Genomic DNA, 57165 nt, shown 5'->3' with positions numbered 1-57165 from the left:
TGATATTGACATTGAGATTGGCATCCACTTTGATTTGCTTGGTTGTTTGGTTGTTGATTGAACATGTGATAAGTCTGTTCACTATTTCTTATCTGTTGATTTGCTATTAGTATGTTACCTTCTAAAAGTGCCATTTTTCGTTCCAAGAGGTTTATTGTCTGGTCTCTATCTTTAAGTCTGTTTTCCAGCTCATATATATATTTTTTGAACTCTTCAACATCTTTAGATTTTCTTTGGTGGCCTTTACTCTGGTTTAGACTATTAGGATTGTTGGTCTTCTTCTCCTTTACAGTTGGTCTTTGTTCTAATTCTATCGCCGTTTTATTTTGCGCCAATGTCTGTACAGAATTGGAGGTTGATAGCATATATTGGTCTTTAGGTTGCGTTTCTTCTGTTATAACTATGCTACTGTTTGTTTCACCAATCTGGATATTTTGTTGGATTATTTTCGTCTCATCTTCTATTGGTTGCGTGGATTGGTCTTTGTCTTTTGAGAGTTCAGTTGCTGGTTCTTGTTGATCTAAATGAAGTATATCAATGACTGCGTTGTTTACAGAAGTTTTGTTATGGACAATTTCAGTACTATATAGGTTGTTTTCAATACATAGTCGACATACAAATGGATTATCCTTGATCTTATCAATATCACTGTCTTTTAGTCCAGCACAGTTGAAATGTATCCATTCATCACATTGCTCACAACCAACAGTACGTTCGCCTGCTCTTTCATTGCACATAGGACAGAAGTAAATTGTGACATTCTGTTGGTCCTTGGTTTGAGAGATTCGGGTATACTCTATACTGCTTTGCTCAGTTGTATATGGAATATCTTTATTTTGTGAGATATTACTCCAGTGGTTTACCTCGATTGGTTGTAGTGTTCTTTGAATGTCATTGTTTACAGAGTCTAGTTCTGATTCATTACTTGTAATTAGTTCTAGTATGATTGGTAGAACATTGTCAACAAATTTATCCATTTTGACCCCATTGACCAAGACTCTAGATGTTGTATTATAGCAATTTACTGTATACTTGTGTTGATTGCCGATTGAACCGGCTCTCTTTTTGTTGTATAACCTAAATCTTGTCTCAACAATGGCGTTGGATTTGTCTAAACCATTTTCGACTGCTATTGCATACTCCTCTTGACATTGTTGTTTGTCAAAATATTTATGTAGAAATTCTTTAACCAATTCATATGCTGCAGTACTAACACTTATGCAGAAATTGTTTCTCGGTTTCATTTCATATCTTATATGTGGTGAGTTACAATCATTTCTCTTTTTGTCAATGGCCTTTTGTTTATTAAGTTCATAATTTTTTGACTTTTGGATCAGAGATATGTTTGACTTTGATCTATTGCTTCTACGTAGAGTTGAAGTAGAGGATGGTACCATGGTCTGTGAAATATTTGGAGAACCTCCCGTCGCCATCCTTTTTGTTTATCTTTATGAATTGATTTTTCAGTGAGTGGTTTAGCGTGGAAAGCCCACGACTGACCAAAAATTGATGAGTAGTTGTTTTGATGACTAGTTAATAGGTTGTTGCGAGGAGTTTAGCGTAGAAAGCCCACACTTACTCCAAAGGTGTATTTCAGTACCAACAGTCTCGTGAAATTTGATTTGTCGTTCGTTTTAGCCAAACTTTTGATAAGAGATGATTAGGATGAATGCCGTCAGTGTAGAAGTTGAAATTGTATATGTGCCTTTGAGAACTATCTCTGTGCTTGCCTTTCTTATATTTTGAGTTTCTATATAGGTCCAGTGAGAAGAATGGAGAATGGCTCCCTATAGCAGAGGTTATACTGTCAATTTCTTGATTTATGGTATCAATTTGGTTCCAAAGTATGCTATCGTTGTCTTTATATTCTGTGTAATTTTGATGACCTTTTGATTTATTGTAAACTTCAATTGAGTAGTGTGGAATTTTCAGAATAGTATACCTAACTTCTGGGAAGCCTGATAGGAAGTGCCCAATTTCTTGAAATTTTTCACTGAGGTGGATAATGGAAGAATCTGAAGTTGAACGAATGTTAATTTTATGATCTCTCTCTTTGACGGTTAAATCACAAGTTCCGAGCCAGATGTAAATCCAAATATTTCCAAAGTTTCTTATTGCTCTATTGATATTTCTTTTAATGTATTGAAGTCCATCAGCTGTAGAGTAACCAGAATCACCCCACCACTGGATTTCTTTTTCAACGGTGTTATAATTTCTTTGGTTATATAATTGGTATCCCTTGCTATCTGCTAGTAGTATTGGAGTATATTGTTTGATACCATGTAAATTAGGAGTTTCAGACTCTAAAAATCTCTCTAGTTTTGATGTTGACATAAGTAACTTAGTTTAATGTAGTTGATATATGAGGTTTAGCGTGGAAAGCCCACGACTGACCAATTTTGATAAACAAGTTCTAGTTATATGTCAATAAGTAGAGATTATCTAAAGAGGTTCACCTGTTGTAGATGGTTAGTTTAAGTTATATATATATTTCCAAACTTTAGGATGAATAATAACACTTTCAAGATGACAATCACACTGGGTACACAGCCCCCCTCCAAAGGATGATTTTATATGAATTTATGAAGACTATATTTATGCGAGATATTAAGCAAGAATAATGTCTCTGGTTCAGATGTATGACGACACAGATATAAATGTAAATGTCTACTGGAAAAAATCACTAAATGGAGATTGTTTATGATGAAAAGTTTTCAAAAATGGCGGTCAATGGAAGGACGACAAATGCCAAGCCAGGTAGAAAAAGGTTGACTGGAAGTTGATGTTGATTGGGAACTGCCTGTCTGGGTTTTAAATTGTACAACGCGGACTATAAATAAAAATTGTGCAAGTGTTCACTATACAAAGTGCTGAAAATAGAAAAATTATGCTCGAAATCTTCTCTCTTCTTTTTCACACGTCTGTCACTCAATTATTTTTTTAATAGAAACGTTAAAAAGAAACCATTTTCTAATCATGGCTATATCTACATCTACATCGTACGACGATCCATCACCACATAGATGACAATACATCGGCGCAACGCAAACAGACACTAATTAAATTTGTGCAAGAATGAAAAAAAAAATGAAAATAACTCATTGATATAATATGTACAAACAGGGTGGATGACTAGATATACTGACTTTGGATCAGTATTTTAAACTGATCCAAAGAGTTAACACTAATGATGTTTTGTGGTAGTGAATTCCAGAGTACAACTGTGTATGGAAAAAGGTTGTACTTAGGCAGCACCCCTTTGATTTTCGGGGGGGGGGGCTATGTTTTTTTTTGGGAAAAAAATGTTTGTTTCCAGTTTTTTGAGAAAAAAATAATTTGTTTTTGACCCTGAGAAAAAAACATGTTTGTTTCACCCTTAGCTGCCACTATATGTAATGCTAAAATTGAAAGAAAAAAATGTTTTGGGCTTGTCGCCAAAAAAAAAGTAATTAATCTGTTCTGGTGCTGAAAGTTTGATATTGTAGTGAATATAAAAAAAGAAGATGTGGTATGATTGCCAATGAGTCAACTATCCACAAAAGACCAAAATGACACAGACATTAACAACTATAGGTCACCGTACGGCCTTCAACAATGAGCAAAGCCCATACCGCATAGTCAGCTATAAAAGGCCTCTATAAGACAATGTAAAACAATTCAAACGAGAAAACTAACGGCCTTATTTATGTAAAAAAAAAAAAGTGAATCTGTTGTTTTTGACTGGCTGTGGTGACAGGTAAAGGTTTGGGTCTGCTTCTATAAGTTGGTGTGTGATCTTATACTTCATTTTTACTCGATTGCTGTTTCTGAGAGTTTCCAGTGACTTCCATTTAAGACGGTCATACATGGAAGTGACACTACTGGTGTTATGATACCTGTTGGTGACGTACTGTGCTGCCCTTCTTTGTACCTTTTCAATATTATTTTTTTGTTTTTGGGTGTTAGGGAACCAAACTGAAGAGCGATACTCAAGGTTTGATCGTACCATAGATTTATAAGCCAACCTTTCTGTTAATTCTTCCTGATTAATTTTTAAGTTTCTTCGTAAAAAGCCTAAGATCTTGTTTGCTTTAGCCGTGATGTTGTTTATATGGGTATCCCATGACATGTTGTTGGATAAGGCAATACCAAGATATTTTGCTGTGTTGACCGATTCTAATAATGTGGCCTTTAAGTACTTAGTACATTGTATGTTTGTATGGCGACTGAGATCTTGTTACAGTTATAGTGAGTTGCATTTTTCTTGGTGGAATTGCATACCCCAAGTTTGTTCCCATTTGGCTATATATAGGCAGTCTAAGTCAGTTTGTAAGATGGTACAAACATGTTGGCTTTTAATTGTTCTGTGAAAAATACAGTCATCTGCGAATAAGCGTGTTTTTGATGTTACTGTTGCAGGTAGGTCATTTATGAATATCAGAAAAAGAAGGGGCCCCAAGACCGAGCTTTGAGGCACCCCACTTACCACAGGCATTTGACCAGATACCTCCCCATCAAGGACAACCTGATGCATTCTATTATTAAGGAGGGCTAATACCCAATTCCAGGTATTTCCCCTTATGCCAGGGGAGGAGGGAAATTTACCTTACCTAACAATGACTTCACGGTTCAGCTAACAAGCAAGCTAACCAAAGATATTACCATTAGCTACATACTGACTGAAATGTGCTGTAAAAGTTTTTCTATACCATTTGATGTTACGTGTATTTCTGACATGGACGGATAGTTGTCAGAAAGAGTTGGTATTTGTTCTTCTTCATCTTCAGGTGTAAAAACAGAGTGATATTGTTTGTTGAGTATTTCGGCCTTTTGTTTTGTGTCATCTATTAACATGCCCTCAGATCTTAACGGTGCAACTTCTGAACTGTCTATTTTTGTGGATCTGATGTAGTTCCAAATTTTTTCCTGTTTTTGAGATGTTTCTAGGCTTTCGTCATAGCAAGTGATATTTTCTAAATATGTCCAGTAGGCTTTTCTTGTCTCTTTCTGAAGTTTTTATTTGTTTCTCTGTACTGTTTACCAATGTTTTTGTGTAAGTCTGTTTTCATTTTTTTAAATAGTTTATTTCTTTTTCTAATAAGTGATTTTATTTCTTTATTAATCCATGGCAATTTCTGTCTTTTTGTTGTTTATAATTTTAGTTGGAATTGACTCTCCCATGGTTTTTAATACAATGTTGTTTTAAAATTGTCCTAAAGTTGATACATTGTGAGTTCTTCTAATTTTGCAATATTGTTTACATTTATGTTGTTTCTTTAATTTGCTCAGTATTTGCTTTGTTGTATAGGAATACTTTTCATGGTTAAGTGGTTTTTTTTTGCTCTTCTAGGTTTTAAATTTGATTCAATGTATACAATTTCGTGCTCTGATATTCTGGGAATTACTTCAGTTTTATTTACTAGAGAGCTGTTATTAGTAAAGAAGAGATAAAGTATGGCCTGTGATGTTTCTGAAAAGTGTGTTGGTGTTGTTAAAATTTGTTCTATGTAGTTGTCTTGGCATTTGTCTATTAATTGCTGACATTGTTTTGAGTTGAATGCCTTTTGTTTTATGGAGTAATTATTCCAGTCGATTCCACCCAGATTAAAATCACCACCTAACCAAAGGTGACAATTACCGCTTTGTCTTATTCTTTTTTTTTTATTCTTTTTTTTTATAACGACAGGTCTTTGCAAGGATCTTTTGTACTAAACAACAAATCTTTTGTTTCCTTTAAAGGCAGCTTTTATTTTAACCTCGTTTTTAATCTTTCGATCTCATGTCAAAGTATACAAAATTCAGTAAATCATCCAAAGATCTGATTTCATACGACTGGGGTGCTCGAACTTCCTTAATGTCTTTACCTGTCAAGCTTTCCCCAACTAGATATTCTTTGCCAATTTTACATTGTGCCCATTTAATGATTTTATCCATGGTTGGTGTTTGTACACTTACTATTTCTGCTATACCTTTCATTACAACAAGACCAAATGGAATGTCCTCTGTTATATAGCGATATTCAAAATCTGGAACGTATCCATTTTCTACGACCTTCATGGGATGTACAAACTGAGAATACGATTGGTTTGTTCTCATACACGTCATCACTGAACTATCATCTGATATCTGCTTATAGTAACGCTGTTTAAACCAATCATGAATGTGAATGACGTCAGACATATCCATATCCCTTTTCAGGTCTGATATCCGCTTTGCCGTAGCCAATAGTTCATCACTTAAGTTCGACATGATATCAGCTTGTTCCTCACTTACTGTTGTAAAATAAGAAGGTACCTCTGTTAACGGCTGTCCATCCCAGTCTTTCCATTTACAGTACATAAGAGGAGGATGAAGAATAGAACCAGCCATCAATGAAACAGAGAGAAAATTAGAGGCTAGTTCTATTATTGGTTTCTCACCGATTATGTATTGTATAGTTTCAATTAGTTGGAATGGAAGTTTACAGTCAAAACCTGTGAGCATTGTGGCATACACTACGTCTTTTGTTCCTAACAAGCGAACATGTTTACCATAGTCCACAACACGACATCCCCATGGTAAGGAGTCGAAACCAACGATTGTACATATTCTGGATTTATCTCCTAAAATGTACTTACATTGAAGTTCAAATCCTGCATGGCCTGGTAAACCGATAATTAGCATGTTAGTTTTGATGTAAGAAAGTATACTACGGATATAAAGTTCATGACGATATGCCGGAGCAACAATAAAAACGACCTGTATTTGATCCATTGCTGCGGCTGCGTCGTTCGTTACAAATGACGGTGATGATTCAATATTTTCCACTGAACCATCTGGTTGTGTTGCTGAAATAGTCAGGCATCCTTCCTTTAGAGAATTGTTCCAAAGGTCAGCTGAACCCTCATGCAATGTGAGTATGTTAACCTCGATATTCTTTCTTTGTGATGCGAATACTGCCAAACAATGAGCGCCGTTTCCTCCCCCACATATTAAGATTTTTAGTTTTGTATCCATCACTACTGATGTATCTGGAAAAAGAAGAAAACTGATTGTTCTTTTTTTTCATATTTATTCGATTAATGATCTGCTTGCTCTTCCGGAGCATTTCCGATCACCTCGGGTATTTGATGACGTTCATTATGCGCATTATTGCATGTTTTATGTTGTGTTTGTCTGTTAATGTTTTTATGTTTAAGACATGGCGTTATCAGTGTGTTATCGGCGTATGAATTCGAATGTCCCTTTGGTATAATTCGCCACTGTTTTAGTCCAAGTTTCTATGATTTTTGTACTTGAAAGAAACATATCAGATGTTCATTCTACTGAACTAGTATACATTATTGTTTCGGACCAAGCTAGAGCCTGGCCGCCTCGTGATGTGAGTTATAATCTTTGTGTTGATGACATATCGGTTGTCTTCGGCTGTTTTATACTCACTGGTCGAGTTGTTGTCTGTATGACACGTTTCTGTTTCCTTTTTTATTCTACAATATGAAATATACTAGTCAAATGCATTAGAAATGATGTTTTGTGTAACATTTTCACCTCCCCTGGAAATTGAGGTACACAGGTTTTTCCAATATACTAAGTAGTCAATAGGGCTGAAAGTGACTTAAACACCAACAATCATTCGATCATATCAGAAAAAATACTACATGTACGTGGCTTTCTAGTTTTTACATCAAAACAAGATTTCGAAGTTACTGCCTCTTAAAAGGCATATGATTGTAATCCCAATTATTATGCATAACCCGAAATACTACACAAACAGAAAAGTGTCTTTATAATTGATTTGTGGTCTTTTTCATTAAGTCTGTCACACTAATCTGTATTCGAGAGGATTTGAAATACTCTCATAGAACATTTTTTCTTTTGTATTAGAAATTTTGAAATTTTCTATTTTTATAATATTTTCGTTGTGTATATTGTTTTATCTAACATGTCTAACCTCCTATTCATTTCTAGGAATATGATTGATTAAAATCATCTGCGTGGAGACAGTGTATTTTTCACATTTAATTAATAGCTATGTAGTAGGCGGGGCTTATTCCAATACACGGTCAGCATTGGAAATGATACGACGTCTTTTAACACGGTGTTGAACAAAAATCTTAAAGGTTTCAACAAACGAAGAAATTGATGATGAGCGGTTGAAATAAACTTCTAAAACACATTTAAAGTTAACATGTCGTAAATGTTTGATATTTGTTTATTGAATAGTTGTTACCACTGGAAGTAGGTTCTAGAAAACTTGATCTCTTTAATATTATAGACAATAGACAATAGACAATATTTTATTGGCACAAACGCATTTACAATAAATGGTAATGACCGAATGGATAAACAATTTGCTATACATGGTAGTAAAATACAAACAATTATATATATATGTGAATAAACGATTAAAGGTATAATGAAAATCTATTACAATAGATTACTTCTTGCATTAAAACAATTTGTTACGAAAGAGGAAGATAATTTTAGTGCCTTATAGGATGTATTATTAAGTATGAGATTTATTATATTTTTATCACACAATGTGGTTACACTTTTTCCTGTAATATTAAACATTTTTAATACAAAAGACTCTCTAATACTGGAGTAACCGCTACAGTGTAGCAACACGTGCTGTTCATTTTCAATTTCGCCACTTTTACAGATTTCACAAATTCTTTGATCTCTGGGCATTTTTAAATATCTTCCTCTTTCAATGGCAAGGTTATGAGCACTAACTCTTAATTTACATAATGATGATCGATCTGATCTATTTTTTAAAGCATCAACATAACCTGCCCGTTCATTAATTTTGTAGACACTCTGGAAAAATATTAATTTAGGAGATGCTGAAATATTTGCATGTTGTTCCTGAAAACCCTGATCAGTTAGTCTTTGTTTTATGAAACCAAACAGGGGTTTAATAATAAGGTTATCATTTGACAAATAAGATAAACCTAAGTTTTGAATAATAATATTTAACTTTTTAACCCATGGGTTGCTTTTTTTTGTAGCATTATATATTTGGTGAACTTAACTTCCTTCTGAAGTGATTAAATGATCCCAGAATTTAATGCTAGATAACATTATCCTATTTTTCAATGGCAGTCTTGCAAGTTCGGAACGACATGCATCATTCGAGGCCTTACAGTGTACTCCCAAGATTTCTTTAATAAATTTTATATGCAACTTTTCGTAGGCATCACTGTCTTTAAATGTCGAAATAATCCCCCAGATTTCACTACAATAAAGGAGAATAGGGGCTACTAAGGAATCAAAAAGTTTTTCCAGAAGTTTACAAGGGTTATCTAATCCTATTGTTTTCTTTATTTTAAAATACGCTTTCCTAGCTTTTTCCATAAGCGAAGTGATGGCGACATTAAAACTGCCATTATATCTAATATTTATACCCAAGTAACAATAAGTATTAACCTATCTCTAAGGATTTGCCATTAAAATAAAATTCGTTCAGAAAAGACTTTCCGTTTGAATTAAAAACCATTACTTTTGATTTCTCTGTATTGACTTGCAATTTCCAAGAAGAACAATAATTACTTAATGTATTGAGACAATTTTGCAAACCCTCTTTGCTATCAGATAATAATACAATATCATCTGCATACAAAAGTGCATTTAATGAAACATCACCAACTACAACTGGATCTGCATTGATATTTTCCAAGTCTTTAAGTATGTCGTTTATAAAAAAATTAAAGAGAAGAGGACTCAATACATCTCCTTGTTTAACACCACAGTTTGATTCAAACGATGGGCTAAGACCATTAGAAAATTTAATTCTACTTGTTGTATTGGAGTACATATATATATATATAAATATTATAGGAAACTACTGTGAATATCGCATGTAAAGAAAGTCGCTAAGATGAATTCATTACATAGTGTGCTTTTGACCCAATACGATACATATGGGGTCAGTAAGTCCATATGTGAATTCGAGCTTCGTTCTCATACCATATGGAATTTACTGACCCCCATATATAGTGTATGAAGTCACAAACACACTATGTAATAAATAGTATACGCATACAAACCCACACACACACATATAGAATTTGTATATATAACGTATAATTTTTATACATACCCGTCTACAATGATACTATTCATATAAAGAAAAGAATGATGTATTCAATACAAAATTATAATTACGATAAAGTACACATAAAGGTAACAGGTATTATGCGGAGGTAAATGTACATATAGTAATGTTAGATAATGACACACACTAATATACATATGTTGGGTTCATGTGATATCGTATTTATCTGTATCCTTTCTTTATTATTAGTTTGTGATTTTGACGTAATATTATATTGTTATCAAAACATTTTAACATTTTTGAAATTCCCTCATAAATGTTTATTTCTCCTTTTTTCACTATCAATATAAGAATCATCGTAAGAAACCTCCAAATTGTTTTTTTTTTTTAATGAATACTATATCTGAAATTGAAAACTAGTACACAGAAAGGAACTGAAATGCATCAAAAGGACCAATAGTCATAGTCTTTACTTCTTATAGACCGTACAAACATTGAATGCACAGAAATCGTATATTGATTCTCACGATTTTACATAAAAAGAGAAAATGTTCGGCCCTTTACATTTGTGTGCATCACCAATATATTTGCGAGTGAAAATCAGTTACCATGCTAAAAACATGCTAAAAGCATTAGTGAAAGTTTCCCCTCATTTATTTTACATGTACATTTAGCTAAACACCGGTAAAAAGGTCTAATAATTAACAAAAATATCAAACTCCCAAGAAAATACAAAAAGAGAAAAGTTAATCAAACCTGAAAAGATGAACTCGAATATATTGAGCAACGGATATTAATCCGTGTTAGCTGTATTCAGTTAGACAATAATTGGTAATGTTTTAGGAAGATTAAAAACCACAGTTGAAGACGAGGGTTTTAAATGTTCATAAAACATGACCAAGTACTGTCTGACCAATTTAGAACATATACACATCTTTGAGTGACATGATAAAATTAGGCTTTTCCATTGTAATTAGTTATCAAAAGTAATTCAATCCACAAGACGCGCGTTTCGTCTACATAAGACTCATCAGTGACGCTCAGATCAAAATTGTTATAAAGCCAAAAACGTGCAAAGTTGAAGAGCATTTAGGATAAAAAATTCCAAAAGTTGTGCCATAAACGAGTAATTAAAGTAGTATTTCGAAAAATTCATACTTTTGTACACAGGAAATTTAATAAAAAAAAATACCACATAATTGATAAGCATGTCAAGTGCTGACTACTGGAATAGGAATACACTTTTAAAAAGAAGTGTTATATTGGTTAATAAAAGGAATGCGTAACATAGGTAAAGATCAATTCAATGGATGGAAATATATAACACTGACATTGTTTCAAAAACTTCTACACCGTAAATTTTCTTGATTTTAATAAGAACACAATGTTTTCTTAATCGGTTTTTTAAAATTTGTATTATTTTTATTAATGATAAAAATAACTCTATACATATTTGAAGTACGACCCTTCAACATCCGATGATAGCTTTTTATTGATGCATGTACATTTATTGTTGGGATTTTATTTTCTAAAAGAAAATTCGGTTGTATTTAGATCAGCATCTTAACATTGATATCTTGAGAAAAAAATAACTGACGTGAATGTCTGGAATAAAAATGGAATAAAAAAATAATTCTCCTTAAAAGAGGAACGAAAGATACCAGTCAAACTCACAGATTGAAAATGAACAGACAATGTCATGGCTAAAAATAAAAAGACAAACATACACATAATAGTACACAAGACACAACATAGAAAACTAAAAACACCATGCTTAACCTTTTTCCCGATTTTTTTTTGTTCGTTTTATGAACCATACAACACATATAATTAGCGGTTTTTGATTTGTTTTATTTCTATTCTATTTCAACTTCAATAAGTATGCTGTATCCATAGGAAAAATATCTCGGGAGATTATTAACTTTATAAGTGTAGTTATTAAGACAAACACACAATGAAAAGTTATTCATGTATAGCATTTTATGGCGCATTGAACACTATGTACTATTTAAACTAGAAGAGAAAACATTTATGTTTAATTGGACGAGAAGGGGTGAGTATGTTCTGAGTTAAACGATTGCTCGCAATCATTCAAATGTAATTCTAAAATATTATGTGTCCGCATAACATATTTTTGATTTTTCTTCAGTTTGAACGGTCAAAATTCCTATTTTGTACCTACTTTCATAAAAAGGTACATGAATAAAAGGAAACTAAAATGTTTGTTTATTCAATTTAAGATCGAAAATGCCACGTTATTTTCTTCCCTCTTTACAATTGAAGCATTTCATGTATCTCCAAATTCTTCATGTCTATAGCTGGGCATATTTTCAAACGAAAGATAAAGAATAAAGACTATCTTTTTTCTATCTATTTCTTCTTCTGTTTACGTTGCTGACAGAGCACAACATGACATCGTTTTATTCTGATTTTATAAAATTTTGGTTTATAAACAAACGAACAACAACAAGCAGAAATATTCAGAGTAAAACAGACAACCAGCAGTCTAAATTACATGCTAGAAACAGAAAAATCAAATATATCAAAAAGATACACAGGTATTGATTCCAATATTTTTATGATAAACGAAATAGGTGATAGAAGAACAATAATTGCTTTTAAAATTAAGTTTTTCTTTGATATATACAAGTTACATGCATAATTTAAACGCCTATCTTCAATAAAAATTACTGTTACATGATGGTCAAGCTCGAATTGAAAAACAAATTTGCCAGTATTTGATATAAGTTTATTTAGATAAATTGGTTTTATAAATACAAACACAATTTTTAACTATGTGTTCCTCGTGCATATAGTCCCTACATCTGCCCATGCATATCACTGACGCTTTTGTTTTATGAATAAATCAGTTTATGCATGAACTTTTAAAAATATAGTCTCCCATCCATATTCTATATGTTTTAGTATGAACTCAAATCATCATGTTTAATAAATGGTATAATAAACGAGACGACAAAACGCCAATATATAAATCTTGTTACTAAAATATGTTAGCTATTTTAAAATGATATATTTTACGATATGAAATGACAAGATCGGCATATCTATTAGCATATTTTAGGACTTTAGGACTTTACTACTTTTTGTTTTAAAATGACTATTCTAAGGGTATTTTTAGATCATTCTGCTGATGATGTTATCCGATAATAATTTACAAAATTGTGTTTCTATAATCTTAATAACAAATATCAGTTACTTCACGTTTAAAATTTTTGTACCAACTGTACTAAAAATATGAATAATTAATAAAAAAGAATACAAGCATTTTCTTATAGATAACCTTTATATCTTACGCTAAATTAAATATTTCATTTCAACATTACCACTTGTCAAGTGCCGTATTCAAATGATGACGCACTAATAATAAATACAGTAGTTCTTAATCTATTCTGCCACTGAGATCCCTGTTCAAACACAAATATTCACGTCATCATACATAAAATTAAAAAAAAAACGTTTTAATTTCCATGCATACGCTGTGTATTTACAAAGGGTTAATTCGAAAAGGGTTTATTATAAATCAAGTCGGTATATGTTTTCTCACTACTGGTTTGGTGAAACCATCGGACCCTGATATAATTGTAAGCCTTGATCATCGATTTCGACCTTGAGCTATAAAAATGCAATTATTTCAAATTTCTGTTTGTGCTGATGATTCCTTTTAACTTCACTAGCATCGGTATCACCACTTTATAAATTGTATGTACTTTTCTTGATTTAATTTCTAGGAATTGAAACCATAGTTTCTTGATAATATCTAAATTCAAGAAAAGACAAATTTAGAAATGTTTCTCATCAATTAGTAGTTATTGTTAACCTGAATGTAAGAAGGCTTTCAAATGTCGTTTAGTCAGGAATAAGCTCAAACATTTGAAAGCCAATCAGAAATAAGAACCGAAACATTTGAAAATTTATATGACCAAGAAATACACAAAATAATGTTAGGATAATTCGTCTGAGGTCAATTTTATCTTTTGGATGTAGGAAAAAAAAATAAAGTTTGCATCTTAATCAAAAAGAAAGAGCAGTGGATATTTTTTCAACGTTTTTTTTTCAAAGCATGTGCAAGTGTTTGCTGTGTTATTATGGCGGTCGAATATTAATAATATGATATTGTTTATGTGATAGTTCTGTGACGTTTTAACTACTACGTGTTGTTGTGAAACGATAATCTGGAAGTATAATTAAGCTAGAGTCAGTTGGGTTTTGTCGTGTTGCTCATTAATGCCTTTCATAAATTGAAAATACAAAAAGTATATGCTCAATGATTTAACTATTTTATCGGTCATGATGACTAACAAATTATTACGAATATTATAGATATGTTTTTGTTTTATTATATAATTAGTTTATATGCATTAGAATCACATGATTTTTCTTCTTTTTCTTGATCAGAGTCAATTACAATCAAATATGCTGGTCCAGGAATAAGGTAATTTTCGTCGTCTGAATCATGATCTATAATTGGCATTTCACAACTGATTGTTTTGTAATGTTCACTCTTGTTCTGATTTCTGTCCGTAGATTCGTCATCCAAATCCTCGTATACATTAATGTATGGGGCAGAAATAGGGTCTGTGGCGGTTTTCAAACGTTCATCGTCTATTTCTCCCTCTAATTTTTGTCCAGAGATAGATGGTAGACATGCGCCAGCGTTTTCGTTGCATATTTCTTCATATATATCATCCGATGACGTTGAACATCTGACATTCTGAAGGGCAATACCATTACTAATAAGACACAAAATAAAACCAAAATAATCAAACCTGTAGTACCGAGTTTTATAATTATGATCATAATTAAGGTTGAAATTATAGTGTAACCGAGTATTAAATATTTATATCTTTTCTTTCTTTCTCATTTTATGTGTCAATGCCTTTTTGCAATGCCTTTTTTCAATGAGTTTGACTGTCCCTCTAGTATCATTCGTCCCTCTTTTATATCCGACTACACGTATTTGGGTTTGCTAAATGTGAAATCCTGTATATTGGCTAAATTTTATGTCATTTCGATACTGATTACTAATACTACTTTCATTGGCAACTATACCAAGTCTTTGTTTCAAAGAATTGACTGCTAAATGGTAATACAATGTCCTCAATGCTTTTCAACTTCGTACTTTATTTGGCCTTTTTAACTTTTTTGGATTCGAGCGGCACTGATGAGTCTTTTGTAGACGAAACGCGCGTCTGGCGTATATACTAAATTTAGTCCTGGTATCTATGATGAGTTTATTTTCATAAATTTATGTTCATAAATTTATATTCATTACTGAAATAATTAACTCACCTTATTTGTATCTCTGTTTGAATAGTTGTCGTTCCTGAAAAATTCCAAAATGTTCATGAGATTTTTAAAAAAATGGATTTTTGTTTCTAATGAAATATGTTCCAACGATAACATGGATATAGCCTATGAACGTTTTAAATTCTTGTACATCATTGACTTTCAAATAATCGATTCGGGCACGTTACATTTATAATATATTGTTTTAATTTTTTTTTCGCGCGTTAAGAGGATCTTGCCTTTTCAGAAAAACGCAGTAAGTGTTGATTCTATCGCAAAAGTATTTTTCTATAGTGTTTAATAATGTCAAAGGTAAAAAGTTTGCAAAACGCTCCTGTTTGATGACTTATAATTGTTAGCCAATCGGATCTAAGCATAAGTAGCAGGACATGTATCCCTAAGGATCCTCTCCGTTACATGCATTGTATCTTACTTACGTTTACTAATAAAAAAAAAATGACATATTGCATCGATTAAGTTCAATATTCAAACATTTTTTAAATCTGAGCCATTAGGGTATGGATGGGGTTTACAGATAAGAGAATAATGGACAAGAAAACTGGCTACCGCAAAATGGACAAACAGTAAAGACCACATCAATAAAAATAGCAACAAATGGTATCAATATATGAAGAACAGCGGATACAAAGCAAAACAAATAAGGAATAGAGGTAATTTGGCAAAACAAATAAGGAAGACATAAAACGGATTTAAATTTAATGAAGAGAATTGAGTAATCACCTCCCCTACCCCTACTACCACTTTTCCAGACCCTCATTCAATCATTGACACATTAACCTGAAGAAACGCACAAAATTGTATCTGAAAAAGAATCAACGTTAAAATACCTTTTGAAAAGGCTTTGTATTGCCACGTTGCTCCAGCTGACGTCAGAGCAACTAGTAGAGTTAGTCCACATATTAAGTATATGACTGTTGAAGTATCTTTTGCTGAATCAATTGCTGTAATAATACGGTGATCACATTATTATAGTGTTTAATTCATGTTAAGTTTTTCTTTCTCAATTAGTTTGTACGTGAGTTATTTTGATTTTCATGACCGGTCTTGATAGACACTTTCAGGGTTGTATGCTTGAAATACGGATTTCTTGTTGATGGTACTTAATTTGGTAATTATTCTAAATCAAAGAATATACATGCATGTTTCTCACTTATGCGAAGCTCTGGTTCTTTGTCCAACTTTGGCTTTTTCGTATGTTTTGCTTTATAAGCTTTCATATTCTTATATAATCGTTGGTTTTCAAATATTTGGGATATTTGTTGTCAAATTGCTTTTCTGCTTCAGAAAAAAATGGTTCCTTAATGTTATAATGTAATTTGAAAGTTCAAAGTCAATTTTTGCGTGAAATTTTTTTTTAATTTATTTTAAATGATTGTTTTGGTTTATGAAGTTCCTTTTTTATACTGACATCAATGTGTTGTGGTACAGATTTTAAAGAGAAGAAAAATTACCTTCGTGGTTTACTTCAGATGAATTCAATGAAAACGTACTACTGTATAAGGCCTCGCTGTGACTATCCGTTGTCTTAAGTGACTCTCTTGAAAATGTAGAATTGTGTGTTGTATTAAATACTTTTTCACTACTACCAAATCTGTTTCTTATGAGGCATACAAACCAACCTTCTTTATAACTTTTAGCGTCGAGTAATTTAAGATCAGTTCTTATACAATCTATTTGAACCTTTTTATCGTAAATAACGATATCAGAAGATGACCTTATAGATACGATTTGAAAAATCGTAGACTTTGATTTGATTAGACTTTCTTTTTTTCCGTCATTGAAAAACCAAGATGTACTCTTAGCTGGAGAATGAGATACAAAGTAAGTTGATAACATAATGTAATTGCTATATCTATTCACTTCGCTTTTCAATATAATGGGTGGCCCTGAAATGTAAAAATAAAGTATGAAATTTATCGCAAAGTTATTTCTACCCTTTGTTTTGAATGATTTATTGGGGTGGTATTTTTTTATTTTATTTTTTTTGCTCAATGGTTTTTTTTGGGGGGAGTGCATTTTTTGTTGGGATGATCTTTGTTTTTGTTAAATTTCTTATCTGGTTTTTTTTGCTTTAACTTTTTACTGTATTTATATTTACTGCTCCATCAAGGTCTTAATTAAACATAGGTTTCAATATTATGAATCCAAATGAATCATATTTGATAGGTTATTTGAAAACGATCAAATTGGTCAAGAGAGCATTATAATTCAACAAAATAAAAGCCTGAGAAACATATACTTTAAATTTACAATTCGAGTAAAACTAATTATACTCCTTGTGTAAAACACCATTTTAGGACGATACGGGTACCAAGTCAGCAATTCGTGTTGCTAAAACGTTAGTTTTCTATCTTGTGTATTTTGTGCTGTTATTTGTTGTTACGTATTATTTATAAAAGCTTAAAACATTGGTTTCATTACAATAAGTTTGTCACCTTTGATAGACAGTTCTGCGTCTGAAGAAAAATTCCATGTTGGTGTTTCCAAAATACATTTATAAATACCAGTATCCATGTTGTTACAAAATTCAAAATGTAAATGAGAAACGCCACCCTTTACATTGCATGGCAAAGTCCTTATGAATTCATCATTGTAAAAGTGCTGCCAAACACAAGACCATTCTTTGTATAATTTCGTATTGACAAGGCAATTCAAAGTTGTCGAAAAGCCTCTGCTGCAAGTGTATTTCCTTGGTGATGTCAATACCCGGATGTCTATGAGAAAAAGAAAGCTATTTATTAGTAAGAACACGTGTTATGCATTCACAGATACAACAATCCATTACAATACCAAAACAAAACGAATGAATATAATAACATGAAACCATACAGTCTTTAACAATGACTAAACACAAATCGTTTAGTGAAATACTATGTTTAACTGGTTTTCCTAAAGTTGTTGCACCATAACAAATAAATACAGACGTAGAAAAACATTAATTGTTTGTTATTCAGTAGATTTGCTTTTATATTTAAAAAGAACTGTTGTGTAAAATGCCTGGACACATTTCAAAAAGAGAAAGCTAACAGCCTGATTAAATCAAATGAATTGCAATTTTTCATTTTCTTCAAAAAAATAATTGTAAATTTGGTTTCTTTATATTTCATGACCACTACTTAACTATACCTGTATAATCAAGCGTTATATCTGCATGAACACTTCCAACTCTATTTCTAACACTGATTCCATATTTCCCAAAATGAGGATGAGTACTTGGAACTATCTTTCCCTCAATGACAAACATGTCTTTCTGTGTTTCTTTTACACTCAATAAACCAACCTGAAGATTTTCTTCACTTGATACAGTCCATGAAGCAGTTGGTTTTTCAAAACTTCTTATAGAAATTGAAATTTGTGCTGGTTTATTTATTTCAGTTTTAAAAACAAGAGGAGCGTATGAAACAAGTTCTGGCTTATCTGAAGTAAAATAAAACAAAATACTTTTAATGACGTTTTCCCTGGGTTTTGCTGATATCATGTAGTTTACTATAAAATTAATAATGCTTGTGTTTTGAAAACTAGATAATTTGCCGTCTTGATTTTTTTTTTATCTCATTGGTGTAAATATTTAAATGAAAGGAGGTACACTTTTATTTCCAAACACGATCATGTTTTCATCATTTAGAAGTACATTAGCATTGGAGGATCACGTCATTGCATATTGAATGAACTATTCATACATGTCATATGGTTGCATTTGTACTTATCAAAAAAATAACAAATACGAAAGCGAGACTTTCATCTGTGTTGCTTATGTAGTGTAATTAAATGTTATCATTTACTAAATTATCAATTTACAACCTTTTTATCAACACTCAGATCGAGAATTCAGTGAGTGTATTTTGATGGCTTATGTTTTGTCCTTTGATGAAAAGTAAATCTGAATAGAGTACTCACATGTTACAAGTACGTTTACTTCAGCATTCCCCATCCCAACAGTGTTGTAAACGTTACATCTGTAAGTCCCTGTGTTAGTTCTGCTTACATTGGTAATATGTAAAGTGCCATTTAATGTAACTTTATCAGAAGATTCACCCAGAATAGTGTCATTATTGAATATCCAAACCAGTTTATAAGGTTCGACGTTAGTTTTATATTCACATTGCAAATTAATGTATTTCCCTTTAGCAGCTTCAATTACAGTAGAACCAACAGGTTGAATAGTTGTATATGGTAGCTCTACAGAAATTAAATAAACAGATTATAAAAGTATATATGTGCTATTCTATTTATAATACAAACTTTGTATCAAGACTGATAGATTGTTGTTTGCTGAACATCCAACAAAAATTGTACATAAATCTTAAGGATGATATAATCTGTTTGTAATCTATTAATTTGTATAAGTCTGCGAAAACATGTCGCTAACGACATGACAAACCGAGATATCTTATCTTTGGACCAGTTCCTGATGTCACTAGAAATTTCAATGTCTAGAGTGCCGGTTTCAGTTTTTCTTCCTCATTACTCTACTAGGACAGTAATTGTGGAAGAACACAACAAGAAGTTACCCTATGTTCGTGGCATAGCTAAGCTAATTCGGTAAAATCAAATAATTGAAAAAAAAGGAGCATAAATCGAAAGACAATTAAGCTGGCATGTCAGTACTCCTACGTTAATTTAAATATCATTGTGTTTTGTTTGTGTGCTTAGTTTTTTCCGTTACTTTGCCTAAAATCGGATTTGAATTCTGTGGAACTGAGTTTGACTGTTCGTATTGCTGTGTGTTTGTTTACCCTCTATTGGCTAGAAATATACAAGAGGGTTGAGATCTCACAAAACATGTTTAACACCGCCGCATTTTGGCGTCTTTCTCAAGTCTAGAGGCTTTGTCCTCCATTCATCATGTATGTTGTTTGTATGTTGTTTTTTTTTTATTTTGATTCATTTTTATGTTCCGGGGTTTGTCGCGACTTCAATTTTCATTAAACTAATACATACATGTGTTGAGCCCGTCTCAGGTAGTGGGATTTTCTCGTTGTATCGAAAACCTTTTCTTTTTTTTTTGCCTTGGGCTGTTGTCTAGTCTTTGGTCGGCTTCTTGTCTCTTTGACACATTTCTCAATTTTTGAACCGATAACAAATTATTTGTGTTCATTGTGTGAACATAAATAACCTAATACAAAGTGACAAAAACAAAATTGAAAACAGATTCAAATTATCTGATTGCAATTTTTAGTAGGGATTTTCTTATCCCAGGCATAGATGACCTACATGTAGGCGTATTTGTCAGCTTTTTTTTTAGAATTTTGGGTCCTGAATGCTCTTCAACTTTGTATTTGTTTGGCTTTACAACTTTTTTTATCTGAGTGTCACTCATGAGTCCTTTGTTGTCGAAACGCAAGTTTTGCGTATTAATTTATGAGTCCTTTGTTGTCGAAACGCAAGTTTTGCGTATTAATTTATAAGCCCGTTACCTTTGATAATTATTTGAATGCGTTCTGTTCTATTTGTTATATTTTGCGCAAACACGAAGGTCTAAGAAAAAACGTAATGGATACTATAATTCACACATGTAAATGTTATCAACACAAACACAACCGAGAAATGTTCGATAAACGTCACATTTATAAAAGGTATCGTACAAATGATTGCGAATGTCTACTGTACATGTATAATCTCTGAACTCATGCAAATTTTTATATCGTACCTCTCACATAAAGTTGGACTTGGTATTCAACTGTAATTTCCGTGTTGCTGTTGTTAGCGAAACATATATATATTTGCAAATGATCGTCAACCACAGGAACAAATTCATACAGAAGAAGGGTCGGTCCTCCAAAAACCAGTACTGAGTCATTATTGACCCACTTCATATCCTCTGGCGGGTTACCACTATCCACACTACATAATAGCTGGCTACTTTGACCCTCATTTACTTCTAGAAGTCCATCTGTCGAAGTATTCATCACAGAAATATTACTTGGTAACCCTGATATAACAAAGAATTAGTATGTTAACTTTCTGCCAAGAAACAATTCTTACGATACAGATATATTTCTGGACCAAAAGTCATTCAACCTAATTTCATACTTTCGAATCGTGCACATAATAGTTATCAAAAGTACCAGGATTATAATTTTATACGCCAGACGCGCGTTTCGTCTACATAAGACTCATCAGTGACGCTCAGATCAAAATAGTTCAAAAGCCAATAAATACAAAGTTGAAGAGCATTGAGGATCCAAAATTCCAAAAAGTTGTGCCAAATACGGCTAAGGTAATCTACTCCTGGGGTAAGAAAATCCTTAGATATCGGAAAATTCAAAGTTTTGTAAACAGAAAATTTATAAAAATGACCATATAATTGATATTCATGTCAACACCGAAGTGCTGACTACTGGGCTGGTGATACCCTCGGGGACGAAACGTCCACCAGCAGTGGCATCGACCCAGTGGTGTAAATAGTTATGCAAAGTACCAGGATTATAATTTTATATACATAAGCCTTTTGTCTGTTTTCTTTGACATCACCAATATTAATAAACACCAATTTTTTTTCTTTATATGCAACACTTCATGTGCCTAAGTGTATTGTGGAATAATTTCCTTCTTGTCATTACAAAATTTCACATTCTGCTCAGTCTAAATTTATTTAATCTGCTTGTACTGATAAACCGATAAAGGCGTCAACAATAAGGCGTATAAGACATTCATCAATCGGCCAGTATGTGATGCAACACAACCATATTATTTGATTAAATTTAGTTGATGATGAAAATTAGTTGACTTTTTTTTCAGGAGCGATTTCCGAGATTGTATTAGGTCAAGATCGTTTTCCTTAGTTTTTATAATTTATTTAGTAGTTTTTTTAAGATTTTTGTTAGTTTTATCATAGTTTTCTTTTGGATAATGGTGTTGTGTGTTTGACTTCGACTTGTGATTTATAAGATTCCAGGTGAAACCGTGGACACTAACGTGTGTATCGAAAACTTACTACCTTAACGTTTGTCACTTTAATAAGTGAAATACTAATTTAGGTTAGAATGGCATGAATGAATTCAATTAATTATTTGCCGTTTTCCATTCAAATGGTAGTACACTGTTTATCATCAACCAAACTAAATATATAAAAAAAAAAAATAACAAACTTGATGAAATATAAAGCAAATATTATAAATTATAGACTAACTGTAAATTTCTAGATAATAGTCGATATGTACAGCTGTGGAACCATTTATGTTATTACAACGGTAGAGGCCTTCGTCTGCAGCTGAAAACTTCTTGATTTCTAAATTGTATTCTCCAATTCTATGGTTTCCAGTTATACGTAGTTTTTCATAATTATTCAGTGTATTCTTTATATGTGCCCCATCACTGTAAGATGTTAGTGATTTTGGTCCAACCCATTGTGCTTTGTGAATTGTTGATTTTAATGGACACACTAGTGTCGTGATTGATCCCTCTTTTATATACAAAGTGTCAGCATCTGTGAACATGAACAGCAGACAGAACACTTGGAAAAACAGAAAGCAAAACTATTTCAAATATTTGTTACTATTAATGGTTAATCAATATCAAGACACCGATACGTTTGTGTTTTCAAGATTGAAATAATATCATTGCAAATAGCGAACATTATGTGGATATAAAAGAAAAACAAGTATTCTGCACTTTTCATAAAAATGTATCTTGAAAATAATCATTTTTATAATCTACCAATTTAAAGACGAGTAGATATAAAATGTAAACATGAAGTTGTCATCAATGCAAAGAGTATTCTGTCTGTCGTGTTACTACACTATTTTAAGTTTAATTGAACGTGTTCGTTTTTCCTTCAAAACTTGTTTGATGGTTGATATGACAAAGTGTTCCATGTCAATATAATATCCTATCATTTATACAAAAAAATTATTTCCGTTTCCCAAAACATTGTATTATTATAAAAACAAACAATTGTTACCTATCGAGGAATACTTCTTACCTTGTGTGACAAAAATCGATTTGTGTATATGCATGCTTCCTCCTAAAAAATACAAAATTAATGCAAAAGGTCATATGCATTGAAATCAAATCCGCTTGCTCAGCTAATGAAGACATACTTTAAAATATTCATTATTTATCATACCATTAAATAGAATATGGTTTAATTTACATTGTACAAAAAAAACAAATACGTTGAACTGCAAGGAAAGATACAATTATGATATATTTAGCTTGACCATGTATATGTTCAAGACTACTTATAGTTAGAGAAGTAGAAAAACGGGTTCATTTCATGTCATTTTTTTATATACAACTCTTCAACTGTTTCTGTTTTAAACAGCATAAGCTTTCAACATTCGGCTTTGAGCTTTCTTCAGAAAGGTATATCCAGAACAGCGCTTCGGATGCATAATGTTTACTTTTTTTAAATAGTTTTTTTTGTATAATGGTTATAAATGGGTTTGTTGGTTGGGTTCATGCATGTTTTTTATTATTATTTCTCGTTTGTTGTATTGAATATACTTTTGATTTTGCAATTTGAATTATTTTACACTAGTCATTTTGGGGCCCGTTATAGTTGGATAAAAGCCACGGCTCTGTGTTGAGGCAATTGTATACTTTTTACACATTGTGACTGGCTAGTTTGGAAGGTTGTCCAACTGGGATTTATTCTAATATTTTCATAATTTTTTAAAATATATGCCCGTAGAATTCATTAATGATTGTTTTGCAGTTTGGTTATATATGTACTATATAAATGAAACAATGAGTTGTCTGTCCAATGAAATTGCCGTCTGTTTCTATAAAGTAAAATCTACAAAAATCCGAGGAAAATTCGAAAAAGAAAGTCAAACGTCAAAATCAAAATCTCAAACACATCAAACGAATGGATAACAAAACTCATGACCTGGGTTTAAAATAAAGTTTGAAATTTAATTTCCATATTTATGAAAACATGGGTCATAGTTCCAATAGTTATCAAAGGTATTAGGATTATAATTTAGTACGCCAGACGCGCGTTTCGTCTACATAAGACTCATCAGTGACGCTCATATCAACATATTTATAAAGCCAAACAAGTTCAAAGTTGCAGAGTATTAAGGGTCCAAAATTTCCAAAAACGTTGTACCAAATACGGCTATTATAAGGTAATTCAACTCTGCAAATGTCAATTTGAATCAAATTATACTGATTATACAGTAAACTGCCCTGCAAAAAACTTATTTATACTATGGAGTTGTCTTATTTATATATTTGAAATTTAGTTAAAAAAAAAAGTATAGTGAGCGATAATTGAATAAATGCTAGGTTTAACTATTAAAATGAAGTGCACTGGAGTCGTATTATAAGTGTTATAAATGTATATCAAAAACATAAATATCGGGAAAATTGCTTTCATTAATTGTTATTTGATTATTTTTTTTTACCAAACGCAGGTCCCTCACAAATAAAATGTAAAAACATACAACAGGCTCTACGGCTATCCAAACAACCAACCCGTATAACGGTAATATAAAGTTCACAAAAACTAGGCAAATATGTGATAATATTTCGATTTTGTCTTACATCACACTTTAAGTTTTCCCTTCTTCTGCTACAATCCTTTTTTATTATATTGTTATTAAATCTTATATTCTTAAAAATTATATTCAACATGAAAAAAAATCCGTAAGGATTGATGGGAAGCAAAATAAGAAAAATATATATTCAAATAAATGTAATTGTTCTTAGCAGTGAATGGTATGCAGAAACAATAAAGTTTTAACCGTTTCATAGATTATAGAATGAAAACGGGGATTGCGTCAGAGAGACAACAACTCGACTATACATAAAAAAAACTGCAATATAGGTCTCCCATAAGTCCACAAATCCTACAACTGAAGGTGGTAACAGCGTTTTATTTTTAGGATAATGGACCACACGTTAAACCAGGAAACTTAAAAATGAAACAAAATTTCAAAGGTAATTGAGGTCTAGAGCTTACTGTATTAAGGACACTGGTGCTTTTAAACCTGATCTGTAAGATACAACTTTACCTGTAGACAATGCGGAATTAAAAAAAACACACAACGAAACGCACAGTAAATCTCTGTTTTAGAGAAGTCGTGGTCCTATGTTAAAATAAAAAACAGGAAAATAAGCAAAATGACAATAGTAAACAAAAAATAACAACGGTATCCCAGCAGCTACTGACATAAAACCTTCCCTCCTTAATTGAACTGATCGAAAGATTATGTCCTCATCTTTATTATAAAAATAAGAAACAATCGCTGACCTTTTCATTCAAAACGTCTTGAATACAGCATATTTCAATGTGTCCTCATTTGCTAGTCTCACTGAGAACATTAAAGCAAAACTTATCATTTTTTTTAATTACATATCTTGAAATGCATATGTCTTTATGGCATGTTTAATTAATTCCAACAAATGAAATTGACCAAAACTAAAACTTACAATATTTGCGTTCTAATGCCAATCTTATCAATACTGTTGGTAATTGCCAAATAGATACGTTTTCATTGTAAATGTCCGTAATATACTCTTAATTTTTCCGGTAATTGTTACAATTACGTGTCAAATCACAAAAAAAACATCCTTCTCATAATTATAGGTTTTTTTCTAATTACTGATCTATTTTTCTACATTTGTCATATTTGACGTACTTGTAAATTTGTCATTGTTACAATTTATTTTCTGTAATGTCAATGTACAGTTATTTGGCTATGACACAAGGTACTTTTACCCGACCAGTTTACATTGCAAATCGAAAAAAATAATGCATTTTTTTATTATTATTATCTGAAATATTAGTGAGTTGTCTATTACTTTCCAAACGCGTGCATGTCTTTTTTCAACCTAGGCGTCTTCGAATTGTTTACTTATGAGTTCGATTTCTTTGGGCATCTTTCGCCTCTTATCTTTTGTATTTTCGGAAAATAAAAGAGAGAATATCATTTATTTCCCATTTTCATTTATAGTTCAACATCAAGGGTATAGTGTACTTACTGAACCTTGACTCTAAAACCAACCGGAGAAGAACACGACTTTGATTTGAACTTCAAAAGATTTTCATCATGTGTTCATATATATCTTACGTAAATGTGAATAATAGATATCTGAACACTGGATCTAATTACTCCCTCAGATACTCGCCGTCATATAAAATTGGCACCAACTACCAACCGAGTTCATTCGAGATAACTTTGTTCATTTAGTGGAATCAAAATATTTCCAAAAACTAGTACTGTACTATCTTTCAACGTGTTTGCACTGTATACTCCTGACCTTCACATAATCCAAGATAATTTTGAATGGTGGAATTCGACAGTGTTATTTGTGGGATACTGTATCACATCAATGATACGACAATTACCAGAGATTAACGAATGTTATGTAAATACAAATGTAAAGGATCCATATAGAAACCATGATGGTGGTTGACCATGACAAATAATATTTGATAATGTGAAGATAAGGATCACAACAAAAGGTAAGACAGTACTATTTTTTTGGAAAGATTTCATTCCACTCAATGTAAAATGTTATCTCGAATGAACGCGGTTGGTATTTTAAAAAATTTCTACCAAAAACATGGTGCCAATTTTAAATGACGGCGAATATAGTTAATCCTCGAATGTTGATGACGTTTTTGTTTTTCCTCCAAACTGATTTGAAACCTTTTCGTAAATATTTACTTCAGATCTTACTATTTAAAATTATCAAATGCATCTTTGGCATATGAAGACTCTCGTGAAGTTGATATACAGTCCGCAGATGGCATGTAGAGCATGTAGAGACGACTTACACACAATAATGCCTCGCTTATATTTGGAATAAATGGTTTTTAGGTACATTTATTAAATACATATCGTATTCGAAGATTACAAAATAATAATAAAAAACAAAAATAATTACTTATATGTACACGCAAATTCTAAAATGTCCTTTGCATTAGACCAGATACCCCTTTAAAATTATATATTATGATAAAAAAAAATTGAGAAACTAGACAATGCAATCATTTTTTAATGAAGCGCGACATCTTTGCTTGAATGAAAAAAGTCTAAAGAAAAAAACAAGAATAAATTTAATTTGCTATCAAAACTGTACGGTGAAATCTGATCATAAATATGTTTTGTATATATATAAATATATAGAGTGTTGTGTTAACAAATACACACCTGTAATAAAAAAAAAGTGGGGGGATATAAAATATAAAATATCACATTTAGCTAATACATGTAATATATGATAAACATAAGTAAAAAAATTTGACAGTAAACTTATTAGTCACAAAAGATGCGACACAGTTGTTACAGACATGTTCCCCATGTGTTATATTTATTTAACTTAATTTCACTGAGTTACGACAAATAGTATGATCAGTTCAATTAGTTCTGTATTTTTTTTCTATAATTTCTTTTTTAGAAAATTTAATGGAAAATGTTTCAACCCCTTCCAATTATGATGTTTCAACAATATTATAATTGTAAAACAAACATTGTGCCAAATAAGGGAATGACGTTATATGCGTCGTGGTTAAACCTAGTGTTTCAAATATTATTTGTCTCTATTTCACAAACACCAAAATTTGGATTATTTTTAACAACGATGCAACATTGTAATTTTTTTTACAATATATTTTCTTCGGATAAATATTTCCTATATTTTGTGTGATAGATATTTGTATATGCCGTTCAAAAAATTATTTCTGAGTTGCACCTTTTCTAACCATGACAAAGCCTTGAATTTACAATATCCGTCCACACACACCCATCCCATCCAGCCTCTATTTCCCCCTCTCTGATAAATACAGTCCTTCAACTTCTTAAATCTTTATGATAATAAAATAATTTAATAACATGTGATGAATGAAGAACAAAATTCTATAACTTTTGTCAAAAAAGTTACAACATGTATTGCACTGTTGGAATGACCTCCATAATTAAACTGTGTATTAATATTTACAAAAAAAGTCTTGTTTTCAAATTAGGCTGTTCATTTTGTACTACAAGGATTTTTGTTTAGCATATAACCGCTGCCTCATATATTCAAAACGTATAGAAAAACTTAATTTGAAATGAATAGATAACACAAATTCATGAACATATAAACAAGAAGATGTGGTTTGATTGCAAATGGACAACTATTAATCAGAGACACAGAAATTAACAAATAAAGGTCACCTAACTGCCCTTATTGCATAGACACCTATAAAAGGCCCCGAAATTATGCATGTTGTTCTCAAAGTCAATGTTGTTGCTCTGAGGTCAAATGAATTCTCACATCTGTTACGTCCGGTGATGGTATCTCTTGTGTTTCGTAACGAGTTTTCCTAGAATAAAAACATAATTCCTCACAAATTGAACTGATGTAGCCTTTTTGTTTAATTATCAGGAAAACCATAATGACAAAAACCATAACTAAAATCATAAACACAGCAACTACCAGTGCTATAAGCGCGTAATCGTTAAGAAAGCTGCTCTTCTTGCTATGACCTGAAATTGAAAGAATACTATCAGCAATATTTTTCTTTTTTTACTTCTTTACAATGCGTGTATGCTAGGTGATATCACCCCCCCCCCCCCCAACCCAGTTTTTTGTGGGGTTCATGATGCTTTGTCTTTAGTTTTCCATGTTGTGTACTATTATTTGTCTGTTTATCTTTTATCATTTTAGCCATGGCGTGTCTCGATCTATGAGTTTGACTGTCCCTCGTGTATCTTTCGCCCCTCTTTTGGTGCAACATTTTGTCGATTGCGTTATTTATATATCTAGTTGGGTTTTTTTTAAATGTAAAAAATGAAGTTTTTGAATCATAGTACGTTTCACTCATGATATATGGGTCAACCAGATTTGTCGCAAACTTTTTAATGGTGTCTTTTTACTTAACATACGTCTCTTTATTTTGTAAGACTCGGAAAAACATGATAATTGAATGAGACAAATGCTTCTACAACTTTCAATAATAATACTGCTCGTGAAGTCAACACCAGTAAACATACATACCATTGATTGGGCATGTGTTGAATTGTTTTCTCTGAACTTCGATGTGTTTTGTTCCAATCTTACACGAAATTACCATTTCACCATTGCAGTCTTCTTTTCTGAAGGCATGCTGTAGACTAATATCCACAGCATATAATTTTCCATTTTTCCTTTTTGACATTTCAATACGTTTTCCAAAGTTGATTTTCTAGCAAATTAAATATTTTGAATATTATTGATCTTTTTTATCAATATAACATAAAAGTAAAATAAAACCGAACTCTGAGTACATTTAAATACCGAACTTCGAATACATTTTTTCGACTTATAAAGTAAGATCACGAAAGTTATTTTTATGTAAAAGAGGTCAAAACCATGAGGTGTATATGTAACATTTTTTAAAATCCTTGAGTTTATTTAACACATTTTGAAATAATGAAACAAATTATGTCCCATGAGTAACATGACAGATGCAACAAGTAGAACAAGTAAATTCTTTCAACATCAAATTTACCACACATATTGGAGAATATTTTTACTTTTTTTAAGATAACGGCGAGCATAAAACTTAATAAATTATCGAAAAGACCACGCATAGTTGATTGAAAGTTTATTCATAATTCAAATATGTACTTTTTTAAATATGCATTCGAATATTAAAATACTCATATTATCATACCTCAAATATGATTTCACAAATTGGAGTCGGCCATATTTTATCAAAATGAACGTTTACACGGAAATGTCCATGCTGTAAAGTTGCAGTTACAGTAGTTGTTTCTGGTGATGGTATATCTATTTCAAATAAATATGTTATATTGTACATAACATAAAATAACAGTCACAGAGTAACAATAGCAGATAAATTTTTAAAAAAGGACCAATTAAGCATGTTAAACCTCGATCTTAATTAAGTTTTCAAATTTAAACTCAAATCAAATATGTTTTTTATTATAAAATAAAATGAAATATTATAATCCATAAATAACATTTTAAGTGCGAAGAAAAGCAATATTATTAATTGAAAATTCTATAACAAAATTTACATTCATAGTCCTCCTCGTTGAGCTGAAGTGTTTTTCGTGTTATATCTACACCAAATTGACATTTATATTCACAATCTACATCAGACTCCGAAAAGCTGTTTATTTCTAAGATGTATTGAGATTTGTCTTTTCCTGGTATCTCATTATATTTCAAACGGTTTGCAGAAATGCCATTCATACACAATAATGCATTATAGGGTCCACCTGACCAGCTTCTGCTGTGTGGTTTATCAAGCGGAATCTCGGTTCCGTTTGCTTTGCATGCAAGTTGTACTTTTTCATTAAATACCACAGGATTCGTTAGCAGTTCCAAGTCAGCTGTAATTGTGTGAATAATTATTGAATGAAAAACAAACATACCCATACACAGTTCAAACTTAAATTAAAAGTTTGACTTTGAAATAATTTTGTCATTCGGGGAAGATTTTGAAAGCAGATTTTGCAATACATTTGGCACAAACTGTGTCAACTTAAGGTTGAAGTTTAAACCTTTCATGGCTAACAGAGACAGATTTCGATTGCGTTGCTGCAATTGAGATATGATTATTAAACATGCAAAGCCTCATTTACTGTTATCTTCGGAAAGTATCTGTACCAAGTCAGAAATATGTCAAATGTTTTTTCAATCATTTATTCAATTATTAACGTTTAATTTTATCAGTTTTTATGAACCTCTCCTTTTCAAACTTGCCTTGGGGATAGTATTTTAATAATTATATTTATATAATTCTATTTTGAATGTAACGCGTCTTATGATTGGCTGATGTTATTTTGTTATCAGCCCATAGACATAATTTAGTCATGTGATCGTGACGTCATCAACGTTTTTCGTGGTTTTCTACGGTTTAAAATGGAATTTAGAATGAAATTATAAGAAATGACTGTAAATATTTTTCTGTCTATTCGAAATAACATACAAATCTGGTGCATACTGTTAAACAACCCGCTACGCGCATTATTCAGTGTGCACCAAATTTTTAGGTTATTTCTTCATAAAATATTACAGTCATTCCTTAAATAATATGAACATTAAACTGTAAAATTATGCAAGTAGCTTTTCTATACGTGTTGTTCGTTTTATTTTAATGACAATTTGATACTCTTTCTATATCAGCATATTTTCGTTTTTATTTTAGACCATTCAATATGCAGCTTAGAACTGTGTGCCTATTTGGGATCTCTGAAAAACAGTACAGTGTAAAACGTTGTGCGAAGGTGGTAAAAGTAATATCCATTAGACTTGCAAATCACGTTTCAGAAATATTTGTTAACGTAGCATCTTAGGAAAAGTTTAAAAAGTAAAATTGTGCAAAAGTGGTATAAAATATTCAATTTAGACTTGCAGATCGCACTTGTTACAGAAATTGTTTTTAAGTTTCTGAAAGCCGTTACTTCCGAATGTAATATTAAGTTGTACACAGTAACTTCCGAATTTAATACCAAGATGTAAGTTGTTACGTTGGAATTTATTATTATGATATAAGCAGTTACTTCCGAATGTTATACTAAGATGTAAGCAGTTACTTCCGAATGTAAGATTAAGACGTAAGCACTTACTTCCGAATGTAATTCTCTGATGTAAGCTGTTACTACCGAATGTAATACTAAGATGTAAGTAGTTTCTTCCGAATGCAATACAAAAATGTAAGCAGTTACTTCCGAATGTCATACTAAGATGAAAGCAGTTACTTTCGAATGTAAAACTAAGATGAAAGCAGTTACTTCTGAATGTAAAACTAAGATTTCAGCAATTTTTTTCGAATGTAGTACTTAGATGTAAGCAGCTACTTCCGAATGTAAAAATAATATGTAAGCAGTTATTTCCGAATGTAATACTAAGATGTGGGAAGTTTCTTCCGAATGAAATACTAAGATTTAAGCAGTTACGTCCGAATGTAATACTAAGACGTAAGCAGTTACTTCCTAATGTAATTCTAAGATGTGAGAAGTTACTTACGAATGAAATACTAAGATGTAAGCAGTTACGTCCGAATGTAATACTAAGACGTAAGCAGTTACTTCCTAATGTAATACTAAGATGTGAGAAGTTACTTACGAATGTAATGCTAAGACGTTACGTCGGAATGTTATACTTTAAAGTCGTGTAAAACCCCAATTAAAAAAAGGATGCATGTGTTTTTATAAGAACATTCTTAAATTTGTCAACATTTAGAAGAAGTTTATGTTTTTTAAATTGCTTGTTTCCAGGAAGCAAATCGCCGTATGAGAGTGACCTGAGTGTGACCCTTCTCGTAAAAATCAGGTGATCGCAATACGAATGTATCTGTCATGTGAATAAACTATTTTCTAATTGTATATGTTTTACACGTGCTCAATATCCACGCTTCTTTGTTGATTGTTTACTATAGGGTGACAATCGATAAACTACGGCTTCAAAACACGACAATTGATGAGCTGCCATATTTGTTAAATCATAACAGACAGAGATAAAAAAAAAATGACGATCAAAAACGATATTTTTTAGTAAGAAATGAAAACATCGTTAACAGAAGAATGAATTTATGATATATACATGACTTGCGGAATTAGATAAACATTATTTTCTACCAGTCACTGGTGCCGTATGACTTTTCTTAACTAAGATTCTTGTTTAACAACTTTACTATTTCGAAATACCATTTTTTAAGCGTTGTGATGCCTTAAAATTGCTTGTTCAAAGTCATGTACACAATTTGCTTTAAAAAAAAAACGAATGAAAACAATAGATGAAGTATTAAAAAGCCAGTCGCATTTATTTTTTTACATTACAGCAATGAACTCTATTAATTCTAACAAAACTTATACTATTAAAGCTGTGTCACTATTAGAGAAAACAAACAGAAGTAGTGGAAAAAAGGTTAATTCTTTGAAAAGAAAACATTGTACTTAAAATAAACGTTTTGCAAGTGTTTTATTAATATTGAAAACAAAATATAACTATCAAAACTGTGTTGACATCAATTATGAAAACAAACAAAGGTTAGAGATAAAATTGAGAATGGAAATGGGGAATGTGTCAAAGAGACAACAACCCGACCAAAATAAAAAAAACACAACAGCAGAAGGTCACCAACAGGTCTTCAATGTAGCGAGAAATTCCCGCACCCGGAGGCGTCCTTCAGCTGGCCCCTAAACAAATATATACTAGTTCAGTGATAATGAACGCCATACTAATTTCCAAATTGTACACAAGAAACTAAAATTTAAAAAATACAAGACTAACAAAGGCTAGAGGCTCCTGACTTGGGACAGGCGCAAAAATGCGGCGGGGTTAAACATGTTTGTGAGATCTCAACCCTCCCCCTATACCTCTAACCAGTGTAGAAAAGTAAAAGCATAACAATACGCACATTAAAATTCAGTTCAAGAGAAGTCCGAGTCTGATGTCAGAAGATGTAACCAAAGAAAATAAATAAAATGACAATAATACATAAATAACAACAGACTACTAGCAGTTAACTGACATGCCAGCTCCAGACTTCAATTAAACTGACTGAAAGATTATGATTTCATCATATGAACATCAGGCACAATCCTTCCCGTAAGGGGTTTAGTATCATACCATCATAACATATATGAGAAGAACATAACCCGTGTCATGCCAACAACTGTTTTTAGAATAAATGTGTTTAGTTCCGACGCAAAGACCTTATCAGTGACTCAATATTAACTCCAAAATATGCAATCTTTAATGACTTGACAACAGTATCGTAATTATATCCCTTCTTAATAAGTCTATTCAAAGGTTTTGTAAGTTTATGAGGTGAATACTGACACCTTTGTGCTTTATAAAGAATATTTCCATAAAAAATTGGATGTGAAATACCTGAACGTATAAAAAATCTGCATGTTGAGCTATATTTACGAATGATGTCTTTATACCGATGATAAAATTTAGTAAATGTTTTGACTAGTTTGTGAGTTAACTCTTTGAAAAGTCTAATAAAAAAGAGTAACAGATAAATTTACTTACTATAAACTTTTTGCAAGTAAAAATAAATCAATTTATAAGCATTTTGACTTATCTTAATTATAAGATGTCATTCCTAACAAAATTATGTGATAAGAGATTGAATAATTCACTGATATATACTTACAATTTGAATTTATTGCTCACTATCATAAAGATAAGATTTTCAAAGGATAATGACTACTTTAAAGTTGAGTGTAAACTTTAATAATTATACATCCTACTGTTTTGTAACACTGAAATTCTAAACAAATATCATATGTCCAGAAGTATAGAAACTCATCATTTTTTTTTAGATAAAAGAATATTTGTGGTATAGAAATTCTATTTACAGCTTTAATTTATGAATAAATGACATTTTTAAAATGTGGCGAACATCAATATTTGGCACTATGCACAAGTAGACGATGTACTAGTAGATAAAAATCAATATTTCATTGTTTTATTATAAAACTTATGTGCGATATTCCTTTTCCGTTTCATTATAACTTTTGATTTTAGATCAACAATGTTACCATGATGGTTATTTGTAGTTTTAACGACATTACATTAAAAAAATTTGTTTAATTTTGTAATTAGAACATTTAGAAAGGAACTTCGGATGTATATTCATTTAGTGCACGATACCGTAAGCATACAACAATAATATATCATATAATGTTTGTCTGTTTTAGTTAAACCATATGTTTTTACAATATCATGCAATAGGATATGATCTAAATTTACTTACTGCATGCATTTATATGTAAATAAACGAGCTGAAACATAACAAACTTCAGGATAAAAATCATTTTGCTTGTCGTTTGCCTGGGTTAAAATGATCTGAAAAGAATTTGCATAATTTCTGTTATAACATATTTATACAAAAATAAGTTTGATGTCGATCTTGTTTTGCGGTCTCCATATCACGGGTAGTAAGGTCGTCATATCGAGGAGCGTTTCGTACTGTGATTTTTGTCATAGTTTGGATAAGTTTGACATGACGGTGTTAAGTGTTTTTGATGACAATCAATGCAAAATGTAAACATTCGGATATTTTGTAAAAGGAACTTCAATATTTCAATAATTCAAGCTGGTAAGTACCTTTGTATAAAGTAAATATGTTAGTACATTACAAGTTGTATCAAATAGTTAATGATTTAACACAGAACAAAGCTTGCGTATGTCAAAATTTAAAAGTTGCTTATTGGTTAAACGTGCATAAAAAAGTCATTATCTTTCAGTCTGTTACATCTCATGTTTCTTCGTCATAAAATACTGCTGTCAATTATTCAGAAAAATACCTACTTTTGCACTCAATTCAAAATTACTGAAATATCTGTGTCATGGTTTAGTTTATGTTCGACATTGGTAAGTTAAGTAATGCTGTCCTGTATAATAAAGAGTTACTATCAAAATTAACAACAATTGTTTCATTTGAAACACAAAAGTGCATGAAAAGGAGTTAAATATGTTTGCGGGCTCCCCTTCTATTCTTCGCCTTAAACATTGCAGACATGTCAAATTTACCAGATCGGTTTTAAACAATAAAATCACGTTGATTTATTGAGACCTAGTTTCAAACCAATAACAAGAAATAATGATTCAAAGATAGCTTCCTTTTACATTTCAGGATGGAGTTCTGCTGCCAATATTGTGAGCTGTACAATTTAGACATATTTTCAATTCTAGGACACACCATACTAAACCATTACATAAAAAGTAATATAATTGAAACAATTAAGTGATACTATACACGATGAATTAATACAATATTACTGCCATTGTATATAAAGTGCGAATCCAGTTTGTTCATTTTCACCGTTATATGCGAGTATGTCTGTTGTAAAATAAAGGATGACGGGAAAAAGTGCGTTTGTTTACTTTTTGAAAGTACGAAGTAATTGATTTAAATGTATAACTTTCTAATGTATAATCACAAGATTAAAGTCCAAAAAGTGTAATTAAAGCAGTTGAATCCATACGTGAAAAAAAATTATCTGTCTTTGATTGCCCCTGGTAAAAATTACAAGTTACTTTGCCTGGAAAAAATTATAAGTTATTTTGCATGGAAAAAAATACAAGTTACTTAGGCTCAATGTAAAAACAATCCAAAGCCAACCTCCTTTCCATCAGAATATAAAATGGTTGCTACTTTAGCTGTCCAAGATATATGTATACAATGATGGCGTGTCATAGGAAAGGATATATTTAATCTTACATATAAATCCTGGTCTGAACAAATTATCAGAGAATATAGAATTGACAATATAAAAAAGATAATGTGGTATGATTGCCAAGAAGACAACTCTCCACACAACACCAAAATGACACAAAAATTAACAACTATAGGTAACCGTACGGTCTTTTGTACGGCATTTATTAATATATTACCTCAGACTTTTACTCACAAATTATGCATATTATATAATCAATCTTTCTGACATTATAAATTATGTTAGAGAGTCGGGTTAATTACGACGTTATATGATGGAAATTTATCAATATCCTTCTGTGAAAATGCATCGCATATACAACAGTAATTAATCGCTCTGCAGTAAAAATGAAAATTTGATATCATTATCCAACAGTATAAACATGAATCGCATCACAAAAACAACAAAGTGGAATTTGATTCAATAGCAAAAAGCTGAACAACAAATAGATATAGGAAGATGTGGTGTGAGTGCCAATGAAACAACTCTCCATCCAAATAAGAATTCAAAAAAGGAAACCATTATAGGTCAATGTACGGCCTTCAACATGGAGCATTGGCTCTCACAGAACAAAACACTATGAAGGGCCCCACAATTACTAGACGTGTAAAACCAATCAAAGGGGAAAACCAACAGTCTAAACCCTGTTTTAAGTTATACTACATTATTAATCATGTTAAAAGGTACATTTTTCTACAAATGAAACTTGACTGCTACTTTTTAAACTCTTGTATACTCTGTTCGTTAACTATTCTTGACATTTATCTATCTATGTATCAATTTAACACCTGGATGGTTGTAGGGTCCACATAAAAAAAAATCACGAATTTATAAAAACAGTACATATTGTATATTATTTCTTACTTTATTTAAAAATCGTGAATTTGTCGTCTGTTTATTTATCATTCTACATAAGAAATTCATCACGGAAACACTGAAAATGACATTTTAGGATTCGCACATTACATATACTGATTACAAAGAGTTTTTATTGATTCGTAATATTAATTGATAAACTTGAACGTTATGTCGGCTTAAATCCATATCGAAATAGTTATCTTTCATATTTTAAATTTAAACTTTGAAAGTGTTTTGTATGGTAATTTCACATATAGTTTTAAAAACCAATAAGTTTTGAAACTGTTGTCCATATCACGCTTAACGATTCGGTTTCATAAATGGCTGAAGACTTATGATGTCCTCTTTATATCTTTTGGTTAGTTTTGGTAGCTGGGTTACTGTATCATGGACCTATAACCACACATCTCCTTTTTTGCATCATAAACTGATTTTCAAAATTTTAAATAAAGAAAAGCAATCAAATGTATAGTTTTCTAGGAAAAAATTACTTTTTGACTTACTGCCAATTTTTTGCAACTTTAAAGTAGAAGTCTTTAGCTATTTGACTAGTGATGCCGCTCACGATATCCTTGGCAGAGTAAAGCATGGACACACGGAGAAAAGATTCTAAGTGAAACAGAAGCTACGCTTTGTATAATAATATCGAAAGCTAGTTTAAAAGAGCAGTGACTTTTAAAATTATACTGTAGAAAACTTACGAAAAGTAACATGACATGCTTAATTTATGCTTTGACAATTACATCCACTACATTTGATTAAACAGGCATTTTTTCTTGTTAAGCAGTTAATATATAGTGTAACTTCGTTCAATAAGAGGCGCTATCAAACAAATTTTCAGTAATAAAGTGAAACACATATATATTTATTTCGATCTAAACCATGACAAACTTGACCAAAACCATGACAAATTTCTAGACTCTTAACCGAACCATGTCAATTGCTTAACAAAACCATAGCAATTCCGATATCTTGCTTATTCTGCGTTAATTTCGTGTAACAACAATTCCAATGTAGATAGTTTGACCTCCAATACAGATTCAAATATCTTATTTGCTTTTCATCTGCTCGTGTGAATAGATCTGAGGCAATAGTTTTAGAAAGTAACACAAATTAACCATGTCAAACTTATCCAAACTATGACAAAATCCTGTACTAAACGCTCCTCGATATGACGACCTTACTACCCGTGCATATACCACCAAACGAACGGTTGGCGATTATTCAAAAACAAATTCGGAACGTTCTTTTTGAATTTGATCTAGAAAAAAGGCTTCAGACAAACTGGTGAATTTTATCAATTTTATTTTATATCTACAAATTTATACGTCATATGTATGTTGTCAATAAAATCGATTTTATCGCTGTGAAATGTCCTGAAAATTTTTATAATAAATCGTCTTTGTGTTTGTGGGATTTTTTTTATAGAAACCTTATCAAAAATATCGAACACAACATTCACATTTAAATAGACATTGTTTGCAGTACCTTATTATTAGAATATGCTTAAAATTCTTAATGGATTATAGAAAAATTTAATAATTCCAAATCTATATTCTATCCATCTATATAAACATTTGAAACACTTATGTAAAAACTTAATCTGTGATTCCCCGAGACTATCACTGAGCAGTCCAGTATCTCAGGACATCTGTACTTGCACGAAAGTACATATACAGATTTTCTTAAGGTTTATTACCCCTCAGTGCCCTGTGAATTACTAAATTTTCAAACTGCAATAGTATCAAAACAGCAAAGATAATGAATAATATAGATAGGCCATTTTGTACATATGCCAAGGGGAAACTTAGTGCAAAGCATTATCATTTATAGTTTAATTGAATTTAAGAATAAAAAGAGAACTTGGCGAAAATAAAACCTAGATTCTTGTAGAAAATCCACAGACTTTATTACAAAGATTTTTGTCATAAATCTTTAAACATAGATTACTGACTAGTTTTGCTATGATGTGCTAGCGTTTATTGATTACATAAAGTCCTAAAACACCTTTAAATTCCAAAACAACTCGGGCTAAGTCACTTAAGTCGAACGCACCCTAAAAGGTGTACTTGAATTGGTCCATATTTATATTTTTTAACCAGTATCTAAAATAAACATATTTTAAGGAAATCATTGCTAGCACTGCATGCAAAAATCCTCTATTTATTAAGCATCAAATTGCCAAACACGAGAGTACACGGGGAAAGGCTGTGGATTTTCTATGAAATTTCCATATGTTTAGCATTGAATCAACACAAAGGTACATAATCCTTAAGTATGTTGTTACAATATTTGTGAAATCATTTAGAATTTAGTAACACATCTCGCTCATGCTGAATTGTGATTTCTTGTTCGTGTTTAGCTCAAAGTTTTATCTTTTTAGGTTAAAAGCGCACTCAACGTCGGTTAGTTTTTTTTCCCCAATATTTTGGTATCGCTGAAGTGACACTATTAGCCGAGATGGGCATCGTTTTTATAATATGTATGCCGTTTCATAATATTAAAGACTTTGTATGTTATACTCTGATTAATGTTTACAATTAAAACGTAAAATGTTCTTTTCTTACCTTCTACGTTCTGTTCTCACTTTTGGTGACATAAGTCACATGACAATGGTGGGTTTTTTTTGTATAAATAAAAATATGGTCATACATAATAACAAAACTACCCGAGTGAATTGTATCTATTATTGGTGCGAAAATTCCCATCGTTTAGTAAACATAATATTTTTTTGTTTGTCAAAGCAATTTAAATGGAACGTGTCGAGTAAGATATCTGATTGCATTCAGTAAACATTTAACTGAAATTCGATGCATAATAAATATTTACAGTAGTTGCATAGTTATATTGCAAAAAAGCTTTGTATTCATCTATAGAGATTTGATTTTATCGATAAATTTCATAATAGATTATTAAATTGACCATCATTAACGAAATATATCTCAATAGTGTAAATGTCATAAAAAGCCATGATTTTTACAAATCATATTTATTATAGAGAACATATATATACTGTTTCGAAATAATGTGGCATTTGAGACAGTTGACACTAATTAAAAACAAAACAATATGCATGTGTGCTAGGGTACAACCGCTCTATGTAAAGGAACACTCTGACTATTGCGAAAAGTTCTCCAAATCGAAACAAATTCATCTGAAGATGCCAACACGTTTTTAATAATAGTTATCAAAGGTACCAGGATTATGATTAAGTACGCCAGACGCGCGTTTCGTCTATATAAGACTCATCAGTGACGCTCATCTCAAAATATTTATAAAGCAAAATGTTTCATATCAACTTCACAAGTAATACACGCTGGTCTTCAAGTATGGATTCCAGGTACTGATGGTGTATATCATCTAAATAATGTGTTATAGCACTTCTTTTTTTTAAATTGTCTTTGTAAATTATTATGTATACTGTTAAGTTTTTTTTAATATTCATTTGACGTGGCTCCGTACTTAAACATCACGTCATTGTTTTTTTTATTTTGCTATGGTTAAATTTCGTATTCTTGTCATTTGATGTTGCTAATATCATTTGTCCATATGTTTGTTTTTGTAAAAAAAAATCATTGTTGACATATATTGATTAAGATTATAACACAATGTAAACCGATGTACCCTATTTTTGATGAAATGTTTACGTATTATCATATGTCCGATTGCTTTTTTCAAACGTTTTTGCCAATTAAATGGAATTTAAAGCGACTTTCACACAAGTGAGCATTTTAGTTGGCTAGGCAACCAGATTTAATCCACTATTTCTACATTAGACAATGTCTACACCAAGTCAGGAATATAACAGTTGTTATCCAATCGTTTGAGGTGTTTCAGCTTTTGAATTTGACATTCGTCCGTTTAGAATTAATTTCTCGGAGTTCTAGTTTTTGATATTTTACTATTTTCTTAATTATTAGAAATCATCTTTTCACCAGACATTCGTCAAACCTATTGGAATAGGAATTCAAAAACAATTAACCATCACAACTATGAATAATAGGACTGTGTCCCAAAACATACGATATACGAGACAGATACCAGTATAAACATCATGGATATCGACAATATTTAACACAACAAACAAACAAAATATAATAGGTATCGTATTATTACACCACTGTCCTCCGCTAGTGGGTGTTGCCTTCAAATTAGGTAAATCACTACACATTATGTATGTGTCTGTCCAAATTCAAGTGGTGCTCAGCCTAGTAATTACGGGAATGCCGTTTGTTGCTCTATATCATATTTATTTCACGTTCCTGATTTTTTAACACAAATCAGGCCGTTTGATTTCTCGTTTGAATTGTTAATTCCGGGACCTTTTAAAGTTGATTATGGTGTTGTTGGTTTTTTTTTTTAGGTCGGACCGATAGTTTCTATATAATTTCTTTATCATTTGGTCTCTGTGTAAAGTTGTGTCATTGGCAATCATACCCCACTTTTTAATTCTAATGTAACAAAATGTCGATTTAGATTTTGTACAAAAACATTTATCTCTGAGTTTATACGATATGTTAGTGCTTGTATTTCTTCATTGAATTTGTAAAGAAAACTGATACTTAACATAAGCTATCCAAATATGAATTATAGATTAAAGTTCTCTTGTTTAAATTTCACTGACACTTCCATCTTTCGTTTTGTCTTTATTAAACATGTTTGTTGCAGATGACCACTGATATAAACGAGTCGTTACGATTTTAACCTATTCATACTTTATAACATCATTTAATTACGAAACTCGGGTTAGTCTTGTTTTGGAGGGTTCCCTGGCATAAATCTAGCAATTTCATTTTTAGTTTTGTTTTCACAACTTTAATACCAAGAAATTGTCGGTAAACAAATTGTATTGATTTGTGGATTTTAAATTTACATATTTCTGACTCAGAGGTGCCTAGACGTAAAACGTTAATTGCGTCTATGCAAATTTGGGAATAAACTTGGTACACTTCAATAGCATCAACTATATAGATAGAACTTTATGCAATATGTAACCTGTACTGCTAAACAACATGGTAGATGTGATTTTTTTTATTTGACATAAATCCTATTTTTAGAAAGTTATTTTTAGAATTGGTAAACGAATTTCTATTTATAAAATACCCGTTATTAAAATATTTTTGAACATGATTGAAGACAACAGCATTTGTAAATTTTTTATCATTACTTAACTGGCGTACTAACTTATAATCCTGGTACCTTTGATAACTATTTACACCACTGGGTCGATGCCACTGCTGGCAGACGTTTCGTCCCCGAGGGTATTACCAGCCCAGTAGTCAACACTTCGGTGTTGACATGAATATCAATTATTCGGTCATTTTTATAAATATCCTGTTAACAACACTTTGAATTTTCGAAAAAACTAAGTATTTTCTTATTCCAGGTATAGATTACCTTAGCCTTACTTGGCACAACTGTTTGGAATTTTGGATCTGCAATGCTCTTCAACTTTGCATTTGTTTGGCTTTATAAATATTTTAATATGAGCGTCACTGGTGAGTCTTATGTAAACGAAACGCGTTTTGCGTTCTAAATTATAATCCTGGTACCTTTGATAACTACAAACTCAAGATGCATTTGAGGAGATTAGACATATAATATACGATGACTAATCCTTTCTCGTGACTAAAGTCTTTCAATTTGTGAGTAGCCTTCGAACGTTAACATAGAAAATCAAATAACAAAAATCAAATTTAAAAAAAGCATTCCTTGAAAATATTTTGATGATTTGGAGAAATTCAAATACATTTTCTGTCTAATACCAATAAAGGGTAACTTACCTTGAAATATTAAGTACAAATTTTAGAAGATTATGGTAAAAATGTTTAAGTTTCAGCTTATGAGCTGTTTCGTCTACACATGACTGGCGACACATATATATATATATGTAAGTTATAGTTGATTAAATTTCAATCATTTGTAAAGAAACATATATATAATTTCTGTTTAATATACTTTAAAATCTCGTCACAGTTAAAATGTATGTTAAATATTCTATTGTATAATCACAATACACAAATTGATACCCCAATGTAAATGTGTTTAGTTTCTTAATCAATGTAAACAAATAATTTCAAATCAAAACAATAATGGGAAACTCGTTGCTTACATTAAAACAAAATTAAGAAGACAGATCTAGACACGACGAAATTTATTGTCAGTGTCAAACACATTATACATTAAACATTGTTAAACAAAAAAATCAATGAAAATATTTTAAAAAAGTACTCTGATAATATTAGTATTACAGACATGGCATGAAAGTATTCATATGCTATTTATGAAGCAGTTACTACTTGTACATTGTTTGAATAACAACATCAATAATTACAAATGCTTATCAGCTTAGCATAATAAATTATAAGCCTTGATAACTATAATTATGTCGAGATGTATTATTGTATTTGTTTATTTGTATATTTCTCTGTCCTGAATGTTCTTACATTGAATTGTACTGTAATACTTTCATGTTATGTTGTCTTTTTATGAACATTGCAATAAATGCGCGAGGTTTGGTTACCCACTAAACCAGGTTCAATACACCAATTTTTTCCTTAAATGTCCTGTACCAAGTCAGGGAAATGGCAGTTGTTATCTTATAGTTCGTTTCTGTGTGTGCTTCATTATCAGTTGTTTTTTGTTGCACTTAAGTGTTCCAGTTGTTTCATTGTTTCCTCTTATGGTCGATGTGTTTTATCTCGATTTAAGTTTGTAACTCGCATTTGTTTTCTCTTAATCGATTATTAACTTTTAAACAGTGGTATACTACTGTTGCCTTTATTGAACGGTAATTTATGCAAATAGTTTTCATATTATACAAGGTGAACCTACTTTCTTTTCAATTTCTATGACACCATATATATTTGCAGATAAATACTTTTTATTTAATTTATGCGAAATCTTATGTTTATGTATGTATACCAACATTTCTCAAAACTGCTTCTTTGATAAAGTTTGTCCAAGTAGCCTACCCGTAAAAATTAAATTGCGTTTAGAACTAAAGTATGGTCCTCCTCAAGTCGACCCGATCCTTTATTCATAAGAGGCAGACTAAATAAAGGAACCTCGTTAGTAGAATACAAAGACGCGGGAAGTATTTATTTATTTCCGTGAACATACGTTGTCCTCTTATAACATGATTGTAAGGAAACGGTATGTCACACTGAAGCCCAATAATGACATCAACTATACCGCGTGGCTCTAAAAGACCTGATATTACCAACCGTAAAACAAATATAAGAGAAATACGAAGACCTGATTTACTTCCCCAAAAAAACAATATGTTGCTAAATCTGTAGATAACTATTAAGTCAAATGAGAAGTTTTACCTGTCAGCGATCTTTTTTTTCTTTTGATAGACTGTGTTATAAAAAGAAGATGTGGTTAATTGTCAATGAGACAACTCCCCACAACAGACCAAATGACATTGAAATTAACTAATACAGTTCAACATAGAGCAAATTCCATACAGCATAGTCAGTTATATACGGCCCCGAAATGACAAATGTAAAACAATTCAATCGAAAAACAAACACCTTAGTTATATCATTGCGGATCGCTTTTGCCTGTTTCTCTTGGTACATTCTTACATTCTATTATTATATATGATTTTTTTTTCTAGTTATAAAAACTTTCCTTTGTTTTGATAAAATGGTTGATAAAAAACTGTTTAAAGCTGTTTTTATTAATTACCTAAAATTTGAACGGAAGGAATCAATTTGACATTTGGGTTAAATTGTCAGTTGTTTGGTGCCATGCTACGATATAAATTGAATTAAGCAATGGCGATATGGAAGTAATTAATCTATTGTGGTCATTATAACAATTAAAAGTTAAGTATGAAAAGGATGTTTTCGATTTAGAATATTGTTTGAAATCAAAATTAGACCAGGAAACAACTTAACCGCATTTCAATAATATTTTTTTTTTTTTTTTAAACTTTACGCCTACGGAATACTATATCGGAATCTAAATTTGAGCATCAGAAACCCATTAAAATACGGAAGTAACATAAATTTATTAACATACTTGTATTTGTTAAACGCTATGTGATTCTATATTGTTTAGATAACGGTCAATAACCTTCTATTGTCACATGTTTTTATAAAGAATGTGTACTTCAAATCAAATGTACAACCAGACAAAACTTTAAAAACATAAAAAAACATAGAAAAGACATGCTAAAAAAGTAAAATAAAAAAAGCTTAACTCCGACGAAAATTATAAACGGAAAGTCCGTGTTCAAAAGACAAAATGAAAACCTCAAACACGCAAAACGAATAGAAAACAGCTGCCATATTTCTAACTTAGTACAGATCTATTTATATGCAGAAAATGGTGAGATAAACCTGGTTTCATAGCTAGCTGAACCTCTCACTTGTATGACAGTTGCATAAATTTCCCTTATATTGACAAAACAAACAGACACATCAGGTTAAAAGTTGCAATGTTGGGGCACAGCAATCAACATTGTGTTATACTGGCCATCACTATAAAACAAACAAATGTAACAAAGAGACACAAATATGCCCATTTGCAAAAATGAAACATTTTAGCTTTGTACAATTAGACAATGAGGGGATGTATACAACTCTCTGAACAGAAAACAAGCATTATCTTCTGTTGCTATGTATAACAAATTGTTAAATATTGAAAACTTTATATACACATTGGTCTTAAGAAGCTTTCGTTTATTGTTAATTCTGTATTTTAATTACGTTGTAAATTATTGTTTTTAGGTTTTTGGTCATTGTTACTATTTCCACTTCTCCCATGTTGTTCTTGTTGAAATTTTGTAAATCTTCAACTATTCATCTAAGAGTTCGTCATGGTTTCTTTACATCGGTATCACCAATGAGTTTATATATCGCTTTATTGAAACGCTATCATAATATAATATAACTTGGGAATGCAACTAGAATAGATAAACATGAATTGCGCCTTCAATTATGAAGACGACCACACATTGAAAATTTGAAATGTACGGAATTTAAGTGTAGTTTTAAGTTCAATGAGTTTGGGGGCATTTATAAAATAGTAGTATAAATAGTAATAGTACCCGATAAAGGAGTTTCTATGGGATATTGCATCGATTATATATATACAGAAATGCAAAGTGCAGAGCAGAGAGAGCCGAGGCAAAATAAAAAGAATCAAAAGACAAAGAGCAAATTTACCAGTGCTTAATGTGAGTAATCTTGAAGGTTTTCAAATCTTTTAATTGCATTAATTTGTTGTTAGCTAAATCAACAGACTCAAATCGGTAATTGGCAAATGGACTATTGCCGAATGCCAATGGGCACAGATTCATGCGATAATGTTTTCCCTAAACTGAACTGCTAAAGAATAACCTGATGAAAAAAATTAAAGCCCAATGCCCCAACCGCATTATTGCCAAAAACAATTGTAATGTGTCAAACAAAGGCAAATTCAGAAGTTGTAAAACAGAACCTAAAACATTTCGAACAGAATTGGTTGACCTTACACACAATTATTTTGGCGTTTGTTACAGGCAGGCATTAACGTTGACGGTGATACATTCATTAAAAAAATATAATATTAATCGTGTGTTACGTTTCTAAAGTCGTTCAGTATATTATCATTAAAAATCAAAGTCTCCATTTCATACACGTAAATTATGGTCGTTGCTGTTTTGTTTTACGTTGGCTTATTGCTTTATTTTAATGAAAGGTGCACAAGTGTTTGTTTTGACCTTATTAAAAAATACATAGAAATCCGAAAAGACACGCTATACGAATGCAATGCATTACGTTTCCACTTCAACATGTTTAAGACGACAAATATAGTCAGTATTTAGTAAAATTGAGAATGGAAATGGGGAATGTGTCAAAGAGACAACAACCCGACCAAAATAAAAAAACACAACAGCAGAAGGTCACCAACAGGTCTTCAATGTAGCGAGAAATTCCCGCACCCGGAGGCGTCCTTCAGCTGGCCCCTAAACAAATATATACTAGTTCAGTGATAATGAACGCCATACTAATTTCCAAATTGTACACAAGAAACTAAAATTTAAATAATACAAGACTAACAAAGGCCAGAGGCTCCTGACTTGGGACAGGCGCAAAAATGCGGCGGGGTTAAACATGTTTGTGAGATCTCAACCCTCCCCCTATACCTCTAACCAGTGTAGAAAAGTAAAAGCATAACAATACGCACATTTAGGTACTGACCTGGTTTAAAACAAACCTTTTTAATATTCTCCGTCAATAAATTTCGAAATAGTTAGATACTTAAGCAACAAGTGTCAACTTCCTCGGGCAAAGTTGATCTAAGATGGATTTGATTATGTTTAGGTCCTTATCCCGCCATTGTGTTATTGTTTAAAATATTTTTTGTATTCTTGTCTTTCATATTTGTTTATATTGCTTTGTCTATATGCCCTTTTGTGTTTTAATACCTTTTTTCATAAGAAATTCACAATAAGCAAATTGACTACCGTCAAGAAGGACTTATAATTTAGATTCTGCGATTTGAATTTCCTCAGGCAACGACGGCCTAAGATAGATTTGGTTATTAATCTGTCCTTGTTTCAATCATATAAGTTCCAAAGGCAATAGCGACATGTCTCCGCAGTCTTATATCATTAGATACGTCGTCGTATGTGTAATTTGTCAATTGTGTCATATTTCAGGTAGTTGCACTTTACCCGAGTGTATTAAATTGAATTGGAATGGCGGATGATGAAAGCATAGCAAGAGACACTTGCCACGTCGACACAAGTCGTCTTACCACTTTTGCCAGATCATTCAAATCACTCAGTATGTGCTTTTACTTAAATTATCATTTTTCAATCCAATTGCTTGATGAAATTAAAAAACAATCTTTTGACTTTTTTAACGTATTGAACTTTTCATACATACTACTTATACATTCGTAATGTGTGATAAAAGATTTGTCGGTGCAGATTTTCTAGTAAAGGGGAGATGATCCAATTTGCAACATGTTCCATCATTTCATTAAATAAACTATAATAGATACATGTGGATAATGTGTGTTTTAAGTGTGTCTAAATAGAATTGCGAATGCAAACATGGCATGTGCCAAAAGAGAAGAACGCGACTAAATAGTAGAAAACTGCAAAAGGCCACCAATGCTTCAACACATTGAAAAACAATCCAAACCAGGGGCGTTCTTAAGCTGGCCTTAAACATTAAGATATATACTGTTTCAGTTAACAAAAAAATATACGAGTGAACCAAAATAATTGAAAAAACACACGCTTAAGAGTAGCTCTAGGTTCCTGATTTGATATCGGAACAAAAGTGAAGGATCAGGAAGCATGCATATTTTTTTGATCACTCAATGTCAATATTAAAAAAAAATGAGAGAGACAGAACCATAAGTTAAATTTAGCACATTTATTCAATCATAACAATGGTGAAATTTAATAATTTAGTTTAATTATCGAAGCATACATTATTATATTTAATACACTATTCAAATTACAATAATAAAAGTTACAAGTGATAAACCAGTGTCAAAGTTATTTTATCAAAAGTCTATAAAATATAAAATTTTCAGAATTTGAAATGTTTCCAAACATAAATTTCTTTTTAACCTTTTTAAGCCAGTTTTGTGTCAATTGCTGAACTAAGCAGTACAATAAAATGATTAATGATAGGAATATGTGAACCTTTCATACAAAATGTCAACATGATGTTACACTTCGGGAGGAATAGTACATCGAACATAAAATTATTACCAGAGATAGGTCATGTCAACAGTATTTTGTTTTTATTCTAAAGTTCATTATATAACCCAAATGCGTGCACAAGATTTTTCTTAAGCACAATTTATCTTGCTTTAAAAAAGCACAGTTAATAAATTGGCGGGCATATTAAAAAGCTGAAATCATGACATTATATAAAATAGTATTGTATATGCTGCAAAATGTTATGCTATCATCAAAACTGAACATCAATTCTGTATAAAAATAAATATTAAAGGGAGGTAACTATAATCACAACTAGCAATTTATATTTTCTATTGACTTTATATAATGTTTAGTTTATACATATTAATAAAGGGTTATAACGAATGCACCATGAAACAATAGCAAGTCAACAAATGCTTGATCGTCTTTTTAAATTATCAAATACTAATCAAAACAGTAGACAAAAAAATCTGCCAACGCATTTCTTTGATCTTAACTGTCATATTGTAATAACAAACAGTTAATTTCATATTCAATATTCAATTATCAATAATACTCATAACAAAAATTGTATCAGATTTAGAAATCATAAACACTTCCAAAATAACAAGCAGGTCGTCATAACCTTTAAGTCGAAGAAGGACAGGACTGCGTTCAACATATAGCGGCTATTTAGTGCTATGTATATTTTTGACTATTGAAGGAGTAGCAAGCATGGCTGCTATCAATATCTACGTAGAAGCTAGGCTAGCTAGACGTTCAAAAGTCATAAATCTGCGTAGCCCTATGTAGCCGCTACGATATTGAACGCAACCCAGATAACACTATTTATTAAAGATAATAAAACGAAAAGACAATGTATCGTTTAGTTTTCAATGAAAAAAAATGATAGATCAGGTAACCATATGGTAATATAAACCTTTCTGCAATATTGTAATGCTTTAGTCTGATCCCACAAGAAGGTTAACTTAAAAGGAGCCAACCAAAATATACTGAAGATTAAAAACGATAGTCTACACACAAAAATTACTTTGACTTCACACTATTAGAGAAAATTTCAACATAACATGTTTCCGATAGAAAAATGTTCGACATATTATTTGTATTCATGGTGTTGTCTGTTAGTATTTAAATTGAAATTGTCGATTATCCTATTCATAGTTTTTTTCTTGTTACACATCTAAATAAAAAAAAAAAAGTTTGTTTTTTTATCTTTTATTTGTTTTTCAATAGTCAGGATTTTACACACCCCATTACACTACCACCTGACAATGGTATCAAGGGGTATATACAGAAGAAATAAATAGCAATGTATACAAAATGAATCTCTGACTAATTAATTTTTAACAATAAAAATATTTTAGGTTAAATACAAATTGTATTTGATTTATCTCTCCTCTCTGACTTACTCACATACAACACTAATACTTTCACTCATCTGTTTTGCTACAATATGTATCATGATTTACTTTTTAATACAATTTTTTTAAAGAAATAAATTTGCTCATAATTTATATAAAAAATAAATAATCTCTGAACTAAACATAGATAATATGAAAAACAACACTTAGTTAAATATTATATGTAAAGGTGACCAAAATTTTTCACAGACTTGGACTTTATTTTATTCTTTAACTCAATTATATTTGGTTTTGTTTCATTTAATTTACATTTGTAAATATAATTCTTTGTAATTATGATTAGCAAATTCAATAATAAACTTTCATGTTTGCAACCAAGAAACACATTCTCTTTGTTGAGATCAAAATTTACAAAATAAAGTTTTACAATATTGGAAAAAGACTGCTTCAATTGAAACGTTATTGGGTATTCAAAAGTGTGTTCAATGGTTTCTTCTCCAAGTTTACAAAAAGTACATAATTTGGTATCTTTTAATTTGAATTTGTACATAAAAAGTATTAGTTGCAATAATTCTATGCAAAAATTTATATTGAAAAGTTCTTAAATAAGCATCTCTACAAAACTTGTTTTGTTATCACGAAATACTCTGACCATTCTGTAGTATCAGTAACTAACAGTTCTTCCCACTTCAAAAATTTGATTGATGGTAGTTGAACAACTTCATTTACTAAGTTTTTATATTCAAATTTGGCTTTCACATTACACCTAATTTTTTTTAAGAAAGTATCACCAGTGTTAGACCATGGAAGTATTGTATTGACAGGAACTCCAACAAGCGGACTTCAAACATTTAAAGTGCGATGACGCAAAATCGTTAAGTATCTGTTAATTAACTCAACATGTCTTATGGATGCATGGGTTCCGATCAAATTTTTGGAACCTCGTGAATGATCGTTATTACGGAACATACCGAAATAATCGGATGTATACTTAATTGTCAAGGAAATGACATTTACCGACCATGTGATGAATGACAAGTATGTCAGTTGTTTTTACGGGTATTGCTGCTTAAAAACAAATAAAAAGGAACGAAACGAAATCCCCGCGACTGTTTTCACCAAATAAAAAAAAAACCAAAAAAAACTGAAGAGTAAAAATACTCACAAGTAAGTTTAAGTTGCAATCAATTTTAAAATAGTAAGATTTTTATACATGAGAGGGTCGTTGGCTAAACACGCGTAACTGTTATATACATGTTAGGCTTGCAAATCATAAAATTCTTTTGTAAATTAAACGCAAAAGTTGTTATTAGTAATTATTATCGAGTTTTCCTGCTAACTTTGACAAATGACGTGTTTTATAAAAGAATTTTCAACAAATTTTTATCCAAAAGTTGGCCGGGGGTACGGGGTTAAAGAGCTTTGATCCCCAAAAATGTCAAATATTTTGATTTATTGTTTACTGAAAGTCCAATGGCAAATATTTCATACAATTAAACAAGAAACATAAACTGATTACCATACGGAGTAAGATGTTACAGAACTGTTAAGCTTTTAAACACATGAATAAATTCGAATTTGGTTTCCACGATAAAAAAAAATAAAGTGCTTAGGGCCCATCATGATGATCGTTCTTTAAATGCATCCAGAAATATTTAAAGTCATCCGTAAAAATAAATCTGTCAGACGTTAGATCGAGTAATCTCGGACTAGGTTGAATAATTAAGGTTGTTTACAACTTTGAAATTATCATGAAAGGTGTAACAATTCATCTGCATGTCTCGTAACCAGATATTGTTATGTAGAGGTCATCACATGCGTGTAATTATTAACTTCTTATAGTCTTTAAAACATATTTGATAAATAAGTCTATAACCTTTTACGATATTTTACGATAGCAAAAACCATAAATATTTATGTTACACTCGATAAAAAACTTAAAATTTAAGTTATCTGGTAATATCTGGCACACTACACGCGCATTTCATTATTTTCTGCAAACACTCTACTTCAGATTCATGTAATTTTCATAATCGGATATTTCCCGATTTCCAAGTTCCAATGATTAAAAATACTAAAAAAACTAAAAATAAGCTTGCCCTCTTTCTGAATGCAGTTAATTTTCTTATGTAATTCTGTTAAATGTGGACCGATTTTTTCGATTTTTTTAGCTTTGTTCTTCATTTATTGAACGGACACAGGTGTTGTTATTCATGTGGCGATTCACAAATAACCACGGGAGTTTCCGTGTTTATTTACATTGGCAGGTAGATAAGACAAACGATACCAAATCACGTGATAAGACCAGCTTCAGTTAAAAGAACAGGCGAAGGTGGCATCGCAGATACCCCACAAAGAAATTATCACGTACTTGACAAACTGAGTCGGAACCTTTTATTTTCTTTAAAAAATCAGTGGGATGGGAATGTGCTAATTTTTCGTTGGAGTTCCTGTCAATATAATACTTCCATGGTTAGACTTATCTAAATCTTGATTTAGACAGTTTTCTTTACGGCATTTTTTCATAGTGTTGGGGATTTTTGATATCAAACCATAATATTTAATAAAATTGTTGGTTTGTACTTTTTCTTAAAAATGCTCAAATTTATCAAAAAGTCATACTTTCACTAAAATAAGTTCACTTACTGACTGCACCCCCCCCCCTCCCCCCTTTTCCCATTGAATGCAATATGGGAAATCATCCAAAGGAGAAAAGTTCAAAATATCTAAGGATAAAATGTCACTGACAGAAATCTCAGTAATAGGTTTTGCAGCGGAAAAGCATAGTAAAACACCCTTCCAGAAAGAATTTTTACATCTTTTAGAAATCTCAATCAGCTTTTCTTTCTTAAGATTTAAAACCCCTTCACCCCCATACTGCATAAGGTCTGCCAGTAACAACTGCTGCCAGCCACCGCTAGGGATGCCAGCAGTCTTTTTATCCAACTAATTTTCAAATATATATTAAATGAATGAAGATGTACCATATTAAGTCCACCTTGTGAAAAGTCACCAATAAGTGTGTTTCGATTAATTCTGTCTGGTTTTCCATTCCATATAAAATTATAAAATAATGAAGTGAGCTCGGTTAACCTGGAGTGTGATAGGTTTGGTAATGCAGTCAATAAATGGACCAACTTTGAAAGAGCAAGTCATTTAATTACTGTAATTTTTTCTTATAATGTGAGTTTTCGATGTTGCCAGCTCTTCAGAACTGCAGAGACCTCTTTTATTTTCTAAGCAAAATTAATTTCTGTGATACAGCTTAAATCTAAAGAAAATTCAATCTCCAGAAGTTTAAAATTTGAATGTGACCAATGAAGTTTTAAGTTGGGACATAAAATAAGATCAAAATATTTTGTACTTCCAACCCATAGTGCTTTTGTCTTTGAAGCATTTATTTTCAAACCTGAAATTTTATAAAAAGATTCAAACATGAAAGTGTTTCCCTTAATTATATTTCACTTCCATCTAACATAAGGAATGTGTCATCTGCGTACATGCTTAAAAGTGATTCATTATCATTGATGGTAATTCCCCTTATGTCAGGATTACCTTTTAATTTCAAAGATAATAAGGAACCGGTCAAAATTTATCGTCACATAGGACCGGTGCAAAGTGCAGTAGGACAGATACTTTTTTCCGGAATCGCTTTTGTTGGGACATCACTTTTTTCACAGATAATATCCTTAGGACACAATTTTTTTTTCAAACAATTACTTTGAAATAATTTTTATTAACATTTATAACAAAACTTGAAATACCCGGGTATAATATACAATATGTAAAAATAAAAATGAGTACAGAAAAATTCAGATAGGCATCTTTAATTTTTTTTATAACTTTTTCAAATCAACTTGGATTTTCATCAAACTATGCAGCTATCTTAGATATATATCAAGCTTACTGAATCCCAGTTCATTTAGGTTTTTTTTTTTGTTTTGCTGTAAAATTTAAGAATTAAAGTAATCTTGGTTAAAAACGCTGGGATTTGCAATTCGGACAAAATAGAGATAGTACACTTTAATTTTTTTTATAACTTTTTCAAATCAACTTGGATTTTCATCAAATTATGCAGCGATCTTAGATATATATCAAGCTTACTAAAACCCAGGTCATTTTGTTTTTTTGTTGTATTGCTGTCAAATATTCAAGAATTAAATTAATCTAGGTAAAAAAAGCTAGAATTTGCAGTTCGAACAAAATAGAGATAGTACACTTTATTTTTTTTTATAACTTTTTCAAATCGACTTGGATTTTCATCAAACTATGCAGGTATCTTAGATATATATCAAGCTTACTGAATCTCATTACATTTAGTTTTTTGTTGTATTGCTGTAAAATTTTAAATTAAAGTTATCTTGGTAAAAAAAAAGCTAGGATTTGCAATTCGGACAAAATAGACATATTACACTTTATTTTTTTTAATAACTTTTTCAAATCAACTTGGATTTTCATCAAACTATGCAGCTAGCTTAGATATATATCAAGCTTACTAAAACCCAGGTCATTTTGTTTTTTGTTGTATTGCTGTCAAATTCAAGAATTAAATTAATCTAGGTCAAAAAAGCTAGTTTTTTGTTGTTTTGCCGTAAAAATTAATTTCACTTATATGGTGAAGTGCAACAAACATACATCATATACATTACAACAACCAACAAAGTAGCAAAATTCATTCGAGGGTCACATCAGGTACATTTTCTGTTAATGGGAAAATGTTAAAGCAATTATTACCATTCCTAATAAAAAACACATTCCAAGGCAACCTATGGGTCTTCCAGTTAAAATATATATAGAGAGTTTAACCAAATGCTATTCAGTTTCATGTTTCTCCTGGAGCTTGTTTTTATAATTAATATTTAAAAGAATTGATAAAATTCTATATAAGATACACGCAGCTTCATTATTTTTTTCAGTTTAACAAATACCTATTTGTGGTTTGATTACATTTATATGCAATGTCTTTGTTTTTTTTCAATGCTTTATTCATAGTATAATTTATGATAATGCAATGCTTGTAATTGTATGTGAATCAACAAAATAAAACATGAAACTGTTGCTTTTGACATACCTGCCAACTGTCACTATTTGCGGGAGATTTCCCCCCATGGAGCCTCCCAAATTGAAATTTTGAAAGAGCAATTTTGTCCATAATTTTAAACAAAACAGTCCATTTTACAATGACTTACCGCTTAAAAATGTATGAAGAAGCCAAAAAACAACATTAAAATGTATTTCAAGGGCCCTTTGAGTTTTTTTTTTAGGACTATGACAACCATCTTGCATGCAAAACCCCCATGAGCATTTGGAAAAGTTGGCAGGTGTGTTTTGATCATATTATAAAGACAACATTTGTTAACATAGGCGGATCCAGGGGGCCCTGGCCCCCCTTTTGTGGGAATTTGGTTGCTTATATAGGGAATCACTGAAGCGTGACTGGAGCGGGCCCCCTCTTAGGTCAGTCAGCGGGCCCCCCCTTACAAAAAGTTCTGGATCCGTCACTGGTTAAATGCCTCTATTAAGTATACTTTTATTTACAATACATTGGAAAAGTAGGATAGGACACCAACTTTTTTATTACTAAGTTGTCATAGGACATCATTTTTGTTCAGTCAGAAAGCCATAGGGTTGTAACTTTTATTAAAAGTTTTTATTTTTTGCACCGGTCCTATGTGACGATAAATTTTGACCGGTCCCTAATTCAACCCCAATTATAAATAAATAGGGAGAAAGATTATCTCCTTGTCTGCAACCTCTTTCTAAATGAAAAAAACTTAGACATGTGTCCATTATTTATTACACAACTTGATGTCCCTGAGTATAAAGTTTCAAACCATCTACATATAGAAGGCCCAAAATTAAAGCTTTTCAAAGATTTTTTTAAAAATAACCATTCCAAGGAATCAAATGCCTTTTCAAAATCAACAAGTAATAAAAGACCTGTCTTATTATTTTCCTCAAGATAGTGCATCAAATCATATAAAAGGCGTGTGTTCTCACCCATAAATTTGTCTTTAATGAAACCTTTTTGTGTGTCACTTATGATTAATGGTAAAACGGGTTTAAGTCTATTAGCTATAACAGCAGAAGCTATTTTCATATTAGTATTCAAAAGACTAATAGGACGCCAGTTACTAATATACTGTCTGTGTTTTCCCTCTTTAGGAATGCACGTTATTATACTTTGATACTGAAAATCAGAAAATGTACCCCCCCCCCCCCCGCATATCCAAAGTGAAGAGATCGAAAGACAAAAGGGCCAATATCTTTCGAAAATTATTTATAAAAATCTACAGAATACCCATCAAAACCTGGATTTTTACCATTTTTCATAAATTTTAAAGATTCAGCACATTCTTGAAAAGTTAAATTTCCTTCACAAAGATCACTTGTAAGCTTAATGTTATGATTAAAAAATGATGTATCATTGCAATCTAATTTTTTCCTTGAGTACAAATTTTTATAAAAATGTTGTTGTTCCCTCAAAATTTTTGATTGCTCTGAAACATGCTGACCTTTATTATCAATAAGTTCTGTTATGGTTTTCTTAATAAAATTTTTCTTTTCTAATTTACAAAAATAATTTGTACACTTTTCACCATTCTCATGCCAGTTAGCTCGGGATTTTAAGCAGCAAGCCTTCAACTTTCTTTTGTCTACAATTTTCTAGTTCAAGTTTTTTTTCAAATAAAGATTTTTGAACCTCATCATTTGGAGAATGATTCATAATACTTTCAAAATATAAAATATCATTTTCAAGTTTGAGAGTGACATTTTGTTCCTCTCTTGATCTATTAA

At 31.3% G+C, this 57165-nt stretch overlaps 3 protein-coding genes across 5 annotated transcripts; all 3 read right to left on the bottom strand.

Moving 5' to 3' along the window:
- Nucleotides 1-5676: 5676 nt before the first annotated feature.
- LOC134681754 (opine dehydrogenase-like) lies at nucleotides 5677-10170 on the bottom strand. The gene is made up of 2 exons (XM_063541399.1): nucleotides 10061-10170; nucleotides 5677-6989 (listed from the first exon to the last, which is right to left on the bottom strand). The coding sequence occupies exon 2, from the start codon at nucleotides 6973-6975 to the stop codon at nucleotides 5743-5745; it is 1233 nt and encodes a 410-aa protein (XP_063397469.1). The 5' UTR covers nucleotides 6976-6989; nucleotides 10061-10170; the 3' UTR covers nucleotides 5677-5742.
- Nucleotides 10171-14372: 4202 nt separating this feature from the next.
- On the bottom strand, nucleotides 14373-25799 carry LOC134727476 (titin-like). The gene is made up of 11 exons (XM_063591857.1): nucleotides 25724-25799; nucleotides 23268-23309; nucleotides 22476-22799; nucleotides 20994-21275; nucleotides 19241-19522; nucleotides 18470-18760; nucleotides 17779-18057; nucleotides 16795-17229; nucleotides 16171-16284; nucleotides 15326-15359; nucleotides 14373-14766 (listed from the first exon to the last, which is right to left on the bottom strand). The coding sequence occupies exons 2-11, from the start codon at nucleotides 23299-23301 to the stop codon at nucleotides 14373-14375; spliced, it is 2469 nt and encodes an 822-aa protein (XP_063447927.1). The 5' UTR covers nucleotides 23302-23309; nucleotides 25724-25799.
- Nucleotides 25800-27108: 1309 nt separating this feature from the next.
- LOC134681753 (uncharacterized) lies at nucleotides 27109-43232 on the bottom strand. Of its 3 annotated transcripts, XM_063541398.1 has the most exons (7): nucleotides 43110-43193; nucleotides 35561-35643; nucleotides 35004-35095; nucleotides 30304-30621; nucleotides 29937-30052; nucleotides 29279-29465; nucleotides 27109-28767 (listed from the first exon to the last, which is right to left on the bottom strand). In XM_063541398.1, exons 3-7 carry the CDS (start codon nucleotides 35062-35064, stop codon nucleotides 28520-28522), a joined length of 930 nt encoding a protein of 309 aa, XP_063397468.1. In that variant the 5' UTR covers nucleotides 35065-35095; nucleotides 35561-35643; nucleotides 43110-43193; the 3' UTR covers nucleotides 27109-28519. The 3 variants fall into 3 exon arrangements, with proteins under 3 accessions (XP_063397468.1, XP_063397466.1, XP_063397467.1); XM_063541396.1 differs by lacking the exon at nucleotides 35561-35643 and having other exon boundaries at nucleotides 43110-43232; XM_063541397.1 differs by lacking the exons at nucleotides 35561-35643; nucleotides 43110-43193 and adding an exon at nucleotides 39894-40009.
- Between the last annotated feature and the right edge of the window lie 13933 nt (nucleotides 43233-57165).

This window comes from Mytilus trossulus, chromosome 8, assembly GCF_036588685.1.
Source record: "Mytilus trossulus isolate FHL-02 chromosome 8, PNRI_Mtr1.1.1.hap1, whole genome shotgun sequence".
Taxonomy (NCBI): Eukaryota; Metazoa; Mollusca; class Bivalvia; order Mytilida; family Mytilidae; genus Mytilus; species Mytilus trossulus.
This window is presented reverse-complemented; position numbering and strand designations above follow the sequence as displayed.

Coding starts and splice junctions, on each gene's coding strand:
- LOC134681754 (XM_063541399.1), bottom strand. CDS start 6,975: ATGGATACAAAACTAAAAATCTTAATATGTGGGGGAGGAAACGGCGCT.
- LOC134727476 (XM_063591857.1), bottom strand. CDS start 23,301: ATGCATATACACAAATCGATTTTTGTCACACAAG. Junction 18,058..18,469: donor TATAACGCTTGATTATACAG/GTATAGTTAAGT, acceptor TTTTTCTCATAG/ACATCCGGGTATTGACATCA. Junction 17,230..17,778: donor CGCAGAACTGTCTATCAAAG/GTGACAAACTTA, acceptor TTTACATTTCAG/GGCCACCCATTATATTGAAA.
- LOC134681753 (XM_063541396.1), bottom strand. CDS start 35,064: ATGATTTTTATCCTGAAGTTTGTTATGTTTCAGCTCGTTTATTTACAT. Junction 30,622..35,003: donor TTTACATATAAATGCATGCA/GTAAGTAAATTT, acceptor ACACAATTACAG/CTGACTTGGAACTGCTAACG. Junction 28,768..29,278: donor CAACACATGCCCAATCAATG/GTATGTATGTTT, acceptor TTTCAATTTCAG/GTCATAGCAAGAAGAGCAGC.